This window comes from Momordica charantia, assembly GCF_013281855.1.
Source record: "Momordica charantia cultivar OHB3-1 chromosome 4 unlocalized genomic scaffold, Mcharantia_2.0 BLBB01000004.1, whole genome shotgun sequence".
In the NCBI taxonomy this organism is placed as follows: Eukaryota; Viridiplantae; Streptophyta; class Magnoliopsida; order Cucurbitales; family Cucurbitaceae; genus Momordica; species Momordica charantia.
The window spans coordinates 12,795,615-12,867,703 of NW_028275162.1; the positions used below are offsets into that span (position 1 = coordinate 12,795,615).

Here is a 72,089-nt window from a genome sequence, read left to right on the forward strand (position 1 = left end):
TAACACATGAAGATCTTCAAAACTCACAGACTTCTCACGAGTACGCATCGATGTTCGAAAAGTGTTATAGTCAGCAGTGAGGCCGTTTAGAGCATAGATGACAAGGTCTTAATCGTCAATCAGGACAGAAACATTCGCAAGTTTGTCCTTGAATTCTTTGATGCGCTGAATATATTGATCAATGGACTCCGACGGCTTCTTGACAACTGATTATAAATTAGATTTTAGATTTACAACATTCGTTCAAGAGTTGGATGAGTAATGCTTCACCAAACGTATCCCAAACTTCCTTAGAAGTCTCACAACCAACAACGTAGGCTAGAGCAGCCAGTGAAAGTGTGGCGTTAATCACAGTCATAAGAGCGTGGTCTTTCACAATCCAGTCTTCAAACGCCGGATTCAATTGAGGAACATCTGTCGGAGTAACAGAAGAGATGACTTCACATCAGAACCATCAACAAAGCCAAAAAGGTTATGTGCCTTCAGGATAAACGTCAATTGAAACTTCCACAGTGAAGGGATGTGAATCCCGGAGCGGAAGCGGATCTTTGTTGCTGATTTTCGGGATACAAAACCGAAATTGAAAGGAGGAAATATAGGGGAAAAATCAAACCTTTGAAGAACGTTTCTTCGGTAAGTTCCCCTCGAACACCAGCACCGGATCTTCCTCGCTATCCTCTTGGGTCTCAGGATCGTGCTTGTGGTAGCACCTTGATAGAAGAGAGGGAGAGATTGAGAGAATTTTGAGAGAATTGGTGGGAGTTTTCTTTTCTGTGTTCTGTTCTGTTTTCTCCAACCCTTGAAGAAGAAAAACAATGACGTGGGGTAACTCCCCACGTCACAGCAACCTCCCACTCCCCTGCAATATTGTAGAAGAGTTTAATATTATTATTATTATTAAGAATAATAATATATAATATATATATATATAAATATATATATTGTTGGATCGGTATGACAACCCTAGAGGGGGGTGAATATGGTTTAATTAACAAAATATAAACTTTTTAATAAATGAGCCCAATTTAAACAAAAATAATACACTTTTTGAGATATGCAATTTTAACAAAGTAAGATAAAATAAATTCTAAGGCCAACAAGAGAAATTTAAAGCAAACAATAAAATTCTAAGATTAATTGCAAAAATAACTAAGAGAGAGGGTTAGAGAAATTTGACACTGGGAATTTTTATAGTGGTTCGGCACAACTGTCCTACTCCACTTCCCAAGCACCTCTTGGGTTATAAATTGAAATTCTGACTCTTTCCACGGTAGGAGTCAAACGGGTACACTGCTCTTCACAAGAGCAAAGACGATCCTCTCCACGATGAGGATCACACCGTTACAATGAGTTGAAGATTTTGAAACACACACTTACAAACTCTCAAATAGAGTAAATATACAAATTTGAGCTCACAAAAATTCAATCCTCACAACAATAAATTTCTCTCACAAATAAGATGGAAAGAAAAATTGAGAACTTGGAGAGATTAGCAAATGAGAATTTTGAAATTATGAAGGATTGAGAATAAGAGAATTGTTGTGTGTTTTTTTTTTAAGGAGAAGTTGAGTTTAAATAGAGGAAAGTAAATGGTAAAAAAATCAAGTTTAATTTTGAACCATTAGATCTTAATTATTAAAAATGAAGGGTTGAGATAATTTTGAAAAAAAAATAAATTAAGAATAATATATATATATAATAATGATAAAATAAAATAAAATAAAAAAAATATATATATACATAAAGATGTGACAGAATTATAATAATAATAATAATAATAATAATAAATATATATATGTGTGTGTGTGAGAAAACGGTAAAAAAATTCAAACTCTTTTTTTTTTTAACTGACACATGTCAGCATTTAATGCTGACATATATTTTTTTTAAACCAAAGTTACCGTTGGTAACTTTTGAAATCTTTTTTCTTTTTTAATTTTTTTTCTTTTCTTTTGCAATATATATATTTTAAAAAGAAGCTTGTCATTTGTTTGTCAAGCTTACGAACTGTCCACGTCATCTTTTCGGATATTTTCCTTTCTTGTTTTGATCGTAACTTCTCCGTTTGAGCTCCGTTTTTGATGATCTAATAGTCATTGGAATCGTTGTAACGAGCTCTACGCTGTGGACACTTTAAAATACAAAAATGTCAATAAATAAAATTAAGTTTGTTATCATCAAAACATTAATTAATTAATTAATTAAAATTAATTAATTTGAGATTAAGGGCCAAAAAACCAACAATCTCCCCCTTTTTGATGATGACAAACTTCCAAAGAAAAATACATAGACATTTAATAATCATCACATTAAATTCAAAATATCATACTTAAAAAAAAACATTCAAATATTAATTTCTCCCCCTCAATTAATACATCCATGAATTAATAAACCAAGAAATCATGAAACAATTTTAGAGCAAAATTTTTCTAATTTTTCTTAAACTTCTCCCCCCTTTGGAATCATCAAAAAGAACAAAAAAATAATAATTAATAACATAAAAAGCTCCCCTAAAAATATGAACACAATTTTGCATAAATTCTCCCTCTATCAATATGCATTTAAAAAATAACAAAACAAAATCAAGATGCATCACAGCGAATAATACCAAGCTCAAGCCTAATTTTGCAAAAGCATTCTTCATTTAAAGGCTTGGTAAAAATATCCGCTAATTGATTATTTGAGCTTACAAATTCAAGAGTAATATGACCATTTTGCACATGCTCTCTTATAAAGTGATGCCTAATATCAATATTCCTAGTCCTAGAATGATATATAGGATTTTTAGTCAAATTTATGGCACTTGTATTATCACAGAATATAGGCACATTTTCAAACTTTAATCCAAAATCACAAAGAGTTTGTTTCATCCAAAGAATTTGAGCACAACAACTAGCAACCGCAATATATTCCACTTCGGTAGTGGATAAAGCAACCGAATTTTGCTTTTTACTAAACCAAGAAACTAAGGAACTACCAAGAAATTGGCAAGTCCCACTAGTACTCTTTCGGTCAAGTAAACTACCCGCAAAATCCGCATCGAAATATCCTACCAAATTAAATTCAACATTTCTAGGATACCACAAGCCTAAATCAATAGTTCCAAGCAAATATTTAAAAATTCTTTTAACGGCATGCACATGAGATTCTTTAGGACAAGATTGAAATCTAGCACAAACACATACACTAAACATAATATCGGGTCTACTAGCGGTTAAATAAAGTAAAGAGCCAATCATACCTCGATAAGTCTTTATTTACATCCACACATTTACCTTTCTCATCCTTGTCAAGCTTAGTGGATGTGCTCATAGGAGTTTTGGCAATTTTACCTTCATTGAATTTGAACCTTTTGAGCAAATCCCTTGTGTATTTCTCTTGACTTATGAAGATACCATCCTTGAGTTGTTTGATTTGGAGTCCAAGGAAGAAGCTAAGTTCTCCCATCATACTCATTTCAAACTCATTATGCATGCATTTAGAAAATTCTTCACACATAGAAGGATTAGTAGAACCAAAAATAATATCATCTACATATATTTGCACTAGAAGCATATCATTTTCTTTAGACTTAATAAAGAGAGTAGTGTCAATTTTACCCATTTTAAAACCATTCTCAATAAGAAAATTACTAAGTCTATCATACCAAGCTCTTGGAGCTTGTTTTAAACCATAAAGAACCTTTTTCAACTTAAAAACATGATTTGGAAAATCAAAACTTTCAAATCCCGGAGGTTGTTCCACATAAACTTCTTCCATAATATAACCATTTAAAAAAGCACTTTTCACATCCATTTGGTACAAAATAAAATTCTTATAAGAGGCAAAAGCAAGTAACATTCTAATGGCTTCTAATCTAACAACGAGTGCAAAAGTTTCCTCATAATCTATTCCTTCTTCTTGACAATAACCTTGAGCTACAAGTCTAGCTTTATTTCTAATGATATTTCCATTTTCATCCATTTTATTTCTAAAGACCCATTTAGTCCCAATTATAGAAGCATTAGAAGGCCTAGGGACTAATTCCCAAACTTTGTTTCTTTCAAATTGATTTAATTCTTCTTGCATAGCTAAAATCCAAAATTCATCACTTTCGGCATCTTTAAAACTTTTTGGTTCAATTTGAGAAACAAAAGCAATGTTATTAAACATATTAAGGGAGGAACGAGTTTTCACACCTTGTTCGGGATCACCAAGAATTAAATCCTTAGGATGGGATGGAGCATACTTCCACTCCTTAGGCATGGATGAAAAACCGTCCACCTTATTTTCGTTGATGCTCACTTCTTGCTTACTTGAAACAATTTCTTTGCTTTTGTCACTAATAAGTAAATCTCCAAAATTTCTTTCTAAAGAATCACTACAAAAAGAATCATTAGAAACAACATTGCAAGATTCATCAAATACCACATGCATAGATTCCTCAACTACCAAGGTTCTTTTATTGAAAACTCTATAAGCTTTACTAGTAGAGGAATAAACAAGGAAAATACCGACATCCGTCTTAGAATCAAATTTTCCAAATCTCTCTTTGTTATTCAAGATAAAGCATTTGCAACCAAAAACTTTGAAATATCCAATATTTGGAATTTTGTTATGCAAAAGTTCATAAGGAGTTTTATCTAAAGAGGGTCTAATTAAAACTCTATTTAAAACATAACAAGCGGTATTAACGGCCTCCGCCCAAAAATAAGAAGGTAAACCATACTCATATAACATTGACCTAGCAAATTCTTGCAAAGTACGATTTTTTCTTTCAACCACACCGTTTTGTTGAGGAGTTCTTGGAGCGGAGAAGTTATGAGAAAATCCATTTTCTTCACAAAAATTTTCAAAAACATTACTATCAAATTCTCCTCCATGATCACTCCTAATTTTAGAAATCAAAAATCTTTTTCATTTTGAACTCTTTTGGCAAAACTAGAAAAACTTTTCAAAGCATCATCCTTATGTTTTAGCATCAAAACCCAAGTAAATCTTGAAAAATCATCAACTATCACAAAGACATAATAGTTCCCTCCAAAACTAGCAATTCTAGAAGGGCCAAATAAGTCCATGTGTAATAGTTGTAGGGGTCTTGTAGTAGAGATCTTATTTTTAGATTTGAAAGAAGACTTGGTTTGCTTACCCATTTGACAAGCATCACAAATTTTATCTTTTTCAAATTTAAACTTGGGAAGACCTCTAACCAAAGAATTCTTGGAAATATTTGAAATTAAGTGCATGCTAGCATGTCCTAGTCTTCTATTCCATAACCAAGAATCATCATGCAAGATCGATAAACATTTATCACTAATAGGACAATCATTCAAATCAATAGTATACACATTTTCATCTCTATTTCCAACAAATAAAACTTTTCTATCACTAGCATTTTCAATGATGTAATTCTTTTTATCAAACACAACTCTAAATCCTTTATCACACAATTGACTAATACTAAGTAAATCATGCTTTAAACCATCAACCAAAAGTACATCTTCAATCAAAATAGAAGATTCATTACCTATACTACCCTTACCTATTATTTTACCTTTCTTGTTATCACCAAAGGTTACAAAACCTCCATCCTTTTTGGAGAAAGTGACAAACTTGGATTGGTCTCCCGTCATGTGCCTTGAGCAACAACTATCCAAGAGGGGGGGGGGGGGGGGCGTGAATAGGGTTTAATTAACAAAATATAAACTTTTTAATAAATGGACCCAATTTAAACAAAAATAATACACTTTTTGAGATATGCAATTTTAACAAAGTAAGATAAAATAAATTTTAAGGCAAACAAGAGAAATTTAAAGCAAACAATCAAATTCTAAGATTAATTGCAAAAATAAATAAGAGAGAGGGTTAGAGAAATTTGACACCGGGAATTTTTATAGTGGTTCGGCACAACTGTCCTACTCCACTTCCCAAGCACCTCTTGGGTTGTAAATTGAAATTCTGACTCTTTCCACGGTAGGAGTCAAACCGGTACACTGCTCTTCACAAGAGCAAAGACGATCCTCTCCACGGTGAGGATCACACCGTTACAATGAGTTGAAGATTTTGAAACACACACTTACAAACTCTCAAATAGAGTAAATATACAAATTTGAGCTCACAAAAATTTCAATCCTCACAACAATAAATTTCTCTCACAAATAAGATGGAAAGAAAAATTGAGAACTTGGAGAGATTAGCAAATGAGAATTTTGAAATTATGGAGGATTGAGAATAAGAGAATTGTTGTGTGTTTTTTTTAAGGAGAAGTTGAGTTTAAATAGAGGAAAGAAAATGGTAAAAAAATCAAGTTTAATTTTGAACCATTAGATCTTAATTATTAAAAATGAAGGGTTGAGATAATTTTGAAAAAAAATAAATTAAGAATAATATATATATATATATATAATAATTATAAAATAAAATAAAAAAAAAAATATATATATATATACATAAAGATGTGACAGAATTATAATATATATATATGTGTGTGTGTGTGTGTGTGTGTGTGTGAGAAAACGGTAAAAAAATTCAAACTCTTTTTTTTTTAACTGACACATGTCAGCATTTAATGCTGATATTTTTTTTTTAAACCAAAGTTACCGTTGGTAACTTTTGAAATCTTTTTTTTTAATTTTTTTCTTTTCTTTTGCAATATATATATTTTAAAAAGAAGCTTGTCATTTGTTTGTCAAGCTTACGAACTGTCCATGTCATCTTCTCGGATATTTTCCTTTCTTGTTTTGATCGTAACTTCTACGTTTGAGCTCCGTTTTGGATGATCTAACAGTCATTGGAATCGTTGTAACGAGCTCTACGCTGTGGACACTTTAAAATACAAAAATGTCAATAAATAAAATTAAGTTTGTTATCATCAAAACATTAATTAAAATTAATTAATTTGAGATTAAGGGCCAAAAAACCAACATATATAATAATTAATATATATATATATATAATTAATTAATCAAATTAATTAATAAATATAATTAATAATTAATTCAATTAATAATTAATAAATATATATATATACATAAATAATTAACACTTAATTATTTATTATAAAATTAGAATCATATTCTAAAACATTTCTCTCGTATAACCTATAGTTTTAATGTACATCTTATGCACATTATTTTTAACCTATAGTTTTAATATGAATCTTATTCATATTAATTTTATTTGAATCTCATTCAAATAATATCTCTCATAATATATAGTTTTAATTTACAATTAATTATATATTATAATGTATCAATATACATATAATCACTTAAGTAATTTGAACAATTTAAATTCTTCCAAAAACTTGATCCTCGTTTTACCCGTTATAAGCTAGCAAGGGGACCTAATGGCCCTACAGATCCGAAGCTCCAACGATGCAAGATTAATCGGTCAAACTCATTGACCGAGTTAATCTAGATTCGTTAACTACGGGTCATTCCACTAAAGACCCGCAGTTGCACTCTTTTCACTGCAGAATGTTTTCGCGTCCATGGATATACGACCATTAATGACGGTCAATCCTTCACGAGTGCTCGTAACTCAAGTTGGGTCAAATTACTGTTTTACCCCTGAGTTACATCCTACTCCTTAAACACCACTGCTCCTCTAATGAACAATCCGGTTATGGTCCAACCAATAACCGGAAGTCTCTCTCGGCCAATGAGAGGGTGAGGCCCCTTATTCAAGTCCCGGAGTCAACATTTAAGGAAACACTCATCTACTCCCCTAAGTCGGGGAGGAGTGAATTCCATCTTGTGAAGTTATGTTCCCAGCTCCTCAGTCGGTCTCGTCCCCAAAATGGTAGGAATGTTGAGTCGGCGACTCGGGCCACTCTCACCCATACAGATCAAAGGATGAGCCCTCACGGGCAGGAGTCCATAACTCACTCAGGATTGAGAATGAGTTGCCTGGTCATCCTAAGAAACAGCAACCTATTAGTTAACGCTGTTACATCTAAAGATTGTCTATTTCGTGGTCCGATCTTATACAAACTCATTGTATAGGATAGCCCCACTCGCATGTCTCCACACGAATGACCTGGATCGAGTCGTCTGTAACTTTTACAGAGTGGGCCGTATCCATAGTGTTGCCAAGATAAGGTACCCAGCCTTATCCATATACTATAGACCCTTTAGGTTATTCACGGGACATTATCCATTCATATATCAGGGGTATATCAAATATATACCCCGTATATCAACTATATACCCAGTATATATACTGCCCCGATTACATCATAAATAACCTTGGATGTTTAGTTTATTGGATTTTGGACAATGCAAAGCTATGATTCAACAACAAATTTATTGAATAAAACTTTATTAAATAGACATTTGGTTTTACAAAATACAAACTACGAGTTTAGGGCAACACACTCAACACACAGGATGAAGTTGGAAGCGTCGAGACGAATCGAAACCAAGTTACATATATTTGAAAGAAGAAAAATCTGAGAAAAAAATTTCTTTCGAGGTTGAGGAGGCAGCCATGGCGGAAGAAACAAGAATTTCGATGTGAGAGAAACAATAATGGGGGACGCATGGAGAAGGATCTATACGACGTGAGTCAAAGGGCTTGAAAAGAAAAACTAATATCATGTAACAATACCTTTTGAGAAATAAAGGTTATTCTCCACACTTTATTAAAGATATTACAGACCTATTTATAGGCCAAAATACACTAACTGATATGGAGAATTAAACAGAAATAAATAACTGCTTAACAAAATACATCAAATATAACAACATAACTGCAACTAAAATAGTATGATTTAATACATGCCTATTACTTTATGGAATCATTAGTGAGAACATATTCTTTCTTTTTAAAACCCGTTAGCCCCATGTGTCATGACAATATGACAGCCTTTACAAGCCATATTTATCTCCAAACATTCTGCTTATCGAATTAATTTCATGAAGGTTGCAAATCAATGTGAATCTTGCCTTCCTTATGCTAGTTAGTAATCAAAATACAATCAAGGATTCTTACCTTCTATAGTAGACCAGAATTAAAGTTGTCATCGACGTATTTTTCTGTCGTCCTTCGTGGAAGAAATATATGTGAATTCTTTGAAACTTCTTAATTCAAGAAATGAAAGTGCATTTTCACAATTCTATAATTCAATTGTTAGCTTAATTGACATTTGCAATTATACTGATATATAATCTTTTACATATGTAGAATCGAATGACAACGCTAGAGGAGGGAGGGGGAGAGGGTGAATAAAGTTGCATACCACAAGAATAATTGAACAAAATATTTAAGCAAACTTATATGCAATCTAGCAAAATAAGTCAAAGCAGTTAAATACTGAATTTAAAAAGGAGAAGATAAGAGAATGGGTGACATCGAGAATTTTTCTAGTGGTTCGAAAATTCGTACTTCATTCCCCAAGACTCATTCTTGGGTATTTTATTGCAACGACCATTTTACGTGTGAGAACCAAACCAATCGACCATCTTTTTGTCCTAGGCTAAAGATAAATGCCCACGACCCTTTTTACTGGTTCAAGATCTAACCAATTTACTTTTCTCACAACCTACCTACACCATAATACAAAATCCAATTTGAATAAAGAATGCAAAAACACAAGTGGATTACACAGAACTTGCTTTGATAATTAGTGTGGAAGATGGTGGAACTTGGTGCCTTTAAATAGAATTTTGAAGATAAATTTTGGCCATTGGATTTAGGGCATCAAAGGATGAATGCTGTAGATTAAGATGAAGAATAAGGAAAAATGAATAAAAATAATAATGGCGATTAAAAGAAATTGGTGGAGATTGAAAAATTAGGTAGATTTGGAGTGATTGGAGAGATTGAGAGAAATTTTTGGAAATGGATTTGTGGAGATTTAAAGCGCCATATGTCGTCTTCTAATTTGTTCGACTGTTGGATACTACGTCAGCATAAGTATGTCCTCTTGATGCCACATGTCAACTTCTGAGTGGTCCACTTGTCCATGTCATCGCCACATAGGATTGGTCCACTTGTCCATGCCATTTGCCACATAAGATTTTTCTCATATAACTTATCTTGATCATAACTTCTACGTTTGAACTTCGATTTGAGTGATTCAAAAGACGTTAGTTTTGTCTTGTCGAGCTCTATGCTATGGATACTTTGAAATACTGAAATTGTTAATTTATAATTGGTTTGTGATCATCAAAATATTTAGTTTGATTTAAGTCATAAAGCTAACAATCTCCCCCTTTTTGATGATGACAAACCACTTAAGAAAACACATTCTCAAAGTGGCTATATTCTCCCCCTTTTATTATTATAAAAAACAAAAATATTCCATGAAATTTATCTCACTCTCAATAAGATAATTATCATAAGGTAAAAAAAAAATATCTTCCCCTCAACCACACATACATACAGAAAATTTTTCTTCCTAGCAAAACACATTTAGACAATTAAATACGAATGATGTCAAGCGTAAGTCTATTCCTACAAAATGCTTCTTCATTTAATAACTTTGTAAGAATATATGCTACTTGTTTTCCAGTGTGAACATAATTAAGCACAATATTTATATTTTGCGCATGGTCTCTAAGAAAATGATGTCAGATATCTATATGCTTTTTCCTAGAATGCTAAATGAGATTTTTGGTTAAATTAATTGAACTAGTATTATCACAAAAGATTGGAACATGTTCAAAATTTAAACCAAAATCAAGCAATGTTTGTTTCATCCGTGAAACTTGAGAGTGACAGCTACCAATAGTAATATATTCAGCCTCAGTAGTAGATAATGCAACATAATTTTGCTTTTTACTAAACCAAGACACTAAAGAACTACCCAAAACTGGCAAGTTCCACTAGTACTCTTCCTATCAATTAAGCTACCAACAAAATCAACATAAGAATAAGCAATCAATTCAAGAGATACATTCTTATGATACCATAAGCCCAAGTCAACAGTTCCAAGCAAGTATTTAAAAATTCTTTTAACAGCATGCAAGTGTAATTCTTTAGGACATGATTGAAATCTAGCACACATGCATACACTGAACATAATATCCAGTCTTCTCGTAGTTAAGTAGAGGAAGGATCCAATCATACCTCTATAAACTTTTATATCTACATTTTTACCTTTTTCATCTTTATCAAGATTTGTGGTAGTGCTCATCTGAGTCTTTGCTACTTTTGCATTATCAAACTTGAACCTCTTAAGTAAATATCTTGTATACTTATCTTGATTGATGAAGATTCCCTCTTTTAATTGTTTGATTTGAAGCCCAATGAAGAACTTGAGTTCTCCCATCATGCTCATCTCAAACTTATTGTGTATACACTTAAAGAATTCTTTACATAATGAAGGGTTAGTGGCACAAAAAATAATGTCATCTACATAAATTTGCACTAACAAAATATTGTTTTCTTTGGTTTTAATAAAAACTGTAGTATCAATAAATCCCATTTAAAACCTTGTTCAAGCAAAAATTTACTCAAACGGTCATACCAAGCTTTAGGAGCTTGTTTAAAATCGTAAAGAGCCTTCTTTAATTTAAAAATATGATTTGGATTTTCAACACTTTCAAAACGAGGAGGTTGTTCAACATATACTTCTTCCATTATAAAACCATTTAAGGAAGTACTTTTAACATGCATTTGATATAAAGTAAAGTACTTATGAGATGCAAATGCAAGCAACATTCTAATAGTTTCAAGTCTAGCAACAAGAGCAAAAGTTTCCTCATAATTTATTCCTTCTTCTTGGCTATATCCTTATACAACTAACTTAGCTTTATTTTTAACACTATTACCAGACTCATCCATTTTATTTCTAAAAACCCATTTAGTACCAATAACAAAATGATCATGAGGACGAGAGGCTAATTCCCAAACACTATTTCTTTCAAACTGATTTAACACATATTGGATAAAAATTAACCAGAATTCATCAACTTCAGCTTCTTTTAAAAACATTGGTTCAATTTGAGATACAAAAGCGACATTATTTAATGCATTTAAAGAAGAGTCAGTTCTTACTCCTTGGGATACGTCACCTATAATTAATTTCTTTGGATGGTGAGTTAAGAAACTCCGATCTTTAGGAAGGGTTTCCTCTGGCACTTGTTGAGTCTAATTTACTACAGCTTCCGAGTCCTTATCTTTAAAGTTTAAATCCTCAAAAGGCATTTCTAACTCATCACTAGTAGTAATATGTGATTCATCAAACATCCATTGACTCTTCAACTACAAGAGTTTTTTATTTATTAAAAACTCTATATGCTTTACTACATGCTCAATATCCTAAAAATATGGCAATGTCAGTTTTTTATTCAAACTTTCTAAGTTTCTCTTTATTTTTCAAAATAAAACATTTGCAACAAAAAAAAAACTTTGAAATAGCTAATATTAGGAGTTTTATCATTAAAAACCTCATAAGAGGTTTTATTCAAAATTGACCTTATTAAAACACGGTTCATCACATAAGAGGCAGTATTAATAGCTTCAGCCCAAAAATATTTTGGTAAATTATACTCATTTATAAAAAAGTAGCTAATTCTTGCAGAAAGTGATTATTCGTTTCTACGACACCATTTTGCTGTGGTGTTCTTCGAGAAGAGAAATCATGAGAAAAACCATTTTCATCACAAAACTTTTCAAAAGCTGCATTGTCAAATTCTCCTCCATGGTCACTTATAATTTCCGAAATCATAAAACCTTTTTCATTTTGAATTTTCTTTGAAAAACTAATAAAAGTTTTTAAGGTCTTGTCCTTATGAGATAAAAATAAAACCCACGTAAATCTTGAAAAATCAACTATAACAAAAGTATAATGTTTTCCACTTAGACTTACAACTCTAGTAGGTCCAAATAGATCCATATGTAATAGTTGCAAAAGCCTAGAAGTAGAAATCATTTTCTTTGGTTTATAGGAGGACTTGGTTTGTTAACCCATTTGACATGCATCACCAACTTTGTCTTTTTCAAAATTTAATTTTGGAAGACCTCGAACAAGAGATTTCTTGGATGTATATGAAATCAAATACATGCTAGCATGACCTAAATCATCATGCATAGCATACAAGCATTTATTATTTACAACAGGGCAATCATTCCATTCAATAGTATAAACATTTTTATATCTATTTCCTACAAACATAATTTTTTCATCACAAGAATTTTCAATTATGCAATTTTTATCAGGTACTACTTTATGGCCTTTATCACATAATTGATTACTACTTAAACGATCATATTTTAAACCATAAAAAAGCAGCACATTCTCAATCAAAAAATTTGAACTATTACCTCTGTTACCTTTGCCAATGATGTTACCTCTTTTATTATCGTCAAAGGTAGCATATCTTTCATCTTTCGTTTCTAAGTGTGTGAATTTTGTGTGGTCTCCGATCATGTGCTTCGAACACTCACTATCTAAGTACCACTTTATGGCCTTTTTTCCATCACATGCATTTTCAATTATGCAATTTTTCATTAAGTACTACTTTATGTCTTTATCACATAATTGCTAATACTTAAAATATCATGCTTTAAACCATGAACAAGCAGCACATTCTCAATCAAAAAATTTGAACCATTATCTATGTTACCTTTGCTAATGATTTTACACCTCTTTTATTATTGGCCAAGGTAACATATCCTCCATCTTCTTTTCTAGGTGTGTCAATTTTGTGTGGTATTCGGTTAGGTGCTTTGAAGACCCACTATCCAAGTACCACTTGTTCTTTATTGATCTCAGACATACCTATAAGAAAGATAATACTGATTAAGATGTAACTTTAGGTACTCAAGCTTGTTTGGGTCCTTGAGGATTAGTAAGGAAAAATTTAGGAATCTATCTCTTTTCATTTAATGCACCATTTTTCCTCAAGTTACAAGCATGAACTTTATGATCATATTTTTCAATCAAGTGATGTTGTTGTAGCCGAGAGATATATGCGGATTCCAGGAATGGTTTCGAGCATGACAACCAAGTCTACCATCTCGAAGATGATAGAGGGTCAATTATCGTTGCGTTGCAGGAAGGAGGCATTCGAAAGGCCGACCACTATATCATAGGCCTTCTGGTGGGAAGGCCGACGACTACACGGACTCTATACCAAGTCATGAGCCGTGATCCAGGGCATGAAGCAGTTGAAGTTGATGATTTGTTTTCCAATTTTGCGTCGCCCCTAGCTCTATAATCCACCCGTCTTCCCTAGTCCTTGAAAGCCCTCCTCTCCTGGGCCTAGCCTTCTTTCTCAACTCGAGTCTGAAGTTCAGCGGCTTTCATCGTTGACGAACATCGGTGAACCACGCGAGCAGGTTAGATGCGTGGGACAGAGGGCTCGTTTACCGTTTGTAAATTTTAAAATGGTAGTTGATATATCTTTATTTTTCACTTCTAATAACTTTACTCCTCTCTTAAAGCATACAAGTTTGACTTAGACATAATAAGATCTTTTCTAAACATCTCATTTTCTTTATTTAACCTATCATGTTCGACTAATAAATCATGGTTCTCATGAGTTAGCTTAGTATTCCTCTTTTTAAGAGCTAAATAGTTACAACCTAATTTTTCAAATTCTTTTTTAATCTCATTATAACCATCCATAAAATCATCAAAAGAAGGATTTTCAAAACATACCTCATTGTTGTCATCTTCATCTCTAAAAGTCATGAAATAAAGATTATCTACTTCATCTCTACTTTCAAAATCACTTCCTTCGTCACTTTCACCCCAAGTAGCTTTCACAGCCTTCTTGTTTCTCCTTGAAGATGATTTACGTAGTAGAGGATATTCAGATCTTATATGTCCAGCATTTTTGCACTCGTAGTAGATGATGACGTCTCTAGTGGTATTTTCTCTTTTAGCCTCTTGAATGTTTGTTTTATTTGGAAAGTGCCTCTTTTTGAAATGCTTCTTGAACTTCTTGGATAAGTAGGCAAGTTCTTCCTCGTTCAGTTCTTCCTCACTTTTAGAAGCCTCTTGGAAAGATGTAGACTTTAATGCATGACTTTTCTTATTTTTGAGGTCCTTTTCCATATTGCCTTTCATGATTATCTCATGTGTCATGAGAGATCCAATGAGCTAGCTCCTCCAATTAAAGTTTTGAGAGATCCTTCGCTTCTTAAATTGCCGTCACTTTGGGTTCCCAATTTTTGGTAGGGATCTGAGAATCTTTCTCATGTTCTCAGCTAAGGAATAACAATATTCGTAAATCTAGTAAACATTTCAGTAATAGACTGATTAACATCCATTTAAAATAATTCATAATTATGAACAAGCATGCTAACTTTTGACTCTTTTACTTGATTTGTTCCTTCATGAATTACTTTAAGCATATCCAATATTTCTTTAGCAGAGTTACATGCAGATACTCGATTAAATACATCGGCATATAAAACACAAAACAAACAATTCATCGCTTTAACATTAATAGACATTTTTCTTTTATCATCATCATTAAACTCATTTTCCTTTTTAGCTACATCAATATTATCAACTTTCTTAATCCGAATTAAGGGACCTTTAGAAATGATTTCCCTCAAGTTATAATCAATCGAAATCAAATAAATTCTCATCCTAGTTTTCCACCAAGCATAATTATTTTCATAAAAAAGAGGTGGCATGGTGGTAAAGTGACCCTTGTTAAATCTATTAACCTCAATGTTTGTCATAAGCTCAAACAATTAAGTCTTAAGAACAGTAGAAAATAAAAAAAAAGAAAAATTAATTTTTAAAGATATTAAATTTCAAAAAATATTTCAAAGATTTATTCCAAATAAAATATTTTTTTAGAATTTAATAAGTGAAGAACAATTATGCAATCAATAAAAGAAAATTAACAAGAAGAAGAATAATAGAACAAAATATTTAAGCAAACCTATATACAATCTAGCAAAATAATTCAAAATAGTTAAATACTGAATTTAAAAAGGAGAAGATAAGAGAATGAGTGACACCAAGAATTTTCATAGTAGTTCGGAAATTCCTATTCCACTCTCCAAGACTCCTTCTTGGGTATTTTATTGCAACGACCCTCTTAAGGGTGAGAACCAAACCAATCGACTCTTTTTTTGTCCTAGGCTGAAGAAAAATCCATGATCTTTTTTACAAGTTCAGGATCCAACCAATTTACTTTTGAGATAATATCTTGGACGGGTTGTTTTATAAATTTATTTTCACAAATATCTAAGGTTTTCAAATTTTACACTTTTAGAATTCTGGATTTAAAACTTTTCCCAAATGCCAAATTTACCCTTATTCATGGCAATTATATTTATTATAATTAGTTTTTTATATAAATGTAAAAGATTTAATGTTCCAAATTTGATTTTCTAAACCGTTAATTATCGTGGGCCCCAAATCAATTATTTTCATAATTCCCTAATTTACTCCCTAATATATTATACTAAAGAATGAAATTTAATACAAAAGATTTTTTCATTTCATTCCAATTTTTTGCTCAATTTCAATACATTTCAAATGCAAATTTTTGCTCAATCTCACTAATATTCACCGAAGAGGATTATGAAAGTAAAGCGGGGAGGGAGGGGGGGGAGATAGGGTTGCCTACCATTTTTTAAAAACTAAAATTAAAAGTAAACAGTTATTCAACCAATAAAAGAAGTTTTTTTTTTTTTGATAAAGTAGGAATAGCATTAATAAATTGTGGATGTCATTAAGGCTACAAGGTTCTTTTTGTCAGTCTAAGCGCACTAACAGACAAAACAAGGGAAATTTGAAAGCCAGAGACATGGTTGTCCAAGCCTTGAAGCTTCTCTAGCAAAATAATGAGCCCTATTAGTTAACTCCCTAAAAATATGGTAGAAGGAAATTGACGAGAAAGCACTTGAGAGGGTTCTAATTTCAGCAAGCCAATTTCCTACTTCACCCCACCACTCTTCATCTTCACAAATAAGATGTATAGCTTCCAAAGAGTTAAATCCAACTAACACCCTTTTTAGCCCTAACCTTGTTGCAAGTTTTAGACCATCACGAATTGCCCGGATTTTAGCCGAGAGGGAGTTGCTTCCAGCCTGAACATCAACCAAAGCTGCAACGATGTCCAATTTGTCGTTCCTGCTTAGAACCCCAATCCCATATCTGTTATTTGCGCAGGCTCTATCCCTATTAATTTTCGTCAAGCCTGTCGGAGGAGGGACCCACTCATTCTTCCGAGGTATTCTTTCTCCTTCAGCCTTCGCACCTGCTTTACAAGCACCTGAAAACTCATTCACATACTCAAGAATCCAATCGGCTTTTGTGTTCACTTCTAAGACTAGCTTGTTATTTATCACAGCGTTTCTGTCATTCCATAAGGCCCAGCAGGTGATGCCCGCAATGGTTATTTTTGTCGCTGAAAGAATTTTCATCCACTCAGTCCACCAAGCACGAAAACATCCATTTAAGCTTTTCCCCATCTCCAAATTTGGAAATAGTCTCATCCATAACTGACTTGAGTGCTTGCATCCAGCAAGAAAGTGATCCACCGTTTCCTCACTTCTTTTACAAAATGGGTAAAGAGGTATTTCTTCTATCCCTTTCTTCTTTAGATTTGTCATCGCCGAAATAATATTATGACAAGCTCGAACATTTTTTTGGGTGTGCTGCCCTAAACTCGTAGTTTGTATTTATGTAAAAACAAATTTATATTCAATATGCTCAATGCAACTTTATTTTCATCTAATTAATACAACACTTATATTAATCAATCATGAAAATAAGCATCGATACATTATAACATTTATAACTATATGATGCATATTATACATACATACTATATATCAAATATATATATATATATATGATACATGTATCCTATTGTGGAATTTTAAAACTATATGGCATACATTATGGAACAAAATATTTAAGCAAACCTATATGCAATCTAGCAAAATAATTCAAAGCAGTTAAATACTGAATTTAAAAAGGAGAAGATAAAAGCATGGGTGACACCGAGAATTTTTATAGTGGTTGGGAAATTCCTACTCCACTCCCCAATACTTCTTTTTGGGTATTTTATTGCAACGGCTCTCTTACGGGTGAGAACCAAACCAATCGATCTTCTTTTTGTCATAGGCTAAAGAGAAACTCACATTTCTTTTTACTGGTTTAGGATCTAACCAATTTACTTTTGAGATAATATCTTGGACGAGTTGTTTTAGAAACTTATTTTCACAAATGTCTAAGGTTTTCAAATTTTACACTTTTAGAATTCTTGATTTAAAACTTTTCTCAAATACCAAAATTTACCCTTATTTATGACAATTATATTTATTATAATTAGTTTTTTATATAAATGTAAAAGCTTTAATGTTCCAAATTTGATTCTCTAAGCCTTTAATTATTGTGGGTCTCAAATAAATTATTTCCATAATCCCCTAATTTACTCTCTGATATATTATACTAAAGAATGAAATTTATTACAAAAGATTTTTTCATTTCATTCCAATTTTTTTCTCAATTTCAATACATTTCAAATGTAAAATTTTGTTCAATCTCATTAATATTCGCCGGAGAGCATTAGAAAAGTAAACTTGTCGACATGATAAGGTAAGATGATAATGGAGTACTGTGGCATCATCCTTTTTGTTTTTATCCTGAAATATCTTTTTTTTGCCAGTATTTTCATTTCTCGTTGACCAGTTAATCTTCTAATATACAATATGATAAACATATACTCCTCAAGGTTATATAATATATACTTTTTATTTAACTTATAGTATGATAATAATATACTCCAATAAGTTATATAATATATATTGATATATAAAATTTTAATCTCATTTGTGACATCTTTATTTTCTATTTTTCCGACGTATTAATTAGATTATATATAATATATACCTTGTATTCTTATATAGTTATATGATATATACCTCTTTAAAAGTTGTATAGGTCTTCTTTTTCAACGAATAATTCTATTTTCCAAGGAACATTATATAATATATACTTTTTAATATAATCTACAGTATGATAAAAATATACCCGTCCAATACCTTTTTTCTATATACTAAAATAATAGGTTATATAAAGTATATGTGCATGCACTCAAAATATACTCCATAAAAACAACTCCATATAAAGCAATAGCATTAAAAAAAATAGTATAGATAGCAGATTACCCCACATATATTAACTAGAAATATAGCACATGCAACATAAAAAGAAAAAAAAAAGGAAAAAAAAAATATATAAAATTATCTGATTTGGGTTTTGGGAGACTTCTAGTGACTAGTGAGATGAGACCAATCGGAGGAGATGGTCATCATTGAGGTGAAGAGAAATACTTTCCGGCCATTTACTCTGGCAACAACATTCAGTCTGCAACAGAGAATGAAACCCATCATCTTCTTCACCACGCATGGCAACTCCTTCAACTTCAACAACGTCATTAATAGTATCGAATCTCTGCCATGGAAATAAATTCAACTGAGGTGGCTATGGCTATTATAAACTTCACAGACATTTTCAGTAGCTTTAAATATATTTCCACCTTCTGAACCACCACCATCTTTTCCAAAGTTTTGGGGAAGGAATCCCAAAATTTGGGCTTTCATATATTATGAAGCTTTGCTAAAATGGCGCCCAAATTAAGTCGATTTCATTTTCAGTTTTTTTTTAATATAATATATGTTTATAGGGACATTGTGGTAATTTACCATTAGACTTCTATTATAAACCGGCCTTAGGAAGACAATAGCGAAATTTGTAGTAAAATTGGACATTCTTGAAATTAATACGTAAGAAATTGTCTATTTGTATAACTATCTCTTTACTTTTCCCACAACCCAAGATGTACCTACACCATAATACAAAACCCAATTTGAAAATAAAGAACGCAAAAACACAAGTGGATTACACAAAATTTTACACAAAAGTAATGGCTAAAAAGTCAAATTCTAATTCTAATGTATCTCTCACAAAAAATGAGCAAGTTATTTGTAGGAGAGTGAAGATTTTGCAAAAAAAGTTGAGACAAGAATTTGAAGAGAGAGATTTTGCTTTGATAATTAATGTGGATGATGGTAGAATTTGGTGCGTTTAAATAAAATTTTGAAGATGGATTTTGACCATTGGATTGAGGGCAAAAAAATGATGAGTGATGTAGATTAAGATGAAGAATAAGAAAAAAATGAATAAAAATAATTATGGTGATTAAAATAAATTGGTGGAGATTGAGAAATTATGGAGATTTTGAGTGAATGGAGAGATTGAAAGTGATTGGGGAGATAGAGAAATTTGTGGAAATTGATTGATGGAGATTGAAAGCACCACATGTCATCTTCTAATTTGTTCGACTGTTGGATGTTACGTCAACATAAGTATGTCCCCCACCGCTACATAGGATTGGTCCACTTGTCCATGTCATTTGCCACATAGGATTTTTCTTCTAATTTTTCTTGACCATAATTTCTTTATTTGAACTTCGATTTGAGTGATTCGAAAGACATTGGTTTTGTTTTTTGAAACTCTACACTATGGATACTTTAAAATACTCAAATTGTGACTTTATACTTGGTTGGTGATCAACAAATTATTTGGCTTGATTGAAGCCTTAAAGCTAACAACGTGATCTTATTGGTCCACAAAATTTGAAAAACAAGCAATCTTAAAATTGGAAAAGCTAAAACTTGAACTCCAAAACTAAAGCTAGCATAAGAGTCAAAGATAATTAATAAATAAATAAATAGGAAGTAAAAGATTATATTATAAACAACCTGATAGGTTAAGAATGAGTCATGTACAATATGTTACCAGAACAGAGAATGAGATAAAGAACTAGGATTATCATATATCATGACTTCTTTTTATGAATCTCTTTTACATTCATCTTAATTCAAACTGCATGTATCTGTAGCCTTCTCAATCGCTGTTTCATCTCTAGTGAATTTATCAAGAACCTCAGTTGAGTCTATTGAATAATTTATATAACATAAATGAAAATTTTCAATCTTGGATTTTCTCCAATTTATCTGCCACTGAAAAATAGAAGGAAACATATTTTAACTCTTAAAACCTAAAAGAAAAGCAACTAAGGACATAACTAAACCACAGAACCAATAGATAAAGATGATCAAACTTACACATGGTATGGTAACAATTTTACTTGCTGAGACCAAAAGAGAAGTTATTCTCCATTCAGTGTTCGGATCTCTCAGAGCATTAGCTTTGTAAAAGCCTAAATACTCCGATGATCCAGCTTTAAATAAGTTTAGTACATCCTCCCAAATTTTCACAACACAATATGTCAAGGGACAAAATTTTGAAGGGAATTTTATATGTGAATCAGAGTCACTCAACTACACCACTGAGCAAAATAATCATATTCAGTAATTAGTGAGCATCAAGCCATTTAAAAATACCTTTTTAAAAGAAAAAAAAGTCATTTATAAATACGTTTGCTGATTTGTATTGTTAAACCAAAATTTCAGCAATATGAAAAAAGAATACCTTCAATTCCGACCATTGATGTTCAAGAAAGAAGAGTCTTAGATTCAGTCGCAAAAATCTAGGGCAAAAATTGCATCAATTTAGTCCAATAATAGAGAAAAATGTTTGGAAGATGGAGGGAGGATGTTTCTATGGAGTTTTGGGCATGCCCTCGCAGTTGCAATGGAGAAGGAAGAAGATGGTTTTTCAGTTTGATAATGGAAGAATTGTATCATTAATGCAGAAGCAAGAAGGAAGAAGAATAAGAAACTTGAAGAATCACATGCGTGAGATTAAATCTCTAGGGTTAGGTCTTTATTTGATTTTATTTTTAAGTTTAACCTTTACCATTTTACCTCTTCCAATTTTCCAACTCATTTACACATCTGCAACGTAGTATACAAAGAATTCAAAAGTCATCGAGTCATGTCACTATTTCACAGTCCAGTCAGCATTCTGTAAAGTCAACTAACGGTCAACTCACCCTAAGGACCATTTAAAACCATTTTTCAAATTCTAGAGATCAAAAGTACATCTTTTAAAACTTGAATAACTAAATAGATATCTAGCTCAAACACCAGGGACAAAAAATGTATTTTTCCCTCGAAACAATAATGCTGATTTATCAAATAAAACTAATTTATATGGATTTAAATTAATTATTTAATAACAAAAACTCAAAGTAATAATTTAGTTAAAAAAAGTAAAGAAAAAAAACGTGCATTGCACGTGTTAATGCACAGTATATGAAAAAACCCTAAGCCTTTATCCTATTTTACTCCCACCCGGCCGCCTCTTTCTCTGTCCCTCTCAGATTTTGTTCCTCTCTTTTCCCTCCGCCGGACTGCTCCCTCCCGCTGCCGGACTGTTCAGGTTTGATTTCCCCATCTAATATATATATTTATATATAGATGAAGGTTGTAAATTTGCTTTGCCATAAATTCTCTGGTTCCAGTTTCTTCTTTCAAATTGACTTTTCTTTCAGATTCGAGCTCACCGAATTGGCATCAGTGCCGATTTTTGTTTAGTTTAATCTTGTGTACCTTTTATTTTGTTTTTTTTTTCATCTGGGAAGGGCCTTTTTTCTTCTTTTGATTTCCTGAGAATATGTGCTTCTTGCATTTTTATCGCTCGTATAAGGTCCAGATTTGAGGAATCTCGGCTGGTAATATTTACTTTCATATACAGATAGGATGCCCTAAAATTTTAGATCTTATTTGTTCCAATATGAAATGAAAAATTAAGGGGAAAAATCCCCACAAGGAATCCCCCCGATCCCCATGAAATTTTTCAGGGACGGGGAATTATTTGGGGGTTCCCCTTCCCCGCCCCACCATTAACCCTCCTATCAGATGACTTTTTAAAAGACCATTTAATATTGTCAGGAAAAATATGTATATAATTATATTTGTGTTATTTGTAAAAAGCTATAGAATGATTTAAATATTCTATTGATTATCTTAATATTTATAATTATAGAACAAAATAAATAGACATATTATGACCATATAATATAGAAAAGAGAAAATGAGACTTTAGAAAATTGGGTCCCTTATGCGCCAGCCTCACTCACCTATACCTTATGTCGACTATGTATTAATAGCTTTAATTAATTAATTTTGAATCCTTAGAATTAATAATCTGTACGTTACCATACCTTTGTTGTAATACTAGATCTGTTGCGTTTCATTATTTGTCGTTTGACCTTGATTTGATTACTTGTTTTGAAGCTTATGTACTCCTGTTCATGTGAGTGTTGCCTACTTAGTTGTCATTCATAATGTAAACGGTTTTAAATTTTTATTTGAGAAAAGTTTTTGGGGGATTTAATTTGACCTGATGCATGACTATGAATTTAGGGGATTTACCCCACTTTTGTTACCAAGTACTTTCCTAAATTGTCATTCATACATGATATTCACCTGTAAATATATCATTAAAATTCATATTCACTTTTAAGACTCATCTCTCGCCTCAAAGTTTGAAACCCTTGAGGCTTGAGTCACAAGTCCTTTCCTCACATAGGGTGTATATATGTTGTTGGAATGAATTTGCTTCCTTTGTTATATTTATTTATTGATATTATTTATTCCTTGTAGGCTTTTAGCTTTATTGTATATACTGTTTATTTTGTTTATATGAATATGTAAAATTGATACAAGTTGTTACTACAATGTGTGGACAATTATTAAGATAGTAATCATGCATATCATCACCTTGGCTTGCTTGAAATCTGTTAAAACATGTGTGTGTTTGTCTTTTGCCTATTTCCGACCTCTTGGTTGCCTCATATTTTTTAATTGTAATCCAAGTTGTCCTACCTATGTTATCATATCTAGGTCATCTTTGCCGAAGTTATTTAATTGTTAGGTGGACAATAGGTCTATACGAGTAATCATGTTGGACAAGCCATGTAAGAAAGTTCCAAGTATATTATGTATGATTTAATAATTGCACTCATGCATTTGTCTAATTTATTGTCTGTTTGTGGGTATGCTTATCGACTACAAATTTGTTCTTCATTTATTCTCCTAAATTGTACAATTTTATACCTACACCCTTAATATGTTTGTTATGGAGAGGATAACAAGCAATAATAAGACTTGGTAGTAGGGAGTTTTTGTTCCAAATGGGATGAAGAAAATACTTTTACTTATTTTAATTTTAATTTCAACCCTGACCGTACTTTTCATTATATTATGTGATGATTAACATATTAATATACTATTAAAGAATATTTATATTGTTATGTTAAATTTTATACTCTCATTGCACGTGATATAAATATTTTAGCAAGAAATGTGTTTGAAATTGTTGCTCTTGTGGAAATGTGCAACTTCTGTGCTGCAACCTTGTTTTATGATTTCAATTTGACAAGAAATGTGGATGATAGAGTTCCTGATCCTTCCTCTCATATGATTGGCCTAGTGTAAGAGATTGGAGAATGTGAATTCTGCATTAGTATTGGTCCTCTTCTTACGGTGCTTTCATTTTATCATAACATCTATAATTTTCCGTCCCCATATATAATTCAACTTTCTAGGTTTGAAATTCCTGATGAGGTTAAGTTCTTCCCTTGGATACTCAAGGGAGAATTGTCGCCTTTGGTTTCAATCGAAGTTGGTTGTATCTTTTTCAGCCTGTGTGTTATGTGATAGAGTTGAACAAGGATCTAGATTAGATTTTGCCTAAGAAGCACGGATACTGACACAAAGACATGGATATGACACGACATAGATACGGTGACACGTCATTTTTAAAAAAATTAGGACACAGACAGGACACTGAAACATTTATTAAAATATACACTTCTTTAAAAGTGATTTTTATACCTTAAGTAAATTTAATTCAATAAGTTTATGCATTTTTATGCTTAAAATGAAATTATTTTGTCCTATACTTCTATTCATGTTTATTTCTTAGGCTTAATAAGTGTTTAATATGGGTGCCTAACAAGTGTCGGATCCATATTCACTTTGTACAACCTGACAAGTGTTTGATACATGTCTCATAAGTGTTGGAGTGTCCTCAGATACGTAGTGTTGGAGTGTCCTCGGGCGTTACCCGAAGTGTTCGTATTTCATATCACCCAAATTCAAGTGTCTGTGTTTCTTAGCTCTGAGCATTTTGGATTTAGTAGGAGGAGGTCTAGAATTTTATGAATGAAAGATTAAGAGAATGTTATGTCATGGTCCCTACACTGCAGGAAGTAGGGGGGAGATGTGGTGTTCTGAGAATATGTCCTCATTTTTTGGAGGAAAATTGTAGCCTTGTAATTGAAAGAGAGGAGGATATGTTATAAAGCACATTGAGTGTTTTGGTTTTTATATAAAAGTTGTCCTAATTTGAACAAGGGAGTAAATTATTACGTATCCAGATATATTTCATGTGTACTGCATATCTAGTGCTCACTTTTTGTTTGGATTTTTGTTCTTCAGGAAGTATGGCTGTTGAAGTTGATGTGGTAAACGTAAATGAGGAACTGACCCAGCCTCATCATGACGTGAAGCTGTTCAACCGGTGGACATTTGACGATGTCCAGGTGAACGACATCTCGCTGGTTGACTATGTTGGGGTTGCAACTGCCAAGCACGCCACCTATGTCCCTCACACTGCTGGGAGGTACTCTGTGAAGCGGTTTCGAAAAGCTCAGTGCCCAATTGTGGAGAGGCTCACAAATTCACTCATGATGCACGGGCGAAACAACGGGAAGAAACTCATGGCTGTCAGGATTATCAAGCACGCAATGGAGATTATTCATCTTCTGACTGATCTGAACCCCATTCAAGTGATTGTGGATGCGGTTGTGAACAGTGGACCACGTGAAGATGCTACTCGAATTGGTTCGGCTGGGGTTGTTAGGCGTCAGGCTGTGGATATATCCCCGCTGCGTCGCGTGAATCAAGCAATATATCTTCTGACGACGGGTGCTCGGGAGGCTGCGTTCAGAAACATCAAGACAATTGCAGAGTGTCTGGCTGATGAGCTTATTAATGCAGCAAAGGGTTCGTCCAACAGCTATGCCATCAAGAAAAAGGATGAGATTGAGAGAGTTGCAAAGGCAAATCGTTGAGTTGAGGTTATTTCTCAGCAACAGTTTTTGTGCGGTTTTGTTTTTGTTCATCTCTAAATTTATTTAGACTTGAAAGATTTTTGCTAAAATCAACCTCTTTTTGGACCTATTTCCAAGTTCCTCGTTCTTTTCTTTTCTGCTGTTCTATCCTCATTAGATTTCCAATACCAATATTTGAAGTTCCACATATTTTCTATTTTCTATTTTGAAGTCCCATTTGAAACATTTGAGTTATTGCTAAATTTCAAAACGAAAATAAGTTGGGCTTAGATTTTGGATTTTAAAACAAACATTTATAGGTGGAACTTGGTTCTATAAGTTTTTTTAAAAACCGAAAAAAAAATTAAATGGTTATTAAATGGGATTCTAATTTACTTAATTTTCTTTTTATCTAATCTCTCTTTCCACTACACGATTCATTGACATACTGGGTGGTTCATTCTCAAAATAAACAAAATTTGTGGTCAAAATATATCAAAATTATTTACTTTTAAGATTTCATAAATTTGCTTCTAAAAGTCGGATTCTATAGAATAATTTGTTTCGTGTCTTTTATCAGTTTATGCCATTTGAAGTTCCACAACTACTTTACAACTCCACAACTTTGTGTTAATAAAATCTGAATTTATCTCTTTATGCAAACGTTTATTTTTTATTAGTAAATTCAAATGTATATTTTTTCTTTCATAAAAAGATCTTATTTATTATTTTACTATCTACGTATATATTTTCTAGTAAATAAGTGCAGAGGGGTATTTGTACTCTAACCTTCTAGTTAGAAAAGAGGTGCCAATGGCTAATCTAAGCTCTTTTTGACATTATTTTACTATAATTTATTACAAATTCTCCATTAATTTGTAATCTTATCTTTTAATATAACATATATAAAAATATTTTTTAATCTAACCCCTCAAATTCTGAAATGAGTATTTTACTATTATGTTCAATATATTAATAAAATACATTAATAGTATAATTTAAATCAAAATCAAACTTGTTGGGTGAGCATACTACAAAAAGTCAAAATGAAAAGTTAAATATTTTTAAAATACCTACTAAATTTATATTATACTATGGAATGAAATTTATTTTTTTCTTCTAAACCATGCTTATTTTTTATATTATGCTATGTAATGAAATTTATTTTTTTCTTTTAAATCAGGCTTATTTTTTATATGGAACGAAATTTATTTTTTTCTTTTAAATCAGGCTTATTTTTTCATAATCTACATTTCCACCTATCTATAAAACACATTAAACTTTTTTACCAACATTTAAAAAATAAAAACAAGTTTTTAAAACTCAGGTTTTGATCTTGAAAAACAAGGTTTTCAAATACTTTTTTTTAAATTTAATTATTTTGAACGCAACTTTGATTTTAAAAATATTTTTAAAGTTGAAGGTTACAAAACAAATAAGCACATAGATAGACATAGTATCAATAAGTAGTGTTTTAAGCTTAATTTTCAAAAACAAAAACTAAAAAACCGAACCTAAACTTGAATAAGCAATTTTAGTAATTTTCCAGTTCTTGAAAGAATTTTATTAATTTAAAGGTGAAAATAGCTGCCCACTACACGTGCTGAAATGGTGTGTGGCAGAGTTACTGATATTCGTATCTCAATTCAAACTGGAGCATATTTCAAGACAGGGGAGGAGATTTCCTCCTTTGTCCTTTAGAAAAAAAATCAAACATAAAAATATCTCATTGAAAGGGGAAGGGCAAATTGGCCCATTTTTTTTCCTCAATGTCACAGCAATTGTTAAAGTTGAGAGAGAAGCAGCAGCAGAAGCAGAAGCAACTAATCAAATTTACAAGCAAAATATGTCTTAAACAATTGTAATGTATTTACAGAATTTGGAGCAACCGAGTTGTTCTCAGTCGAGATAAAAAAGAGTAACGATTTTGCGGAGATTTTTAGCCTCTTGGCAAGTTTCCATGAGCAATCTGCTATCATGAAATGCAAAGCAAATAACTTGCTGTACATGTGAAATTATGTCCATATTACATAACCTGCAATTTTTCCAAAAAAAATCAGTAACTGGATCGAGAGGCAACTAAAAGCACTTTAAAAGTATATGTACAATCAAAGCACTTGGCTACGTAGAAGAGTGTGAAAGCACTCGGCCTATGTACATTGTATGTATCTTGGATTACATTTTTCTTTCCTATGGAAGAGAATGGTAATGGATATTTTCATGTAAGTTTCAAACACGAAGCACAAGTTTATTATTATACTTTTCCTATATTCTTTTTGATAACTCGGAATCGAAGCTATTTAGCTTTTTAACCTCTTTATAACCCGTGCACCTACGTCCGTTCCAAGGCTCAAACATGAGAGACATCAAGGATTTTTGGTATTAAGATTACTCGAAGGTTCGAACACAAAACCTCATGACAACTGATACCACAAGATCTAGGTACTTGCTAATGGGGCTACCCTTGGGGGCATTATACTTTCACTATATAAAGTTATAATTAGCTTTATTGTCAACTAAGGGAAAAAGACCACAAACCTGCTAGCTTCTATTAGAGGTAGATGATCGTTGTGGGGCTTCTCGATCACATTCTTCACCTACAAACACCCAAGAAAATCATAAAGATTACAAATTTTAATAAACATACTATTGACCAATTCACCTCATCGACAATAAAACCAGATTATCAACTAAAGGGAAACTCCCAATACATTTTCTAATAAGTAGAGAAGTTAATCTCTCTCTCTCTTTTTCTTTAAAGTAGAAAGTAAAAGAGAAGTTCCTCTTTTTGGCATTTTTTTCCCCTGAAGAAAACATTGCATACGGTAAGTTTATGAAATTTTCAAGTGCAAAGGAACTCTAGTTATCATTTTTTAGAATTATTTTTCTTATAAGAAACCAAAACTTTTCATTGATTGTAAGAAAAGTAGAAAGAAAGGGGAACAACAAAAGGAGACCTCCAGGCCCAAGGAGCCTATACAATATGCTCCAAGTGGTCAAACCAACGAGTAAATAGAAACAAAAATAAATTTTTACTTTCCAAACTTCCTTGAGCCTTTTTAAAATTTTTCCTCAAACATGTTTAGAACAATGCACACAAACAAGCTCTGAGTAAATATTTTAAAGCCAACAAAACTTACTTTGGATAATAATTCCTGGCTCTCGGGAGGTTGTTTTTTCAAACTTTGTGGCAAAATGACAGTAAGCAATTCTGGTTTCTCAGCCCTCAATGCACCTCTGATAACTGCTGCATTGGTTCCAGATGCTCCTGAAGTATAGATGTGGTTCTTCTGCATACAAAAATTATTCAGCAATATGAAGTTCATGCACTCATCAAATACCAAAGAACCTTTCACAGTTCACTATAATGCATTGACATTAAATCACATATCCCACCGTTATAACCATTGCATAGCTAAGAATCTCAATGAGTTCTTGATGCAAGAAACCCATATTTCGGGTTCCAAAGAAACCAATGGCTCTAGGACCTTGTTGTTGAATGGCCAATAGCTCCTGCAAAAATAAAAACACATAGTAATTTGTAAGGAGCTTCACATAAGCAGTCTGAGGAAGAAATTGTGGTTACTGGCTAACTAGAGCAATGACAGAGGTTAATAAAAGGTCATCCAAAAGATCTGGTTCCTCGGGAGATTGTACCATTGCAAATGCTGAAGTCGTAGGTAAACTTTAGAAGAAAAATACAGAGTCTTGGTTTTTTTTTTCTCTCTCTCTCTCTCTCTCCTTTCTTTCAATCATATTTTTCAGAGATGGCTGACATAACTGTTCCCAACCTGGAAGACTTCGGTTCAAAGTTATATAACTATTGACTATAGCCAATATGGATAAGTGTTAGTATTTAGTTTCATAGCCATCAAAAAGAAAAGGAAAAGATAAGATTCCACAACACTCACCTGTAGATAATCAACATCAGGAACTGGTTTGAACTCGGACACCATAACAGATCCTGATCCTTCCACAATGGATTGGGCTTGGGTTGGAATTTGAGTGCCTGTCTCGTCATTAGACCCATATCCAAACATCTGCGTATTCTTCTGATGCACATTACTATTTTCATCTTCATCTCTACTTATATGCCCTTGAATCCACTATAACCAGTACATAAAAAAGATCCCCTGGTAGTAAATCATTAGTGAAAACAACTGCCCACAAACGTGGTAAAGTAAAAGCTTGCTATTTAACTATGAAACTCCAAACAGTCTCAATATTAAACAAAAGTTTAAATTATAAGGCTTGAAGCAAGTCAAGTCAACCAGATTTAGCCCTCCTCTTTGATTTAAAAAAAAAAGAGAGAAAAAAAAAAAGAGAATTTCTTCCGTAAACCAAAATAGGATAAGAATATAGAGTTTTCCACAAATAAAGATGCAGAGATAATAACAAAGCTGACTAACCATCAAAACTTGTAAGGACAACTCAGTTACACCAAGTACCAAGTCAATCAGAAGTATTGAAATATAACAAGATATAAGAACTACTATAACTACCAAGCTAAGAGGCACTGTCATGGGCACACGACACGGATACGACACGACATGGATACGACATGACACGGACACAACGACACGCCAATTTCCAAATAAAGTAGGACATGACACGCTAGGAACACGTTAATTTTCTTTTTTAAATATATATATATGTGTGCATATTTTAACATATTATCAATATGTAATACTATTTTTACCTTTAAACATCGACATAAATACCATAGGTCCATAACATTCATACAATAATCAATGTCATAAAAAACATCCAATATTCAATAAAACAAGTCTTACAAACAAAAACTACGAATTGAAATCAAACAATCGAAATCAAACAAAGTCTTCTAAACATTTTCCCCAACATTGTTAGCATCATCTTCACCAATTTGAGTCCCATCATCATTTAAAACTAACACGGAAGATAACGGAGGAAATGGCACGACTGTGCATAAAGAGCGTAGAGAGGGGAAGGAGGTGAAGAACAATATTTTTTTTTCACTGTGCGAAGAAGTAAAATTAGGTTTACAACATGATAATAATTTTGAACCCTAATTTTAAACCCTAATGGGCTTTGGGTCTTAGTAAAAAAACTCATTAAAAGACAATGTTGAAGTCCAAGTCTTTAAAAAACTCACTTTTAACAGGGGAAAAAAAAGGAAAAACGCCACTAGCGTGTCCCGTGTGTGTCAGACGCGCATCGACTGCGTGTCCGACGCGTGTCTGAAAATAAAAATAAAAAAAATTTCCGACACTTTTTCACGTGTCGGTGTGGACACCGACACCCAGCCTATTTAGGCGTGTTGGTGCTTCTTAGTAATTCGAGGTACTTGGACTGTTAATTGATAAGAAAAGAAAATAATTCTTACTTGATTACCACAAATGATTGATACAAGGCTATATAAATAGCAGTCACAAAGAAGAAACTAAAAAGAAATTCTTGCCTATTAGGATAAGGAAACACTTACCTATAGAATAATAAAAACCTAACCTAAATAAAATAGGAAACCTTTAAAATCAAATAAACTATAATTTAACACTCCCCCTCAAGCTAGTGAATGAATATTTTCCATTCCCAGCTTGTTAACCAAATGCTCAAAGTTGATGTTGTTCAATCCTTTTGTAAGAATATCTGCTATTTGATTGTTTGTTGGTACAAATGGAGTACATATGAGGCCGCTATCTAACTTCTCTTTTATGAAGTGTCTATCAACTTCAACATGCTTGGTTCTATCATGTTGAACTGGATTATGTGCAATACTGATGGCAGACTTGTTATCACAATAAAGTTTCATGGGCCCTTCCAATGAAATCTTCAAATCTTCTAAAATAATCTTTATCCACAGTAATTCGCAGATGCCCAATGTCATTGCTCTAAATTCCGCTTCTGAACTTGATCTTGCAACTACATTTTGTTTTTTACTTCTCCACGTCACTAAGTTCCCACCTAAGAAAGTATAGTAGTCAGAAGTAGATTTTCTATCGTCTATCGATCCTGCATAATCTACATCTGTATAAACCTCTAAATTAAGTTTCTCGCCTTTCTTAAACAACAATCCTCTCCCAATGGAGTTCTTCAAATAGTGGAGTATTCGGTACACAACTTGAAGATGAATTTATTTTGGACTATGCATAAATTGACTTACCACTTCTACAGCATACGCAATATCTGGTCTCGTATGAGAAAGATATATTAATTTTCCAACTAACCTCTGGTAAGTTTCCTTATTTACTAGAGGACTCTCTTCAGATGCACATAATCTATAGTTTTGATCAATCGACGTTCCTATTGATTTGCTGCCAAGCTTTCCTGTTTCAGAAAGTAAGTCAATCACATATTTCTGTTGTGATAAGAATATGCCTTGTTTAGAATAGGCTACTTCTATCCCAAGAAAATATTTCAGTCTTCCCAGTTCTTTAACTTCAATTTCTCAGTTTATCTTGCTCATTATTATCATTGCCAGTGACGATAATATCGTCCACATAAACAATCAATGCGGTTACTTCCCCTGTAGCAGAATGTTTTATAAACAATGTATGATCTCCTTGACTTTGTTTATAGTCCATCTTCCTCCTAACTTGAGAAAATCTACCAAACCATGCCCTAAGAGATTGCTTTAATCCATACAACGCCTATTTTAATTTACAAACTTTATTTCCTGCTTGCTGATACCCAGGTGGAATCTCCATATAAATTTCTTCTTCAAGATCACCATGTAAAAAACATCATATTGTAACATGTCCCATCCATGATTTATAGCAAGAGATAGAAGTATTCATACTGTGTTCATCTTGGCAACAGGCACAAAGGTTTCAAGATAATTAACTCCAAATGTTTGAGTATATCCCTTAGCAACCAACCGTGCTTTGTACCTCTCAAGTGTTCCATCTGCTTTTTACTTTACACTATATATCCATCGACATCCTACAACTTTCTTATCTTTAGGCATAGTAACCAACTCCCATGTTTTATTTTTTTCTAAAGCCTGCATTTCAAGATTCATTGCTTGCCTCCATTCTTCATGTTGTATTGCCTTCATATACGTTTTTGGAATATTTACCTGAGTAAGGTTAACCATAAAACTTTTGTACTGACTTGAGAGTTTGTCATATGATACAAAGTGAGACAATGGATACTAAGTACAAGTTCGTTTTCCCTTCCTTAAAGCAATCGGCAAATCCAGGTTTGACTCATCATTAGCAGATATTGTAATATCTGACTCCTCATTAGTAGATACTATAATGTCCGATTCATCACTGATTATTTTCTCTTCAATTTCAGTTATAGGGATATGTTCAGACTCTTGGACTTACGTATCTTTTTCAGTGTTCCTTCTTGAATAAACCTGTAATGGTATAGTAGTAGAAGGGTTTAGTTTATTTGATTTTAAAGGTTTCCTATTTTATTTAGGTTAGGTTTTTATTGTTCTAATTGGTAAGTGTTTCCTTATCCTAATAGGCAAGAATTTCTTTTTAGTTTCTTCTTTGTGACTGCTATTTATATAGCCTTGTATCAATCATTTGTTGTAATCAAGTAAGAATTATTTTCTTTTCTTATCAATTAACATGGTATCAGAGCTCTAGGTTTCCTCTAAATTTTTTGTGGGAATTAGGGTTTTGTGTTCATTAGGATTTTGTACCCATTAGGGTTTCGTCAGTGCTGCTGTTTTCCGATTGCTGTTCGTGGGTTTCATCTCTCCGCCAATCACCGTCGCTGTGGCCGTGTGCTTTCGTCACCGCCAATCGCCACCCATCGCCTTCGCCCCTCTGGTTGTCGTGGGGTAGCACTTAGGTTTCTGGTTTCAGAAAACACCTGAGCCGGTGCAGTTTGATTCATCTATTTTGTTTGGTTTGGGTGGTTTGGTCTGGTTCTGACGTTTCGGGTGGGGTAGCATCTATTAGGGTTTTTGCTTCAGAACATTTGTCGGTTCGGTCAGTCCAGTTCAATCAACCCGATTCGGACGGTTCGGTTCAGATAGTCCGGTTCAATTAATCCGATTCAGCCAATTCGACAATTGGTTCGATTCTCACAGTGGTTCGTTTCAATCAGATCTGGTTTGGTTCGGCATATTTTGGTTCGATTCAACTGGTTTTGATTCGGTTCAGCCCTCTTTCGGTTCGGTTTAGTGCTGATTTTTCAGTTTTATGCGTGGTTCTCCATTTTCTGAGTTGTTGTTTAGTTTTGGTATCAATGTCACAATCGCCCAAAATTACAAAAAAGTTGGACATACATGAGATCAAACAATTAAGGAGCTTCTTAAAAACTTTGGATAATGCTCCTTGTAAAGGTACAGGTTCGGTAACTTTGACGAGTACAACTTCTCAGCCTAAACGTTGTACATGGATTATTGATTCTGGTGCAACAGACCATATGAGGAATAGTAGCTATCATTTTATCTCTTTTAGTATTTGTCCGAGCAATAAGAAAATTTCTACAGCAGATGGTACCTTGGTAACCGTGGCTGGTCAAGGAGACATCAAGATAAATTCAAACATTACTTTAAAGAATGTGCTTCATATACCACGTTTAACTGTTAATTTGATATCAGTAAAGAATTTGATCAAAGATTTAGGTTGCAGAGTAATTTTTTCTGATTCTTCTTGTATTTTACAGGACCAGGGCAATGGGAAGATTATTGGACTTGCTAATGAAAAAGATGGACTTTATTATCTTAATGAACTTGTCGATCAAACTAGTGTTCCAATCTCCTTCACCTCACAAACTCATCATCCTTCAAGTAAGCTTTTGTTGAATCATTATAGACTAGGACATCCTTCGTTTTGAACCCTTAAAATATTGTTTCCTGATTTATTCCAAAATCTTAATCCTAAGTCAATTCAATGTGAAGTTTGTGAATTCGCTAAACACAAGCGTGAACTCTTCCTAATAATAAACGAATATCAGTTCCCTTCTCTCTTATTCATACTGATGTTTGGGGTCCTTCCAATGTTCCAAATGTTTCCAAATTTCGTTGGTTTATTGTGTTCATTGATAACCTAGGAAACACGGACACACATTTTTGGGCAAAGTATCTGTGTCGGACACGTGTCCGACACGGATACGCCCGGACACCTGCTAGACACGTATCAGACACGCATTTTGGCGTGTCTGATTTTTTTTTTTTTTTTTAAATCGGACACAGCTGGACACGGTATGGATACGGGATGGACACGGGATGACAGTTTTGTGGGTTTTCTGAGCCCAAATAAGAAGGTCCAATGCCCATTAGTAATTAAAAAAAAACAAATAAATGATAAATAAACTAATATCCACCCACGAAAATGAAACACACCACCCACTCCACGAAGCCGACGCCGCTGCCACTGACGCCGACGCCCGCTTGCCCTTGCCGCTGCCGACGATGCAACCCTGCCCTCTGTTTTTCTTTTTTGCTTCTTAGGTAAACTCTAATAACCTAACTTTTTTATTTTTCAACCCTCTGTTTTTCTTTCATTTTCATATACTAAAAACAATTCTCATTTTTTAAACTGCTTTTTGAATTTTGACCATTTTATTTCACTAAATTTAAACTTTATTTTTCTTAGTACCTGCGTTTTGTTTCTGTCCCTTTCTTTTTTTTTACAAGGACTTGGTCTCTGTAAAAAAATATTAAAAAACTTTTACAAGGACTTTTTTAATATTTTTTGGGTTAAATTTACATAAATCCTAAAAAAAATTAAAAAAAAAACGTATCCCAACGTGTCCGTGTCCTAATTTCTTAGTAATTGACATATCGTCGTGTCCTATCGTGTCCGTGTCCGTGTCCCGTATCCGTGTCCGTGCTTCTTAGTTGATGACTACTCGAGTCTCATGGGTTTATCTTTTAAAACAAAAATCCGATGGTGGTTCTACCATTCAAACATTCTTTCATATGATAGAAAACGAATTCGGGATCAAACCCAAACGATTCCGCTCTGACAATGCTCGAGATTACTTCAATCAAAACTTAACATCCTTCTTACAGCCTAAACCATACTACCAATTCGATACCCTCATTCTTACAACACCATTCTATTTATAACAACTCTCCCTAACAACTTCCTTATCTAATTACTAAGGTACCCTCAATACCCAAATAATATCCCTAATTATCCTCAGGCTCATTCCTATCACAAACATACAAATAAGATGTATATTTGTATGAACTACACTCAGTAAATCAATAAAGTTCCTACATTTTCAGACATAGCCTTTGGAACCAGACGATACCAACTAGTAAAATCCTCGACTATCCGGCTTCATCAATCAACAAGAATAATAAAGAAGAAAGTGACGTTAATAGTTAAAAAAAAAAAAGAAAGAAACTGCTTTCGGGGATATGGCTGAAAAGAAAAAACTGCACATTCTGAATGTGCAGTAAGATTTTGATACTTCATTAGAGAACCTGATTTTGGTTGTGCTTGCTCATGATGTAAATCTCTCCCCTTTTTGTAATAAAACCCTTTCTTTCCTCTTTATTCAAAATTTCGAAGAGTTCATCCTAACATCCAAAAGGCTAGAGCTGAGGCTTTCCTTCCCTTACTCATGTAATTTCATTCATTAATTATATTTGAAGAGATTATCATGACTCCATTTATTTTTTATTTTTTGAGTATAACATGTTGGGGAGGGGACTCGAACTCACGACCTCTTAATTGGAGGTATATTCCAATTACCACTAAGCTAAGCTCGCTTTATACACGCATAATTTCTTTTAAAGCTTCATGTATCTTATAAATAGGTCAATCAATTTACAGAAAGGAATCATAGACTGTTTGGGGGGTGGAGAAATACGTGTACTATGTATGAGATCTCATTAAATATAATACTTCGTTATGCGGCTCGATTTCTAAGGCCTTTTGTAATTATCCATTAGGCTTCATTCTTTTGGATTAGAGTCCTTTTCTTTAGAGGACTTCCTCTCTCATGCCTGTCTTTTTGTAGGCCCCTTTCGTTGGCCCTCTTTCGTTCTTTTGTACTCTTTTCATTTTTCTCAATGAAAGCATTCTTTCTCCTAAAAATAAAATAAAATAATAAATAAATAATAAAAAATTACAGAAAAGATCGTTAACAAGAACATTTAATTGGAACTTTTAACTGACTCCAGAAATTTATCTAATATCCGAACAACAAAATCATCATACAATTAGAGTTTCAATGAAGCAACAACTTAGTCATTAAATTTTCCCTGAGAAATCCAGTAAAGAGCTACAGAGAGACTTTATTTTTTATACTTGCCTTTAAATAAACAAGAATATACTAGTATTTGAGAAACCTAGTCTATATCATAATTTGTTTTTATACGTGACGGATATTTCATAAATGAAATCCTTTTAAAAGCTTTATGAGCAATGATACCACTAAATCCTAATAAAACAAGTTCAAAGTCCCTCAACTGCAAATATAGTTTGTAGAAATCAGAAGACTATTGTACCCCAGTAATAATAGACTACTTGAAGCAAACTAGACATTAACTCAGGGAGAACTTAAAGTTTCCAAACAGAAGGTTCATTGAACATTATCCAACGAGTTTTTAATGTACTTCTGCATCTTCACAGCTCACATTCGGAATAAAATAAATGTTAAGCATCTGCTATACAATGTGCAAACTCTTCATAATGGCATCTACTCCATCAATTACCCATTAAAAAATCAAATTTACCCTTAAGGCCACATAAATGGGAAATTGATAGATATAACCTACAAAAGTTTTCGCCTTTTTTTTTCCGATAACCGAGAGTCGGAACTTGGCTCCTCTATACCTAGGGGCACCCACGTCTGCCCCAAGGCCAAATGACCACCTTTTTCAGATTTACTTTTCTAACCTAATATATGCTTTTCTGAATGTCAGGGCAAATAAAAGGACTGTGCCCCTTTTCATTCTCATCTCTTCTCTTGTTTTTCGATTTTCTTTATCTTCTCACTGAAAAATCACCCCCAATTGTTCAATGGCATTTGGAAAGACCCAAAAGAGATAAAATTCTTTCTCTGGGAACTTGGCCACAAAGCCATCAACACCCAAGATATACTCCACCCTTCACAAATATCTCCCCACAATGATGCACTCTTTGGAAAAAGAATCTAGAACCACAACAACACATCTTCATTTTCTTGTGACTGAATTTTTTTTGGGATTGTCTTCTATCAAGCTTCGTTATCCATATGACTCTTCCAAACTATGGTTCAATTATCCTCTCAAGCGTTCTTGGAAATCTCCCGTTCAAGGATAAAAAAGCTTTGGATGAGTTTTATTTGAGCTTTTATATGGGTCATTTGGCAAGATAAAAAAACAAAGAATCTTCAAGGATGTGGAATGCTCTAATGAACGTTTTTTTTTTTTTAATGTTTTTTGGTTGTTACTTGGTGTAAATGCTCACCCCTTTTCCACTGCTATAGCTTTCATTCTCTTTTATCTAATTGGAGAAATTTTTTGAGTTCCCTTGGATCAGAATTTTACCCACCTTTTGTAACTTCATTTCATACAATCAAAGAAATTCCTCTTTTGGATAAGAGACAAATATATTAACACAAAAAAAAACCAATGAAATAGTTTCTTATCAAAAAGAAAAATAGCAAAATATATTTAAAATATTGTAAACTAACTGCAGCTTCAACATACTTTTGGAGGGTACTAAGAAAAAACATACTTTTGGAGGAAGGTCGTTGAGGCAAATTTTGGCTCTTCCAGTACAGGCAAGAGGTCAGATACTTTCTCTCTTCACTCTTCAAAAGACTCTAGAAAATATCTTCTCAAGCACAAATACCTCATTTACTCTAAAATGCAAGTGGCAGTAGGCTTATGGCTCTTCAGCATACTTTTGGGAAGATCTCTGGCTGGGCAATGTGCCTTGTTTCCAAAGTATTTCCAAGGATTTTTCTTTGTCCAGCCAAAAAGTGCCATCCATCATAGTCACGTGGATTTCTTCGACTAGGAGCTGAAATCTTGGTATAACGTGTAAAAAGTCTCAAGGATTGAAGAGCCTCCCTATCTCATATTTAGGCAGATTTCCAACCTAATTAGTTCACAGTCATTGCCATTGGACTTGTCTTATGGATCCTAATGGCAATTATCATTGAGCTCAATCTTTATGCATTTGTTGAGCAAGGGGGAGAAGGAGAGATATCTTATTTACAATATAATTTAGAAAGACCACCATCCGAAGAAAGTTCACAACCACAAGGGTCTAAACACCCATGACAAGATCCAAAAATGCCTCCCTTGTCGTGTGATTTTTCCAGGTTGGTGTACCCTTTAATAGAAAGATTCAAAGACACAGGAGCACTTTTACTCAACTATCCCGTTCGCAGGAAATTGCTGAAGTTTCTTACTTTCCACTTTTAATTAGCACTTGATAGTTCCCAAGGGCACAAATACCAATTTCCTTTGATATCGGTGGGGCATCAACTCAAAAAAATAAGAAGGTCCTTTGGCTTCATTATGTGAGTTTTATTTTGGACCTTTTGGCTTAAAATGAACAACAGAATCTTCAACAAAAAAATAATATATTCTGTTTAGTTTACAGAATCTTTATCCTTTTTCTTTTCATCTCTTTTATGGTGTAAACTTTCTTCTCCTTTCAACAATTATAGTATTAACACTCCTTTAGCCAATTGGAAGAACCTTATGTAATCTCCTTTGACATGGTGCTTGGCTTTTGCTTTCCTCTCCTCTCTTGTATTTACATAGTCTCTGTGCAATTGTTTCTTACCAAAAATTAAAAGAACTCCACCTTCACAAATAAATAAAACCCACTTCACATATATAAAAACTTCACCATATACTCACAAATTGAAGAACCTTCCTATATTTCCATTCCCGAGAACACCACGAATATCCAGAACCCATTTTACAATTTCATCATGGTTCGAAATGAAGAAAAACAATAAACCCTTAGCATGAAGAATCGCAACATGTCAAAAGGCGTAGGCATAACGAAACACTCGGATTCAGAGTCATTAACTTTAACAAGAGATTTGTGGAGACTAACCAACATAATTGCAGGAAAATGGAGAACGAAACGCGGAAAAAGGGTTCCAATCAGCAACATGAGTCGAGCAAGCAATAGAAAACAAACAAACAAAAAGAGAGAAATGGAGGAGAGAGATGTTAGCATACCAGAGTTTTATGGAGAGAATGACGGCGGGTGGAAAAGGGCTTGGGAGGAGCAGCGTGGAGGGAGAATTTAGGGCTTGGGGAGAAGAAGGGATTAAGGTTAATGAATCTGGAGAGGAAAAGAGAGGGAGGAGAGAGAGAGGGAATGGAGATGGAGATGGAGGAGAGAGATAAAGAAGAAGAAGAAGAAGAAGAAGAAGTCATCCTCTCTTCTGGACCTCTCTCTTTTTACCGGAAAAGTTATTGTGCTTTCGCTCCCAGCGTTACCTCTCTTTTCGTTCCTTTTTCTTTCTTTTTCTACGGAATCACAATATGAGAAGGCTGACCAAAAGCCTCGCTCTCGCACCCAAACAAAATGCACATATCAAACTTTCTTCTCTATTTTGGAATATTTGAAAAAAATCATGACTCCATCGATGAGACTGTTGCAATTAAACTTATAGCTTTTTGTTTGATTATCACTTTTTTAAATCGATGAGTATGAGGTTGTTCTAATTAAACTTCTAAATATTGCAAGATGTACTGTTTTATAAGCGAAATTATCCTACTAGGTTTAGAAAAGGCTTGAGACGCGAGGTACTTTCTAAAAACCTTACTTTTTGCTACTTTTAATGAAACCATTTACTGACTTAGGCATTAGAGTGTGTTGGGCTTAGAAACCACACTGGTGTGTAGGTGTTTGCTGGAACTTTCGTCGTTGGAGCATGGATTTAAGATTTCTATATCAACATTTGGCACTGTATAAAAGAGACACAACTAGTGCTCAACCCATTTTACACATGGACTATCATTTGACATGAGTATAAGAGTGGAGATAACCATGATGGAATCTTGGAAGATGAAGTATCGAATTGTGATCAACCTCCAAGTAGGATGGGACCTGGGGGCAAATTGAACCACGCCCTAAGATGCCTTCTCCAGAAAAGTCCAACTCGCCTTGTCCCAAAGTGAGGTAAGTTAAAAGACAACCACACTGGAGAAGAAGGTGGAAGGAACGAACAGGAGTTTGGTGATGCTGGTAGAGATCATGAATCGTTAGATTCAATTGGAAGGAACCTAATGTCATCAAATTGAGCAAGATCCACCGTCGGTCATTTGTGATCCTACAAAGGCAAAATGTCAATGATGGAGGATGTCAACAAGTCACAGATCAATAGGCAAAATTCAAATGCCATAATCAATCTGACTAGAAATGACAAAGTTCGAAGGAGCATGTTTGATCGACTAAGCGTCGGGGATGATGATACAGACTAATCTGTGCACAAGCGCACACAGTCATACAATTTAATAAGGAAATATTCAAAGTACCGCGTTCAATGACACGAGGTGCACTACGTGGCGAAGAAATATGGGTACGTATATTTTCAGATAGACTTGTTACACTAAGACCTACAGAAACATGTATGGGATCAGGGAAAGGATCCCCGAATATTGGGTATCTATTGTTAAACCAAGTAGAATACTTTATGAAATGGGCGGAGTATCTGAAAATATAGCTAGAAAAACTATTTCAATAGCATTGTCCAAGGGCTCTAAAAGGAAAATTTGATTTTCAAAACAATGTCTTAAAAGAAATTGGAGGTTGAAAGAAATATTAATTGTGTGTAATGAAATTGTAGAAAATCAAGCGGAAGGTGAACCAATTCAGTTAGAAATTAGGAAGTGAGCTAAGATTTTGTAAACTAATTGCTTTTTTTTAGTTCATATGGTTAAAACCTCTTGTAGAAATATGGGTGTTACTCACCACTTAAGATATAAGAAAAATCTTTTCTATACAAAGCTTTATGACACCAGAGCTTTGAATTTCTTCAAACTTTAGCTTTGTCACTGAAACCCCCTATCCACCGTCGTCGGAACCTTGGCCGATGTCACAAGACTAGCTTTCTTCCTCAGACAAAGTTGGCATCGTCGTTGCTGCACTCAGACAACGAGGCCGTCGTTGCAGCTGCTTCCACCCTGATTACGCTTGTTTACATGCGTAAAAAGAAGGTTTTAGATGCTGTTTTTACTATGTTTTAACTTTGTTTCGGACTTTTTCTCGGTCGTTTGAGTTCCAATTCATGCAAAATTCATATATGATGGTTTGTGGTTGGCTTATATTGTATTTATGACATTTTAGGACCATTTGGGAGTGCAAATTAATCAAAAGAAGCAAAAAGACGGAAAAACTATCATTGGAGGCGCCAGGCGCCTGGTAGCCTGCAGAAAACCTGGTTTTCTTCCAACTTTGCCCTTAATGAAACGCGTCTTCCAATGCGTTTTGGTGGTTCCAACCGATGCATACGTGTAGAAGAAGTGTTCAACTATCAGTTTGAGCATGATTTAGTCAATCAAAGGAGTTGGAAATGGGTGATCCACCAGCGTTTTAGGACCTACCTAACCAATTCTGCACAACTATAAATTCCAGCAGCTTCTCCACCAAATTCATCAAGTCTTGCTTCCTTCTCTTGATCATTCTTAGTGTTTCTTTGTTGCTTTCTAAGTACTTTTGAGTTGCTTTCATTAGTTGCTTTTAGTTTTTAAATCCCAAGCACTTTACATTCCTTTATTGAGCTTTGTTTTGTTTCCGTTGTTACTTAGTTATTTTCTACCTATTCAAATTTATAAAAATCCAGCACTTAGCTTATCTTTACTTTGCCTTTACTTTATTTTTAGTTAAGAGAATTGTGTTTTTGGAGGAAAGAGCACGTGACACTGCCCCTTGCTTGAAAGAGAAGGGCGAAGCTCTCAATCCCGAGCAAAACTCTCCGTTAGTTAACTTTTGTTTTTCACACATGCATTTCAATTTCAACCATTTTACTTGCTGTATTTTCTTCAATATGTCTTTCTAAATTCCTGTCTCTAGCCCGGTTATGGATAGTTAGCCTTTTATTTCTAAAAAGGGTTGCTAAGAAGTAGTGTTTTTGCTTTCCACTCATTGCTTAACATGTTTTCCCAAAAAGTTAGGATTTAGAGAAGGCCACTGTAAGTCTTAACAAGTCAATATTGAAAAGGTTGCTTATTTGCATTGTTGAGTGGTTAAACCGAGGAGAGGAGCGCCTTAGACATAAGGGTTCCGGTTAAGTAGCCTAGACATAGGACCTTAACCCGAGGTTGCGACTATTTCCATCCTAAAACTAAGATATCTCTCATAATAGACATATTAGGGAATGCCTTAGGACTTTGAACTTGCTTAGACATAAGTCAAGTGAAAAGCGTAGTCGTTGGTTCCTAAAGTAAAATGCATAACGTCCTTAGCGTATCCTTGATTCTTTGTTGACTAACTTGAAGTAATTCGGGCTAGGTTTTACCATTATAAGACCAAATCCCAAATCCAAAACCCTTATTTGTGACCACTTCCCATTTTACAAGAATCACTCATTTCAACGTTCACTATTCATTAAAACTTTAGAGTTTGGAAATTATTTAGAAGTCCTTGAGGATCGATACTTGGATACTCCATCCATTTTATATTACTCTGACAGGTGTGCGCTTGCATCTATAGAATTGTTACCACGCTTAGTGCGTGCGTTCAGCATAACCTCAGTCACACCCCACCGCGCACTTCGCAGTTGCCTCCTCCATTTTTTCCAGACAATGACCTAATTGTTCTCTTTGTTTCCTCTTATTTATTATATAATATTAGGATCAGAATCACAAATTCTCATTTCGTCCTTCACTAAGAGCAACCATACTCAGGTAACATGTCAAAAACTCAAAGGCCACAACTATCTTCAGTGGTCCCAATATGTGATGATGTTTAAGTATGGTGGTACGTGAGAAGACCATATCATAGGCAAAGTAGTTTCACCCAAGGCTGATGATCCAAAATTTCGCACATGGAGGGCCGAAAACAACAAAGTAATGAGTTGATTAATCAACTCCATGACTACCAAGATTGGGGAGAATTTTCTTCTATTTCAACTGTCAAAGAAATTTGGGATGTAGCTCGAGCCACATCCTCCCATAAGGACAACACTACTGAACTTTTCCAGATATAGACTACTCTTTGGGATCTCAAACAAGGCAAGGCGACTCATCTGTTACGTTTTATTATACCACTTTATCTTGCTATTGGCAACAATTAGACTTGTTTGACACTCATGATTGAAAATGTTCTATTGATGGTGCTCTTTTCCGAGAAATTGTGCAGATAAAAAGGATTTTCAAATTTCTTTTGGGCCTCAATACATCTCTTGATGAAGGTCCTTGCTCGAGGAAATTCTCAATCATATGGTGATAACTAACAACACAGGTTGACCATGGTGTGACCATTGTTATAAACTAGGACATATCAAAGGTGTTGGGTTTTATGCCCTAAACTCGTGGTTTGTAAACATAAAACAAATATTCATTCAATAAAGTTGTTATTGATAGAATTGCATTAACCCAAATCCAATAACTAACATTCGAGGTTATGTCATGTAATTGAAACAGTATATAACATATATAGAGTATATATTTAATATACATCATATATATTTGATATACAGTGTATATATATATAGTATATATTCGATATACAAGTGGATAATGTTCTAGTAGTAACCTAAAAAGTCTATAGTATATGATAAGGTTGGGTACTTTATCCTAGTAACACTGTGGATACGACCCACTTTGTAATAGTTACAAATGACTTGATCCAGGTCGTTCGTGTGGAGACATGCGAGTGGGGGTATCCTATACAATGAGTTTGTATAAGACCTGACCACAAAATAATTAATCTTTAGCTATAACACCGTTAGCTAATAGATTAATATTTCAATAGGATGACCAGGTAACTCGATCTCAATCCTGAGTGAGTTATGGACTCCTGCCTGTTAGGGCTCGTCCTTTGATTTGTATGGGTGAGAGTGGCTTGAGTCGCCGACTCAATATGCCTACCATCTCGAGGACGAGACCGAGTGCGGAGCTAGGAACATAACTACACAAGATGGAATTCACTTCTTCCCGACTTCAGGGTAAATAGATGAGTGTTCTCTTGAGTGCTGACTCCCAGACTTGAACAAGGGGCCCCACCCTCTCACTGGTCCGAGAGGGACTTTCCGGTTGTGGTTGGACCATAACCGGATTGTTCATTAGATGATCAGCGGTACTTAAGGTACAAGATGTAACACAAGGGTAAAACGATAATTTGACCCAACTGTGGTTACGAACACTCGTGAAGGATTGACTTATCGTCAATGGTCAAAATCCATGGACGCAAAATATTCTACAATGAGAAGAGTGCAACTGCGGGTCTTTAGTGGAGTGACCGACAGTTAACGAATGTTGATTAATATGGTTAATGAGTTATATCAATTAATCTCGTATCGTTGGAGCTTCCGATCTGTAGGTCCATTAGGTCCCCTTGCTAGCTCGTAAAGGATAGTTAAGAACAGTTAGTCTTGAAAATAATTTGAATTGTTCAAATTAATTAAAGGGAATTAAGATTAATTGTATCAGATGCAATTAATATAATGTATGTTGATACATTATAATATAAAGTTAATCATCTTGCTCTCCATACTCAAACTCTTCAATCTGAATGGATAGTGGACTCTGAAGAATTAGATCACACGATAGGTGATAGATCCTTGTTCTCATATTTTTCTCTTTGTATGGGTAATCTTTTCATTCATATTGTCGACGGTACACCTGCTAAAGTAATTGACATTGGAAGTGTTCAAATATCAAGCTCCTTAACTCTTGAATTAGTTTTATTTGTGTCAACATTGTAATATAATCTACTGTATGTGATAAGCTGAATAAGGACTTAAATTGTGAAACTAAATTCTATGTCAACTCTTATATTTTTTCAACACCTGAGATCAAGAAAGATGATTGGGAATGCTGAATTATGTGCAGGGTTGTATCTTCTTCAAGCAATGAGTCTCTACAATAACAAAAAGCAATAAACTTGTAGTTCCATCTCATCGTGAGTCCTCTACAATAACGAGAAGCAATAATAATTCAAATAAATATAGTCTTGTCATGATATTGCACTATCGTCTTGGTTATCCCAACATTGTGTACCTTGAACGTTTGTTCCCTTCTTTATTTCTCAATAAAAAGAGACATTTTTTCCAGTGTGAAATTTATCAACTCTCCAAACACACGCATGCTCATTTTTCACCTCATACTTATTCTCCATCCCAACATTTCTCTCTTATTCACGGAGACATTTGGGGACCTTCAAGAGTAAAAAATATCAATGGGGCACGTGGTTTGTTCTCTTCGTTGTTAATCACACCGAATTGAGTTGGACATTGCTTATAAAATATAAATATGAAACTAACCACCTATTTGCAGTCTTTCATAAAATGATCTATAATCAGTCTCAAGTTAATATCAAAGTACTTAAAACTGAAATGCTTGTGATTTTTTCAACTATACTCTTGGATCCTACCTTCAATCTCATGGTATTGTTCACCAGAGTTCTTGTGTTGACACACCCCAACAAAACGATGTAGTTGAATGCAAAAATCATCATCTTCTCGATATAGCCCAATCCCTCATCCTCACATCACACGTTTCAAAAACTTTTGGGGGTGAAGTTGTTGCGGGTGAAGTTGTTCTGACTACTACCTATCTCATAAACAGGCTACCTTCCCGCATTCTCAAATTAAATACACCTTTACAAAGTTTACTCACACTTTATCCTACATCCCATCTCGTATCTCCACTACCACTAAAACTATTTGGGTGTACTGCTTTTGTTCATATATATCAACACTGTAGTAAACTCGATGCACGTTCCATGGAATATATCTTTCTCACCGAATAAGAAATGATACAAATGTTATCATCCTCCAACTCACCAATTCTTTCATACCATTGATGTCACCTTCTTTTAGAATCAATCATACTTTCCCAATTATGTTGTTTAGAGGGAGCATTATGATCTTGAACCACATAATTGAGATTGTATCCTAACTTTTTTACCTTCATTTAAGCTCATACCTCGATAGTCCTCTTGTATCCTTGTATGAGCAAAATACCATATCTATACCTGAGCCTAAACTGCAAGTTTATTCACAACAAAACCACTTGAGAGGAACGAGATCAAACCTACAAAAGCTCAAAAAAGCCAAGATCTATACCACAACCCCAATGTCCTTTGAGATATACATGAGACGATAAGTGGTGATTTGGATGGACCCATTGCTATACTAAAAGGTATCGTTCCTGTACGCGACATCTCATATGGTATTATTTATCTTATATTAACCTGCCATTAATTTTGGTAACTTTTGTGATTTTACTAGATTAGATACAAGCCCTTGACACAATTCAAGAAGCCTTATAGCGACCAGAATGGAAAGCAACCACTTTAGAGGAGCTTCAAGCTCTTGAGAAAAATGAGACATGGACCCTTACAGAGTTACCCCCAGGTAAGTGCATGGTTGGATGTAAATAGACTTTTACGATCAAACACAAACCAGACAGTAGTATAGAGTGATTTAAAGCTCGTTTTGTGGCTAAAGGATTCCCCTAGTCTTATGGGATCGATTATCAAGAAACCTTTGCTCCGGTCACCAAGTTGGATACTATTCAAGTACTTCTCTCTATTGCAACAAAACAAGATTGGTCATTATATCAACTTGACATTAAGAATGCATTTCTAAAATCTACTGAAGGAAGTGTACATGGATATATCTCCTAGATTTGAGGACATATATATATAATAGAGGAAAGGTGTGTAAACTCATAAGTCTCTTTATGGACTAAAGTAGTCGCCTCGGGCATGGTTTGAAAAGTTTATGAATGTGTTGAAACAAGATGGTTATACTCAGTGTCAGTTTGACCACACTATTTCACCAATGATTTTTCACCAAGTAAGATTATTGTGTTAATAGCATATGTTGCGTTGAGTTTTATGCTCTAAACTTGTGGTTTGTAAATGTAAAGTAAATATTTATTCAATAAAGCTGTTATTGAAGTTTCTTTTAGAATTACATTAACCCAAATCCAATAAACTAATATCCGAGGTTATGTCATGTAACTCGAACAGTATATCACTTATATACAATATTTATTTAATATACAAAGTATAAATATAGTGGATGATATTCCAGTAATAACCTAAAGGGTCTATAGTATATTGGTAAGATTGGGTACCTTATCCTGGTAACACTATGAATACGACCCACTTTTTAATAGTTACAAACGACTTAATCCAAATCGTGCATGTGGAGATATGCAAGTGGGGGTATCCTATGGAACGAGTTTGTATAAGACCGGACCGTGAAAGAATTAATCTTTAGCTGTAACAACGTTAACTAATAGATTATGAATTCATAGGAAGATCAGGTAACTTGATCTCAATCTTGAGTGAGTTATGGACTCCTGCCTATAAGGGACCGTCCTTTGATTTGTATGGGTGAGAGTGCCCGGGTCGCCGACTCAATATTCCTCCCATTTTGAAGATGAGACCGAGTGGTGAGCTGGGAACATAACTACAAAAGATGGAATTCACTCATTCCTGACTTTAGGGTATGTAGATGAGTGTTCTCGTAAGTGCTGACTTCAGGACTTGAATAAGAGGTCCACCCTCTCACTGGCCCGAAAGGGACTTCTGTTTAATGGTCGGACCATAAACATATTATTCATTAGAGGATCAATGGTATTTAAGGTGAAAGAGGTAACTCATGGGTAAAACGGTAATTTGATCCAGTTGTAGTTACGAACACTCGTGAAGGATTAACTTACTATTAATGGTCAAAATCCGTGGACACAAGATATTCTACAGTGAGAAGAGCGCAATAGTGAGTCTTTAGTGGAGTGACCAACAGTTAATAAATGTTGATTAATATGGTTAATGAGTTTAATCAATTAATTTCGTATCGTTGAATCTTCTGATCTGTAGGTCCATTAGGTCCTCACTAGCTCACAAAGAGTAAAACAAGGATCAATAATTTGAAAGAATTTGAAATGTTCAAATTATACATAAGGGAATGTATATAAGGTATATAATGATATATTATATATAGTTTATTTTGATTAAAGATTAAAAAAATTAAACTATATGTTATGAGACAAATATTTGAATAATATTCAAATAATAACTAATATGATTTGGATTCATGTTCGTGTTTTTAGCCACAAAATTTGCAGAAAATAAGAAGATGATTTAGACCCGAGGCAGAGCGTTGAGATGCTGAGACAGCGTCTCAATGCTGTTCATATGCTGGAACAAGCGTGGGCGGACGCACCAAGTGTCGCAGCGTCTCAATGCTGCCTAGTGGTGGCGCAGGTTCGAGTAGAATCGAGCGTAATATTTTCTTTTCTTTATTAAATTAATATAATAATTTTTTTTCAATAGAATACCAAAACCGGTCCAATTTTGCTACTTAATTATTTTTTTCATTTTGAATGTATTTTTAATTAATTATATATGTTGCATAAAGTATGTCATATAGTTTAAAATCTCACCATAGGTTGCATGCATCATATGTATATAATTGTTACAATGTATGATAGCATGATTTAAAATTTCACGGATAATTAATATAAGTGTTATGTTAATTAAATGAAAATTAAAATGCATCGAGCATGACATTATTTTAGTGAATATAAAGGTTATATTTATGAATGTTATGGATGTTTATAAGTAATTTTCATTAATTTATAAGGGTTATAAGGTTAATGAATAGAAATTAAAATTTATAATAAAGAGTTGCATGCAAACATAGAGTTTTAATTGAATTAATTTTAAAAGGGTGTAAAATTAATTTCACCTTACGTTAAGTTTCTAATATGATTAGAATTAATCTTTTATTTTGTTTTTAGATAGGTTTAAAATGACAAAATAAAAGATTAATATAAAATATTGCCATAAGGAAAACTCTCTCTAAGGCAGGTTCTGTTTAAGGTTGAGGTACTTAAGCTGACCGTAAAGGAGCACCTCTACTTGGGAAGGACCTGGAAGTTGAATTTATCAATATTTTTTAGTATGCAATAATGTGGTTAGTTCGTTAAAGTGTTTAATGAACTAAAACATTAGTGTTAAATAAATCCAATATAAAAGTTATATTGGGCAAACTAATAAACTTAGATAATTTCATTTAGCCGAAATTTATCTAAGTAATAAACCGTTGTTTTAAAATACTTAGTGGGAGGATTAGATATATATAAAATATACCAAGTATATAAGGATATATATATGTATATATATATTCTCTTCCCCATGTTCTTCGTTTAAGTTCACATCGTGAGTTCCATGATCGGCCTCATTATAGAAGGTGTTTGCATGATTCAATACTAAGGTGAATGAAGAAAGTATTTATAGTAAGTGGGAGAAGGACGTGTGGCAACACATCCTACGGTCTCCTCCATTAGTTCGAGGTTTTATACACGACTTGCGTGTCACCCTGGAGCGGCCACCCTTACGGAGGATCTGTTGTATGAAATCAAAATCAGGACGAACTCCAGAAATGGATAAGATTTCTTAGGTTTTGCACCAATATTGTCTTTCCTACGACGACCTTATTGGGGCGGACCTCTAGGGTATGAAAAAGGTGGGTCACACTTATTGGAAATTGTTAAGTTAGTTAATAAACTCTTGACCAAAAAAATTGTAACTAATTGTAATAGGAATAAGAGTTATGGTGTAATACTTAGTTGAGATTGCCTCTATTCAGTGAATGAGTAGTTGACTTCCCCACGGTAGCTGTTGCTCTAAATTACTGAAGCATCGTTGCAAAAATAATTTTGATGGTTATGGTACATTATTATTTTTTTGCTAAAATTGATTGGTTTTAATGGGTAGTGCAATAGAATATAGATTTGTTTGTATTTCAGCATGTCTACTTCTATCATCGCTTTGCTTGTCGTCGAAAAACTTAACAGCGACAATTACACACAATGGAAAACGAACCTGAACACAATACTTGTGGTAGATGATCTTAGGTTCATCTTAACTAAGGAGTGTCCTCAAGCTACCGTGTCTAATGCAGTCCAAGTGAGTTGGGATGCTTATGACAAATGGACCAAGACCAAGGTCTACATCTTGGCAAGCATATCTGATGTGCTGGCCAAGAAGCATGAGAATATGGTCACCACAAGGGAGATCATAGACTCATTGCAGGACATTCTTGGACAACCGTCCACTCAAGCCCAATATGAAGCACTCAAGTTCATTTACAATTCCCACATGTAAGAGGGAGTCTCAGTGCGAGAATATGTTCTTAATCTAATGCCACTTTAATGTGGCTGAGTGAACGAGGTTGTCATAGATGAAAGGAGTTAGGTCAGCTTTATCTTGGAATCTCTTCCGAAGACTTTCCTACAGTTCCGCAGCAATGCTATGATGAATAAGTTAGAGTACAACCTTACCATGTTCTTGAATGAGCTACATATTTTTCAGCCTCTTATGAAAAATAAGGGACAATAAAGGGAGACAAATGTTGTCACCTCAAAACGATTCCATTGAGGTTCAACCTTAGGAACTAAGTTTGTACCTTCTCCTTCTGGAAGTACGACTTTCAAGAAGGAGAACAGTGGTAAGGGTACTAAAGTTGACCCTACTATTGCTGTTGCCAAGAAGGGCAAGGCCAAAGTTGTAGACAAAAGAAAATGTTTCCAACTGCAATGTGGATGTGCATTGGAAAAGAAACTGTCTGAAATACCTAGCTGAAAAGAAGAAAACCAAAGAAGGTAAATATGATTGACTTGTTTTTGAAATTTGCTTAGTGAAGAATGATAATCCTGTCGGGATACTTGATTCAGGAGCCATTAACTATGTTTGTTTTCATTTTAGAGAGTTAGTTCCTAAAGGCAGCTTGAAGTTGGGGAGATGACTCTCAAGGTCGGAACATGATATGTCGTCTCAGCAGTCGTTGTGGGAAACCTAAAGTTGTTTTTAAACAAGAATTTATATATATTATTAGATAGTGTGTATGTAGTTCCCACAAGAAAAAGGAACTTAATTTCAATTTATTTTCTATTAAAACAATGTTATTCTATTTCTTTTTCGTTAAATTAAATGTTCATTTTACAAAATGGTGTTAATATTTATTTTGTAAAGTTTGAAAACAACTTATATGTGTTAAGAACCATAACTAAATCAATTATAAATAATGGGTTGTTTAAAACTGCTATGACTCAACATAAAAGGCAAAGAAATTTTCTAAAGAAAATACCTATCTTTGACATTTAAAATTAGGTCACATAAATCTCAATACGATTGAGAGATTGGTTAAGAGTGGACCTTTAAGCAAGTTAGAAGATGACTCACTACCTCTATGTGAATCTTGTGTTGAAGGCAAGATGAATAATTAACCTTTTATTGGAAAAGGTTACAAAGCCAAAGAGCCCTTGGAGCTAGTACATTCAGACCTTTGTGGTCTGATGAATATTAAAATCAGAGGAAGGTATGAATACTTCATCTCTTTCATAGATGGCTATTTGAGGTATGGATATCTCTACCTAATGCAGCATAAGTCTAAAGCCCGTGAAAATAGGTCAAGGAGTATAAGACTAAAGTTGAGAATCAATTAGGTTAGATGATAAAGACACTTCGATTTGATCAACGTGGATAGTATACGGACTTAAGGTTTCATGACTATATGATGGAACATGGAATCACGATCCAACTCTTAGCACCTGGTACACCTCAATAAAATGGTGTATGAGAAAGGAGAAATAAAACTCTGTTGGACATGGTTCGATCCATGATGAGCTACACTCAATTGTCTGACTCGTTTTTTGGGTTCTGCAGTAGAGACTACAATTTATATTTTGAACACAATTCCGTCAAAAGTGTTTTTGAAACACCTTTTGAACTATGGAGAGGACGTGAAACTAGTTAACGTTACTTCAGAATTTGGAGATGTCTAGGGTTATCTCAAGGAAACGAGAGGTGGACTCTTTTTCGATCCACAAGAAAACAGAGTGCTTGTATCAACAAACGCTACTTTCTTAGAAGAAGAGCACATGAAAGATCATAAACCATGAGGTAAAGTTGTGTTAAATGAGATTTCCGATGAAGCTACAAATACATCAATAAGAGTTGTTGATGGAGCTAATACATCACGTCAATCACATATGTCTCAGGAGTTGATAGTGCCTCGACGTAGTGGAAGGATTGTATCACAACCTAACCATTATGTGGGTTTAACAGAAACCCAAGTCGTCATACCTGATGATGACGTTGAAGATCCATTGACCTACAAAAGGGCAATGGAAGATGTTGATAAGGACAAGATAGTCAAAGCTACGTACTTGGAAATATAGTCCATGTACTTCAATTCCGTCTGGGATCTTGTAGATCAACTCGATGAGGTAAAACCTATAGGTTGTAAATGGATCTATAAGAGAAAACGAGACACAAAAGGAAAGGTACAGATCTTTAAGACTAGACTTGTGGCAAAGGTTTACACCCAAAGGAAAGGGATAGACTACGAGGAAACTTTTTCCCCTATTGCCATGCTAAAGTTTATTAGGATACTTTTGTCCATTGCCACATATTATGACTATGAAATATGGCAAATGGATGTCAAATCTGCCTTCCTAAATGGCAATCTTGAAGAAAGTATCTATATGTCTCAATTAGAAGGGTTCATTGTGCAAGGCCAAGAGCAAAAGATTTTCAAGCTTGAACGATCCATCTATGGATTGAAACAAGTGTCTCAATATTTGAATATAAGATTTGATATTGCGATCAAATCTTACGGTTTTGACCAGAATGTTGATGAGCCTTGTGTATACAAGAATATCATCAACAACACTGTAGATTTCTTAATGTTGTATGTGGATGATATTCTACTCATTGGAAATGATGTAGGTTTCCTTACTGACATCAAAAAATGGCTAGTGGCTCAATTCCAAATAAAAATTTTTGGCGAAGCTCAATTTGTTATAGGGATTCTAATTATAAGGAAGAACAAAACACTAGCTCTATATCAGGCAACTTATATTGACAAAGTGCTTGTCAGATATTCGATGTAGAATTCCAAGAACGATTTACTACCTTTTAGGCGTGGAATCTCTCTGTCTAAGGAAGAATCACAACAACAAATCTTGGTTTTAATGTCGGACAAGAAAAAAACACGGAGGAAATAATAAAATTTGCGAATTTTATTATTATTATTTTTTAAAGTATCCATGTCGGGCCTAGCCCGCCATTGTAAGTTTAGTTTTAATGGCAGGCCAGGCCCGACATGGATAATGTGTGATTTTAACCCTAACTTCAAAATTTCACGCAAAATTTTACACTCGATATTTTTTTGCCTCCCACCTCCCTTTGCCGCACGCGAAACTCTCTCTACCATCGTTGTGAACCCAGCTCTATTGATGTGGGAAGGCCAACGAAGAACCACGTACGACAGCACGAGTGACGGTCCAGCGGTGGGAGCGATTTGCCGACAGCGGTGAGCTACGATTCGGCGATAGACAGCGACGACGAGCGAATATATTAGTCAGTGGCAATAACATCGAAGGTTCCGTTCTTCCTTCTCTTCTCTTCCCTAGTATTTGCTCGTTTTCGTCTCCTTCTAGTTTGGTAACTTCTCATTTTCTTCTGGTTTGAGTTTGGGTTATTTTATCTATAACTTCTAGTTTTTTTCTCTTTCTCTGTTGTACCCTGTTTCACGAATGAAAAAAAAAATGGATTGAGTTTACATGAGAAGGGAAGGGAATGGAAGGGAATGAAATAATCTTGTTTGTTGGAGGGAGAAGAAGACCCATTTCACACACATTCCATTAATCTTGTTCACACACATTTCATTAATCTTGTTTGTTTGTTGGTAACGGAGAGGAAAAAACTTTTAGATTTGGCTAAAGTGGGAAAGTTGTATAAGAAAATATGGTTCTTTTATTGTCTCTCTCCTTCTGTGTGTTAGGTTTAGTTTTGCTGTGAACCCACCAATAAGAAAAAGAGAAACGAGGAAGCTAGTAGATGTATAAAGCGGGGGAAAGAGAAATTTTAGGATTTTTCTCAAGATTTTAATTTTGCCCGTCCCTGCCCTCGTCTCCAAAAATGAGAGAAAGAGAGTTATAGAGGGATTTTGAAAGAATGGTATTAAGGATAGGGTGTGCACTAGTAAAATTTGGGTTCTCGTAACGTGACGCTTTCGGGTAAGCCCACCAAAAACCAAAAACTCCTCTGCCGGCTGCTGTTGTTAAACAAAAAAGAAAAAGAAGAATGTGTGTGAAATGTATTCTCTATTCTCATCTAATTAAAACTTTTCTCTACTCCCATCATTCAAAGAATGAATTGGCAACCTCCAACATATTTTTGAAGTGTGGCTGTGGGTGTGAAATGTATAATAACCGAAAGAACAGGCAGCAAGTCCAATGGAAGAAAAAGAAGAGAGAAATGTTTTTTTTTCGGGGAAATAACTGTAAGCTAGCAAACCCAAAACTATTGTGAGTGTAACTATGAGAGAGTTGTAGAACATATGAATTTTGTTAAAGCATCATGCTCACCTAACTTTTCACTAATTTAATTAATTTGATACACTATGTTTCTTTCATAACCTTCTATGTTTACTAGGTACCACTTTAAACACCCCACCTTATCAATCCTTTGTTTCTTAAGCATTTCTATTTTGCTTCTTAAGAATCCGACAAAGTACACAAGCTTAACCATTGTGTGTTTTTTTTTTTGTAGATTAAACTTTCATAAATTTAGTACTGGATAAGTCGTGGATGACAAAAAATACTTTGATGTTGCCACTAAAGAATGTGCCGCTCGAATTGTAAGTTTCTATGTTTTTTATTTCAATGAGATTTAGAAAGTGAGATGTTTAGATGATAATATGATGATAAATATTTGTGATAGGATGAGTTGGCTACAATACACAAGGGCGAAGATGTTTTAACTAAAGCATTAGGCACCCCCAAACATAGAGTCCGTGCGAGGGGATTAGGTGAGTTTGTTTCACCATTCCTATATTTTAATGTTGCCAAAAGGAAGTAAAATTTGGGATTGCAACCTCAAGACCAATCCGAATTGAAGACTCAAAGCTTACAACCAAAAAAATCCACAACTAAAGTCAGTAATGTCTCAAAGAAAAGGGAGAAAGGGAAGGAAGTTGTCAATGCACCTACTAAAGTTTTTATCCCGGATGAACAACCAACAATGGTAACTAATTTGTTTTAGTTTTGACACTTACTGTTTTTGGACACGACACTTAGCTTTTTTGTGCATAACATTTAGCATTTTGCTTTTAAATTTTCTAAGGGAAAACTGTGTCATCTGGATATTGGATCAATGGAGAACATTGTTGCAGTTGGCACAGTATTTGGTGATGACGTTCAAAGTCCAACAATTCATAGTGTCATTGGTAGCTTCGTGGCATGGCGTCATCGACTAGTAATTTTAAATGAGGAGAAAAAGGTATGTCTTGTTCTAACTTGAGTGAAATTTTAACTTTTCATTTGTTAAATGTTGTTTGTAATTTTGTTTGTCAATGGTTCCTTCTCCTCGAACATCCAAGCCAAGAACACAATCATCTGAACATATTGATGTCTACATGACTATTAAACTCCTAAATCAATATGTCTTGCGTTCAATGAACAATAAGGATGTAATTGAATTCAATATCGATGATTACATATTTGGAAGGGAGAAGATCATTAGTTTAACACGTGATGACATCATGCAATACTGCGAGATGATTGAAATAGGCTATATGTGTGTGCTCACGTACATCGCGTAAGTATATTAAATCTATTTCATATCTTAACTTCACTAACTATGAAGTTTAATGTTTTACAATTATATGTTTAGGTATCTTTGGAATGAATGTGAGGAGGAGACACATAATAAGTTCTTGGTGGTTGATCCGGACAACATTGTACCACAAATGATGTCTCAAGAAACTTGTTCTAGATCTAGCCAACAGGTTAGACATGAGTAACTTGGAATAAATAGTACTATGTTATTTTTCAAATTTTCTATATGTGGTGTCTTCGGCAACTAGGTTCTATCGAGTGTGGGTACTATTTGCAAAAGTATATACGAGAAATAGTGCAGAATCCTAATACTCCCATAATTGAACTTGTACGTATTATCATATACCTTTATGTGTTTATATATGCTTTATCCTTATATTAATCAGTATTATCTTTCTTTTTTTGTAGTTTAATACAAAAAAAAACCTACAAACAAGAATAAATCGACGAAGTTCGAATAGAATGGACATCATTTGTTGGACGATTTTTGTGTAGTACCAATGGATTCATTACTTTTGTTTATTTGATGTAAGTATTTGGTTCGGGTTACTTTCTGTAGTAGTACTTACCAGATTTGAAATACTTGGTCTTGTTTATAATATATAGAAGTTTGATTGTTATGTTGAATGTAGTTTTGTTTGAGGGACGGGCGGTCCCATTTGTTTATGTGTAGAAGGGTGTTAATATAGAAGTGTTTGATTGTTGCTGAATGTAGTATATTATTGTTTTCCAAGTTAATTTTGAGTTATTCTAAAGTAGAGACGTCATGTTGAAATTTGTACTTGTTTGATCAACTCTTAAATAATTGTGTTTTAAGTTTAAGTTAGTTTTTGAGTTAAGTACTTTTAGAATAGATCATGGTGTTGAAATTAGTTTTAGTTGCATATTATGTTTTGAGAGTTTCAATAATATTGAGATATTGTTTTGTGTCAATAACTGCGAAGGAGATATATTGGTTGGTTAGTTTTGAGTTCTATTTTAGAGTGGGGGAGGGCATGTTGAAATTTGTACTTTTTTTATTGTTTGTGTTTTGAATCTAAAGGTTAGCTTTTTGGTTAAGTTTTTCAAATAGTGATGTTGAAATAGTTAGTTTTAGTTACATGTTAATTTTTGAGTTGTAATAATATTGAGATATTACTTTGTGCGATTAAGTTGGAATGAGATATATGGTTGGTTAGTTTTGAGTTATATATTCTAAAGTGGAGAGGTCATGTTGAAATTTGTACTGTTTATTATTTGTGTGTTTTGAGTCTAAGGCTAGTTTTTGAGTTAAGATTTAGAATAGATATTGCATTTGATATGAACGTGTTAAGAGTTTTAGTTGCATATTAATTAGCTAATTTTAATTGCAATATTGAAATATTATCATAGGTCTGAAGGAAATATAGTTGGTTAGCCAAGTCTCGGGAACCAACTATTTTTTTAATTAAATTATTTATGAAATAATGACGGTCAATGTCTGTAATGAAATATAGTCATTCCACGACACACATACGAGACGTAGATACAATGACGTACAAACAATGACGCACAAATGATGACGTACAAACAATGTCGCACATATAATGACGGGTAAAAACCGTCATGCAAAATTAAACGAAACAAGGACACTCGTAAAGATGTCGGTCACCGCCTGTCATTGTTATCCTTCCATAACGGACAAGCCCGTCATGGAAAAGAAGATTTACATGACGGGCAATGCCCGACATTAAAACTGTCAGTCATGAAAAAGAAACAATGACACTCGAATAGATGTCGGTCACGGACCGACATAGTTACTTGTTAATGTCGGGCAATGCCCGTCATAAAAAGGCGAATTTGTTGTAGTGAATGTCTTTAAACACCTCAAGAAGTTGAGGATATGAGACATATTCCCTATGCTTCAACAGTGGACAGCCTGGTGTATGCCATGTTGTATACCAGGCTTGACATTTGCTATGCAGTGGGATTGCCAGTAGGTATCAATCCAATCCAGGATACGATCACTGTCGTTAAGGGAATCCTCAAGTATCTTAGAAGAAGGAGGAACTAAATGCTTGTATATGGCGCTAAAGATTTGATCCTTATAGGATACACTGACTCTGATTTCCAAAGTGACGAGGATTCAAGGAAATCTATGTTGGGATCAGTGTTCACTCTTAATGGAGGAGCTGTAGTAAGGCATAACATCAAACAAATATGCATTGTAGACTCCACAATGGAGGTCGAATGCGTTGCCACTTGTGAAGCAGCAAAAGAAGCAATATGCCTTAGAAAGTTCTTAACTGATTTGTAAGTTGTTCCAAACATGAATCTGTCAATCATCCTTTATTATGATAATAGTAGTGCTGTGGCAAATTCTAAAGAATCCTAGTCACAAAAGAGGCAGGTACATCGAGAGAAAATACCACTTGATACGAGAAATAGTGCAACATGGGGACGTGATTGTCACAAAGATCACTTCGGAGCATGACATTGCTGATCTGTTTACGAAGGCTCTCACGGCTAAAGTGTTTGAGGGCCATTTAGAAAGTCTAGGACTACGATATATGTACAACGTAGTCTAGGGCAAGTGGGAGATTTGTAAAGGGTATAATGTATGCCCTAGTTTATTGTATTTGTACTTTATAGTATTGTACAACACCCACTACTTTAAACTTTTGCACACCCCACTAGAGTTTAGTTCAATGAGAGATTGTTGATTTTATGCCCTAAACTCGTGGTTTGTAAATGTAAAACAAATATTTATTCAATAAAATTGTTATTGAAGTTGCTTTTAAAATTGCATTAACCAAAATCCAATAAACTAACATCCGAGATTATGTGATGTAACTCGAACATTATATCACTGATATACAGTATATATTTAATATACAAGGTATATATTTGATATACAATATATATTCGATATACAGATGGATAGTGTTCTAGTAATAACCTAAGGGGCCGTTTGGTTCAAAGTTTTAAAAAGATTACCTGGGAATAAGATGCATGAGAATGAAAGACACCTGTATTTGGTTGTGCATGGGAATGATATCAAAATCCACTTTCAACAATTAATTTACATTAACTAATTTTAAATAATTAATAGTTGTTAAACAATTAGTTTTTATTAAGGCAAATTACTTAAAATAATTTGAAACAATTAGATTTGAAATTTAATTTTCATTCATCAGTATAATTATTATAAGTAATATATTTTTTATTTTTTATTTAGCAATAATTCTTAAAATAAAAAAATATATTTAACAATTTTATGTAGAATCTTTTAATGATAAGAAAAATCTGCAATACAACCACTCATTCTCTCTCACTTTCAATGCTCACGCATGAAGGAAAAACAAAAAACTCCTCCATATAGTTTACTATTGCAAGAAGAAAAAAAAAACACCCTTTTGTTTTCTTTTATCCGAAAATAACCAAAAGAACAAAGAAAGAGAGAATATCATAGAATAAATTTCTTCTCAAATTAAAATAACAAGTGCAAAAAGAAGAACATAGGAAGAGAAATTTAAAAAATAACAAAAAAATAGCAGTGTAAAAATGATTCACCTTCTTCTTGAGGAAGAAGAAACTTCGAATAAATGTGACGAGAGAGCTAGAAAGTTATGCAACACAGAAAAGAGAGAAATATGATTTCATAAGAGAGAGAGGATGATTTTCAATAAATCCACCTTTTTCCACGAGTTTTCTTGTCCTTCTATTTGACCTATTAATGATGTCTGAGAAAAGAGTTTTCCCAGGCAAACAAATTTTAATCCTCAAACCAAACGTGGACTTTATATGCTCAAGACCATTCTCACCCTTAAAACCTTGAACTAAATGGCCCCTAAAGGGTCTATAGTATATGGGTAAGGTTGGGTACCTTATCCTGGTAACACAATGGGTACGACCCACTTTGTAATAGTTTCAAACAACTTAATCCAAATCGTTTATGTGGAGACATGTGGGGGTATCCTATGCATGAGTTTGTATAAGACGAGACTGCGAAATAATTAATCTGTAGCTCTAACACTGTTAACTAATAAATTATTATTTCATAGGAAGACAAGGAAACTCGATCTCAATCCTGAATGAGTTATGGACAATGGATTGTCCTTTGATTGGTATGGGTAAGAGTGGCCTAGGTCGTCGATTCAATATTCCTACCATTTCGGGGACGAGACTGAGATGAGAGCTGGAAACATAACTATACAAGATGGAATTCACCCAGTCTCGACTTTAGGGTAAGTAGATGAGTGTTCTCGTAAGTGCTGACTCCAGGACTTGAACAAGGGGTCCCACCCTCTCACTGGCCCGATGGGACTTCTATGTAATGGTCGGATTATAAACATGTTGTTCACTAGAGGATCAGTGGTATTTAAGGTAAAAGAGGTAACTTAGGGGTAAAAACGGTAATTTGACCCAGATGTAGTGACGAACACTCGTGAAAGATTGACTTACTGTGAATGGTCAAAATTCGTGGACACAAAATATTCTACAGTGAGAAGAGTGCAACTGTAAGTCTTTAGTGGAGTGACCAACAGTTAACGAACGTTAATTAATATGGTTGATGAGTTTAATCAACTAATCTCGCATCGTTGAAGCTTCTGATCTATAGGTCAATTAGGTCCCTTGCTAGCTCAGAACGGGTAAATGATGATCAAGAATTTGAAAGATTTCAAATTGTACGTTCAAATTATATATAAGGGAATGTATATAATGTATCAATGATACATTATATATAGTTTACTTTGAATAAAGATTCAAAAAGTAAACTATATGTTATGAGAAAAATATTTAGATTCAAATAATAATTAATATGAATTGAATTCATATTAAAACTATAGGTTAAAATAAATGTGCATAAGATGCGCATTAAAATTATAGGTTATTGATAACTTTCCAAAAAGAGTTATTCTAGAATGTTAGCTCTCAAACATCATGAATAATTTTAGAAATTGAATTCTGAGCTAAAGTCTCATGTCTTGAATGTTTTAGCTTAAAATTATGCTGAATTCTCTTGTTATTGGCTTGTATGCTTAGGTTTGGAAAAGGAAGATAAGACATGAAGAAAGCACTGAACCCAGAAATGAGTGGATGAAACATGTTCAAGACAGAACATAAAAGAGCTGGAGCAAACAATTGCGGGAGCATGAATTACAGTGCAATAATTGTCCCAAATACAGGATAATTTACCATGCTCGTACAACCACCAGCTGGGTGCCCTAAAATTGGGACCCAATATAAAAGGGACAAGATACCCTAGCTGGCACATAGATCCCAATAGAGAACATTCTTTGGTGCTGAAAAGACAAGGAAGAAGAATCTCACCATTTTTAGGAGGACTGTCATAATTTTCAGGAGAGAGCTGACGACAGAGAGGAGCTTCTGCTGCTATCGTGTGCTGCTGTCTCCATTCTCGATTTTCTCCTATTTTTTTTCTAAAATGGGTTGTAAAATTTCCTTGCCCATTTTATTTTCTCCCTCCCCCATGAGCTAAACCCCATTTTGAGGGAGATTTAATTGCTGTAACTGTTGAACATCCGAAACTCTAGTTGCTTTCATTTTGTTATTAAATAGAGTTTGTGCCTATTTCCTTCAACTTACTGGACATTGTTAGCCACCTTGTTCTATATGCTAGCTTCTGTATGACGGGAGGGCTTATAAGTAGTTGACTTGCTCTATTTGTGATTAACTACTTTTTTCTAGTAGGTTTGTGGATGCTCAGGAATGGGGTCCCCTAATCATGCTTAAAACTTGCGTTTATTGCTTGGGTATTTAGCAATAGGAGTTGTGGGTATCCATGTTTGGGTGTCTCGGAAGGGAACCGTGTCGAGTTGAGCAATAATGAGTGACGTCATGCTAGAGTAGAGGTTAAGATTCAGTGAAAGTATGATAAATCTCCCCCACATCTCTATATCTGTTTAACCCCTATTTTTGCTATTCTATTCTGAAGTCCTGTTGTCAACATTTAAAAGTTGTTCGTTGCTGGATGTGTCTATCGCTCTTGTTTATGATTCTTTCTTTTACCGTTTATACACCAACACAATTATTTTTCTATTTTTTTGCATTTTTGGAATTCTCAAACATAGTTTAAAATGTTACTCTAAGTCCCTGTGTATTTGACCTCGTTCGTACTATAATCGACGAATATAGTGTAAACTTGCACTTGTATCTATCACGATTGTGAGGACGCAACGGTTATACAAGAGAGATGCATTTTAATATGATTCAAATATATGGTTTTAATGAAATATGTTATATCTCATTAAAATTAAATAATTAATTGTTAATTATTTATTTAATTAATATTTGGATTTAATTAATTACTTATTAATTAGATTAATAATTAATAATTAAATTTATTAATTAAATTAATTAAAATTAACCCTGAAAATTTGCAGGGGAGTGAGAAGTGTTGACGTAGGGGTGACCCCCCACTTCACTTCTCGAAACATTTGCAGAACTGTTCTGCAAATGTTGAAGGTTGTGATTTTTACAGAAACTCATGCTCTCTTAAACTCTCCAATTTCCCTGTTTTGGTTCCCACCAACCGGATCATCTCCAAAGATATAGCAGGAAGACTCTCGTGGTGGTGTTGATTGATTACAACGAAGAACAGTTCTTCAAAAGTAATATGTTTTCCCCTGTATTTTCCCTTTACTGTGTTTTTCAATTTCAAAGTAAAATCGAACAAAAGCAATAACTTGCTTTCGCTGCGGGATTCCATCCCTTTATCCTGAACTAGTAAAAAAGATTGTGAGATTTCTCTTTAGCCTAGGACAAAAAAGATGGTTGATCATTTTGGTTCCCACCCGTGAGAGGGCGTTGCAGTAAAATACCCAAGAAGTGTTGGCTTTTTGGCCATTGATCTCAAATTAATTAATTTTAATTAATTATTAATGTTTTAATGATAACAAACTTAATTTTGTTTATTGATATTTTTAGTGTTTTGAAATGTCTGCAGTGTAAAGCTCAAAAAAAAGTTTCTAACGCCTATTGAGTTACTCAAATTAAAGCTCAAACAAAGAACTTAAGGTCTAAAGAAGTTCAAAGAAAAAATACATGTGGCAAGTGACGACATGGTGGATGAATCATCAATATGGACTTTTCATCACACGATTTGTGGGGCAATGTATTAGAAAATAGAAAAGAAAAGAAAGAAGAAGCGAATGAAAAGAAATAATTAAAAAAAAAAGAAAAAAATGGAGTCATTGAAAGCAGGATTCAAAATATCGAGCGACATATCGAGCATGTCGACATTGGCATAGGGGGAAAAGTTGATTTTCCCCTTATGTCGTCGACATGTCGGCTCAAATGTCGACATGTCTTTTTTTTCCTCTTCTTCTTTTAAGGGTATTTTATTTTCATCCTCTTCCTACTATGCCACTATAGTCTATAATTTCTCACAACCTCGATGATTGTAATCTTAGTCGGTTCAATGAAACATTCGAATTTTAATACTGTATAACTAATAAGATTTGGAATTTGCTTTATTGATAATTTCTAATCCAATCTAGTCCTTAGTTACATAATTCAACAAGTGAAATATTGACATATATAAATATTGAAATAATCTTAGAATTTTTTAAAAATAAAATATTATTATATACAAATAGTGGTGAAACATGAAGTAGAATAGATAACTTAATTAATACCAAAAAGATGATATGGGAGGATCTAGTGCACTATCTTGATAACTTTGATATAAATTACAATAGTTCTCCCTGGTCATCCTATACTGAAAGTTTTGAAGGTAGTTGCTTAAATGAGTAGAATATGAAGCACATATGGATCCCATTGGTAGATAATTTGTATGAATGACACAATCACGAGGTTGAGGTGTTTGAAAATTGTGTAAATTTGATTGGAAAGTTAGATTGATTATTGATTTGAAAATGTGTTTGAAAAATGTGTAAATTCAAATTTGAAAACAGAAGTAGGTAAAAAGTAAACCGGTACGAGTTAACCAGAATTTAGAAATGTGTTTGGAAACCGGTAATTATCTCATTTTCAAATGAATCCTATTATGAAAAACACTAAAGAAGTAGTCAAAAGTTTACAATTAAAGTTTACTTTACATATTCAAATAATTTCCATCAATCTTCGTTAAACGAAAAAATCTTTTCTCGATATAAATGGTCATATTCTTACACTTAATGGTTAAGGGTGATCAATTATAGGCTAATTAAGCTACAATTCAAGTTTTATTTGATAATTCAAAAAATTTCCATCAATTTCCACAATTTCCATTATTTTTCCCAAAATATCCATCAACATCGACATGTCCGTAAAGTCGGGACCTCGACATTTTCATCGACATCGACATTTTGAACACTGGTTGAAAGTAAATAAGACATTCTTCTTCTGTCAAAATTATACAACAATTTTCTCTACATTTCTCTTCCAACTTTTCCATTTTTCATCTCTCTTCAAAACTTCAACTTTTGTTCTAATTTTTTGAGAGATATTTGTGTTTCTAATTATATTTCTCTTAGCCATTTGAGAGCTTTATTTTGTAAGAATTTTCTTATAAAATGTGTGAGTTAAATTTGTATTCCTACGCTTTTTAGAGGGTTTATGAGATGGTTCTTCAAGTTATCAGTTTTTTGTAAGGGTTGCTCTTGAGCTTGAAAAAGAGCTTTGTAACTGTTTGATCATGAACCATGGAAAGGATCGTGTTTGTTCTTGCTCCCATAAAAAAACGTTATACAAGTTTGACTCCTACCATGGAAAGAGTCGGGTTTCTTAGTCAAACACCCAAGAGGAGCTTGAGGAGTGGAGTACGCTGGTATTACCGAACCATTATAAATCTCAGGTATCATTGTTTCTAACCCTATCATTTAAATTTTGCAATTAATTTTCTATCGTCATAAATTCCATGAAATTAATTGTTACAATTTATTATGATTTTTAATTGCTTTTATTTGCTACTTTTTTTGTTAAATTACTTGATCATTATTTGGGTGATAGAATTAATTAGGGTGCTTGCATTTTTAATTTATTGTTTAATTTGAGATAAATTATTTGTTTGTAAAAAGTATACTTATTTGTTTAAATTGGGCCTACCTTACTAAAAAGTTTATTAAAATCTTGTTGAACCCTATTCACCCTCCTCTATCAGTAGCCGAAATCCAAGATGCTAGACTTCCGTATGCAGGCACAAGCACCTGAGCAACAAGAGCCTGATACTGTGAGTAACTTTTGACCAGAGTAAAAAAAATCAGCTACACGAAGCCCTTCTGTGAGAAAAAAAATAGTCCAAAGCCCGCGACCCGTCAATAAAGAGTGATGCATGCAGCTTAAGAAGAAAGCAACAAGATATGAAAGAGGATCCCTGCTGAAGGCACTATGCTTGATAAGCCAACTTAGAAGATCGACAGGATCAGGAAGCTCAATCAATCGCAAGTATACAGAAGCCAATTATGCAGACACCATGATACTTTCACAATCTTGTGCCTCTCCAGAAAGTGGAAGAGCCAAGCTCATTTGAAGAAGCTAAGGGATCCAACAAGAAGAAGTCTTGGGGAGTAGAGTAGAAATTTCCGAACCACTTAAAAATTTCAAGTGTCACTCATTCTCTTCTTTTCTCTTTTTTAAATTTAGTATTTAACTACTTTGAACTATTTTGCTAGATTGCATATAGAAGTGCTTAAATATTTTGTGCAATAATTCTTCTCATTGTTGTTGTTGTTGTTATTATTATTATTATTATTATTATTATTGTGATGATATCATAATTGTTTGTTGCTCTTCAAGTTATTTTTTAATTTTTAAAAAAGTGGTAGACAATCCTATTCACCTCCCTCTAGTGTTGTTGTTGGATCCTACAATTGGTATTAGAGCGGGTAGCTCAATTTTTTAAAGTCTTCATTCTTTAAAATTTCATCTTTTTTTAAACTTTTTTTTAATATGGAATTTTTTTAAGAAAAATTTGAAAATTTGAGTTTCTGAGCCGATTTCACTATAAAATAATTTTCCTAAAAATTGACTTTTGAAAACTATTTTTTTTCTTGACTTTTTAAATTCTGAAAATTTATTTTTATTTGGAATAAATCTTTGATTTTTTAAAATTGATTTATTAATTGAAAATCAATTTTTCTTGATTTTAAATTAATTTCTGTTGAAAGCTTTCTTAAAACTTAATTGTTTGAACTTATGGCAAACATAGGGTTAATGAGTTTAATGAGGGTCATTCAAGCACTAGGTCACCTATTTTTTATGGAAATAATTATACTTGGTGGAAAACTAGAATGATAATTTATTTGATTTTCAATTCATTATAATTTGTCAAAAAAATATCTCTAAAGGTCCCTCAATTCCTATTAAGAAAGTTGGTCATGTTGATGTAGCTAAAAATGAAAATGAGTTTAATGATGATGATAAATGAAAATGTCTATTAATGCTAAAGTCATGAATTATTTGTTTTGTGCTTTATGTACTGGTGAGTTTAATCGAGTATCTGCATGTAACTTTGCTAAAGACGTATGAGATATGCTTGAACTAACTCAGGAAGGAACAAATCAAGTAAAAGAGTAAAAAATTAGCATGCTTGTTCATAATTATGAATTGTTTGTAATATGATGATAATGAGTCTATTACTGAAATGTTTACTACATTTACTAATATTATTAGTGCTTTGAAAGGTTTAGGAAAGAAATATACTACAACAATGTGAGGAAGATTCTTAGACTCTACCAAAAAGTTAGAAACCCAAAGTGACGGCAAATAAAGAAGTGAAGTATCTCTCGAAACTTCAATTGAAGGAGTTCATTGGATATCTCATGACCATGAGATAATCATGAAAGACAATATGAAAGAGGACATCGAAAAGAAGAAAAACTTGGCATTAAAGTCTACATCCTTCCAAGAGGCTTCTGAAAGTGAGGAAGAACTGAACGAAGAAGAACTTGCCTACTTATCCAAGAACTTCTTAAAGCATTTAAAGTAGAGACACTTCCCAAAGAAAACCAACGCAACAGTCAAAATGTCAAAGGAGAAAAGAGCACTAGAGACACCATCATCTGCTACGAGTGTAAAAAGGTTGGACATGTAAGATCTGAATGTCCTTACGTAAATCATCTTCAAGAAGAAATGAGAAGGCTATGAAAATTACTTTGGATAAAGTGACAAAGGAAGTGGATCTGAAAGCGAAGAGGAAGTAGCTAACCTTTGTTTCATGGCTTTTGGAGATGACGAGGAAGAGGTATGTTTTGAAAATTCTTTTTTTGATGAGCTTATGGATGCTTATAATGAGAGTAAATAAGAATTTTAAAAATTTGGTAGTAAATATTTAGTTCTTAAAAAGAAGAATACCAAGCTATCTCATGAGAACCATGATTTATTAGTCATGCATGATAGGTTAAATAAAGAAAATCAGATGTTTAGTAAAGATCTTGTTATTGTCTAAGTCAAATTTGCACGCTTTGAAAGAGGAGTATAAAATATTAGAAGTGACAAATAAAGATATATCATCTACTCTTTTAAAGTTTACAAACGTTTAAAATAACTTAAATATGATGATGGAAGAACAACAAGCTATCTTTAATAAAAGTAGTTTAAGCTATAAAACTCATAAAAAACAAAAGAAACTTGTAATCTACTTTGTCAAAGAAAGCTTTATGTCTACTATTTTTTGCAATGCATTTGAAAAATATGGTCATAAAATTTATGCTTGTAACTTGAGAAAAAAATTGCATTAAATGAAAAGAGATGGATTCCTAAATTTTTGCTTACTAATCCTCAAGGACCGAAACAAGCTTGGGTACCTAAAGTTACATCTTGAGTACTATCTTTCTTGTAAGGTATGTTTGAGATCAATAAAGAACAAGTGATACTTGGATAGTGGATGTTCAAAGCACATGACCAGAGATAACACAAAATTCACACATCTACAAAAGAAAGATGGAGGATACGTTACATGTGGCGACAATAAAAGATGTAAAATTATTGGGAAAGGTTGTTGGCTTTTTGGCCCTTAATCTCGGTTAATTAATTAATGTTTTGATGATAACAAACACACGTAGTATTAATTGTTTTTTCTGTGTAAGAATTATTGTTATAAAACATAAATTTATTATGAGGTTCAATAATATTATATGATTTACTGATAATACATATTTTGTTTATTGATGATTTTAGTGTTTTAAAGTGTCCACAGCGTAGAGCTCGATACGATGATTCCAACGAATTTTGAATTACCCAAATCGGAGCTCAAACTAAGATATTATGATCGAAAGAAGTTGGAAGAAAAATTACCCGAGATGAATGACGTGGCGGCTGAATCAACTAAGTGGTCCAACAAAATGTTGACATGTGGCATGGTGTCAAAAAAAAAAGAAAAGAAAAAAAACAAAGTTACCGTTGAAAGGTAACTTAAAAGAAAGAAAAAAAATAAAAAGTAAAAATATATATATATGTCACATCACATTAAATGCATATTTGTTTTAAAAAAAATTAAATATATTATATTATATTATATATATATATATAGCCGTTTGACACATCCATATATAATATTTTATTATTATTATTTTATTCAATTAAATCTCAACCTTTTATCTTTAATCATTTGAAATCTAATGGTCCAAATTGATTTTGGTTTCAAATCAATTTCAATCCTTTTTCCTCCTATTTAATCAACTCTTATTCTCTCAAAATTTTGACATACTTTCCTCTCCAATTTTCTCTCCAATCTCTTCATGTTCATCTCTCCAAAATTTCAAATATTGTTCTAATTTCTTGTGAGAGAAATTTTTTATTTGAGAGATATTAGTGCTTCCAATTTTATTTCTCTTTGCCATTTGAGGGCTTTTATTTGTAAGAATTTTTCTTACAAATTTGTGAGCAAAAATTTGTATATTTACTCTTTGAGAGAGTTTGTAAGTTTATTCTCAAATTTCCATATCCTTTGTAAGGGTTGCTCTTGAGCCCGAAAAAGAGCGTTGTAACGGTTTGATCCTGAACCGTGGAAAGGATCGGGTTTCTTCTTGCTCCAAAAAAAAAAAGAAGGCTTTATACCGGTTTGACTACTACCGTGGAAAGAGTCAAAGTTTCTTAATCGAATACCCAAGAGGCGCTTAGGGAGTGGAGTAGGCCGGTTGTTGCGGAACTACTATAAAATTTCCGGTGTCATTTTCTCTAACCCTACTCTATTTAATTTTTGCAATTAATTTTCTTTATTACAAATTGCATAAAATTAATTGTTTGAATTTGTTATTCATATTTATGCTCAATGTTTATATTTGAATTATTTGGGTGGTGAAATTAATTAGGGTGTTTGTATTTCTAATTTATTGTTTAATTTGTGAAAATTAATTGTTGCTAAAAAGTTTACTTATTTGTTTAAATTTGGGTCCACCGTAGTAAAAAGTTTAATTAAACTCTATTCACCCCCCTCTAGGGTTGTCATACCGATCCAACAAGTGGTATCAGAGCAAGGTTGCTCTTCTTTGATAAACTTAATTGTTTTTGAGCTATGACAACTTTAGGTTTCATCCCTTTTACCGATAGTCAATCTATTACTAAGCCTCATTTCTTTAATGGTAATAATTATAGTTATTGGAAAAATAGAATGAAATTTTTCTTGCTTTCTATTGACTATGATTTGTGGGATGTTGTTGAAATTCCAAAAAAAAGATGTTGATGGTGTTAGAGTTGTAAAGCCTAAAGAAGAATGGTCTATAATTGAAAAGAAAGCATGTTCTTTAAATGCTAAAGCTATTAATTGCTTGTTTTGTGCTTTGAATGAAGTTGAGTATAATAGGGTGTCGATTTGTAAAACCGCTAAGGATATATGGGATAAATTAGAAATTACTCATGAAGGAACTAGTCAAGTAAAAGAAACAAAGATTGACATGTTAGTTCATCAATATGAAATGTTTAAAATTGATGAAAATGAAGCCATTTCCGATATGTTTATTAGATTTACTAACATTGTCAATGCTTTAGAAGGACTTGGAAAAGAGTATTTAAATCTTGAGAAGGTAAAGAAGCTCTTATGGTCCTTGCCTAAACAATGGGAGCCTAAAGTCACCGTCATTCAAGAGGCAAAGGATCTCAAGACTCTCTCCATGGACGAACTCATTGGTTCGTTGATGACGCATGAGATAAAGATCAAGAAAAACATGGAGGATGAGAAAAAAAAGAAAGAGAAGAGCATAGCATTAAAGGCCATCACCTTGGAAGTTGACTCCAAAGGTGAGAATGCCCTTGATGAAGATGATGTGGCCTATCTCTCACGTAAGTATAAAAATTTCATCAAAAGAAAGAAACAATTCAAGAAGAATTTCTCCAACCAAAAAGAGTCAAAAGGTGAAAAGAGCAAAAAGGATGAGGTAATTTGTTATAAATGCAAAAAACCGGGTCACATTAGAACCGATTGTCCTCTTCTTAAATCATCCAAGAAATCCAAGAAGAAAGCAATGAAGGCTACCTGGGATGATAGTGATGAAAGTGGAAGTGAAAGTGAGAATGAAGAAGTGGTCAACTTTTGCTTCATGGCTCATAGTGACAAGGAGGATGAACAAGATGATGAGGTAACTCTTGATCCCCTTTCTTATGATGAGTTGTTTGAAGTTTTTGAGAATATGCAAAATGATTTAGAAAAGCTTGGTTCTAAATATGTTATGCTTAAAAAGAAATACAATGTCTTAATAGTGAAAATAAATCTTTACTTGATAATATTGCTTGCTTAAAGAAAAATGAGCACGACGTTGTAAATATCTCTTGTGATAAGCATGTTCTTGATTGTGATGAGAAAAATGCATTACTTGATAAAATTAGATTTCTTGAGCATGATGGTTGTGAAAAAGATAATTTGATTAAATTGCTTATGAAAAATGAATCAAATGCTTTAGTGGAACTTGATAAGGCTAAAGATTCTATTAAAAAGTTAACAATAGGTGCTCAAAGATTGGACAAGATAATTGAAGTTGGTAAGCCTTATGGTGATAAAAGAGGTTTAGGTTATATTGATGAATGCTCTACTCTCTCAAGTTCTAAAACTATCTTTGTTAAAGCATCTCCTAATATGCCTAAACTTGTTGCTCCTAAAGTTGTATCTAAACATGTTAAAATTAACTTTGTGCCTATATGTCATTATTGTGGTGTTGAAGGTCATATTAGACCTAAATACTTTAAATTGAAATATGCACAAACTAATTCTTCTAGAAGAAATTTTTCTCAAAGAGCAAAGCCTCACAATGCTCCAAAAGAAAATTTCTCAAAGAAAAGTAGAGTGCATGAATTTATTGCAAAAGATAATTCATTGCATAATGTTAATTGTTCATCAAGTGGCAAGTATGGACATAAAGCTTTTTCTTGTTACTTGTCTAAATCTAGTGCTTTAAATGTCAAAGGAAATGTTAAATTTATGCATAAACATGGAAATGATAGAAATATGCATGTAAAATCAAATCTTGTGCCTAATCATGCTTGTGGTAAAACTAGTTGTATGCCTAATGCTA

General features: G+C 33.6%; 4 protein-coding genes across 5 annotated transcripts; 2 read left to right on the forward strand and 2 right to left on the reverse strand.

The window, feature by feature from the left end:
• Positions 1-16,665: 16,665 nt before the first annotated feature.
• LOC148211846 (uncharacterized) lies at positions 16,666-17,511 on the reverse strand. The gene has a single exon (XM_088122932.1). The coding sequence runs from the start codon at positions 17,509-17,511 to the stop codon at positions 16,666-16,668; it is 846 nt and encodes a 281-aa protein (XP_087979058.1).
• A 4,589-nt stretch (positions 17,512-22,100) lies between these two features.
• On the forward strand, positions 22,101-26,064 carry LOC111024160 (small ribosomal subunit protein uS7). Its single transcript, XM_022301776.2, has 2 exons — positions 22,101-22,255; positions 25,321-26,064. Exon 2 carries the CDS (start codon positions 25,326-25,328, stop codon positions 25,953-25,955), a length of 630 nt encoding a protein of 209 aa, XP_022157468.1. The 5' UTR covers positions 22,101-22,255; positions 25,321-25,325; the 3' UTR covers positions 25,956-26,064.
• A 1,599-nt stretch (positions 26,065-27,663) lies between these two features.
• Positions 27,664-40,336, reverse strand: LOC111024157 (uncharacterized). 2 transcript variants are annotated; one of them, XM_022301772.2, is made up of 6 exons: positions 40,027-40,336; positions 29,846-30,040; positions 29,331-29,447; positions 29,075-29,224; positions 28,473-28,531; positions 27,664-27,969 (listed from the first exon to the last, which is right to left on the reverse strand). In XM_022301772.2, exons 1-6 carry the CDS (start codon positions 40,225-40,227, stop codon positions 27,834-27,836), a joined length of 858 nt encoding a protein of 285 aa, XP_022157464.1. In that variant the 5' UTR covers positions 40,228-40,336; the 3' UTR covers positions 27,664-27,833. The 2 variants fall into 2 exon arrangements, with proteins under 2 accessions (XP_022157464.1, XP_022157465.1); XM_022301773.2 differs by having other exon boundaries at positions 29,846-30,067; positions 40,027-40,166.
• Positions 40,337-50,785: 10,449 nt separating this feature from the next.
• LOC148211847 (uncharacterized) lies at positions 50,786-51,142 on the forward strand. Its single transcript, XM_088122933.1, has one exon. The coding sequence runs from the start codon at positions 50,786-50,788 to the stop codon at positions 51,140-51,142; it is 357 nt and encodes a 118-aa protein (XP_087979059.1).
• Positions 51,143-72,089: the final 20,947 nt, after the last annotated feature.

Coding starts and splice junctions, on each gene's coding strand:
- LOC111024160 (XM_022301776.2), top strand. CDS start 25,326: ATGGCTGTTGAAGTTGATGTGGTAAACGTAAATGAGGAACTGACCCAG.
- LOC148211847 (XM_088122933.1), top strand. CDS start 50,786: ATGTCTACTTCTATCATCGCTTTGCTTGTCGTCGAAAAACTTAACAGC.
- LOC148211846 (XM_088122932.1), bottom strand. CDS start 17,511: ATGACAAATCTAAAGAAGAAAGGGATAGAAGAAATACCTCTTTACCCA.
- LOC111024157 (XM_022301772.2), bottom strand. CDS start 40,227: ATGACTTCTTCTTCTTCTTCTTCTTCTTCTTTATCTCTCTCCTCCATC. Junction 30,041..40,026: donor ATTCTCTCCATAAAACTCTG/GTATGCTAACAT, acceptor TACTGGTTATAG/TGGATTCAAGGGCATATAAG. Junction 27,970..28,472: donor CCTCTAATAGAAGCTAGCAG/GTTTGTGGTCTT, acceptor GAAAAATTGCAG/GTTATGTAATATGGACATAA.